The 72,089-nt window shown below is 39.6% G+C and overlaps 2 protein-coding genes and 1 pseudogene across 9 annotated transcripts; 1 reads left to right on the top strand and 2 right to left on the bottom strand.

Moving 5' to 3' along the window:
• The first annotated feature begins 17,598 nt into the window (after nt 1-17,598).
• Nucleotides 17,599-18,189, top strand: Crh (corticotropin releasing hormone). The gene has a single exon (XM_026410038.1). It carries the CDS (start codon nt 17,599-17,601, stop codon nt 18,187-18,189), a length of 591 nt encoding a protein of 196 aa, XP_026265823.1.
• A 1,900-nt stretch (nt 18,190-20,089) lies between these two features.
• On the bottom strand, nt 20,090-71,537 carry Trim55 (tripartite motif containing 55). 8 transcript variants are annotated; one of them, XM_077801314.1, is made up of 11 exons: nt 71,207-71,537; nt 70,544-70,716; nt 63,608-63,773; nt 61,799-61,894; nt 49,252-49,485; nt 48,933-48,955; nt 48,706-48,830; nt 43,754-43,995; nt 42,081-42,368; nt 40,702-40,789; nt 20,426-20,518 (listed from the first exon to the last, which is right to left on the bottom strand). In XM_077801314.1, exons 1-11 carry the CDS (start codon nt 71,372-71,374, stop codon nt 20,508-20,510), a joined length of 1,614 nt encoding a protein of 537 aa, XP_077657440.1. In that variant the 5' UTR covers nt 71,375-71,537; the 3' UTR covers nt 20,426-20,507. The 8 variants fall into 8 exon arrangements, with proteins under 8 accessions (XP_026265787.2, XP_026265790.1, XP_077657440.1 ...); XM_026410001.2 differs by lacking the exon at nt 20,426-20,518 and adding an exon at nt 35,910-36,883 and having other exon boundaries at nt 43,754-43,992; XM_026410000.2 differs by lacking the exon at nt 20,426-20,518 and adding an exon at nt 36,123-36,883.
• LOC113197582 (Na(+)/H(+) exchange regulatory cofactor NHE-RF3 pseudogene) lies at nt 46,199-47,383 on the bottom strand (annotated as a pseudogene).
• Nucleotides 71,538-72,089: the final 552 nt, after the last annotated feature.

Below are 72,089 nucleotides of genomic sequence, written 5' to 3'. Positions count from 1 at the left end.
TGATTTCTCTCTTTCTTGCTAAAGCTTCTGAGTATTTTCTCTTTATTTCTGATGTACTAAAATTTTACAATGATGGTCTAGAGGTGTGTGCCTACACACGTTGATACACATTTGTAAATTTGTTAACTCATTGCCTTGGTCGCTTAGTTGCCTTCTTAATTTGGAGAGTTATGTCCTTTGACATGTACTTTGTTGATAATAATAACATTTTACTACTTTTTTCTGAAATATTTGTGAGTTTTTAAAAGTTAAATTGTGTCCCTAAGTTATTTCTGTTCCTTCCAGCGTTACATATTTACCTGGGGTTCTCTCTTTTATGTTGTAGATTCTCCTCAAAATCTGGGGTCTTTGATTGTTCCAGGATACATAAGGACCAGACAATTAGCTGATCTAAAGGTACGTGTATGGGTATGTGTTTGTGCATGGGGTTGGGTATGAGGGATTGGGAATGGTGGTGCTTGTAGCCTGGCATTTCCTTTTAATGTGACATAGGAGAGTGGACAACAATTCTGGGGAACCATATTTGCCAGACTTGAAGTTTTCTCCTGCAGTCACTCTATTTCTTTGGAAAATATCCTCTTATTACTGGTATTGTGGGTGTATATATTAGTTTACTTGACTGTCAAAATAAAATATTACAGACTGGAGGCTGAAAGTCAAAGATCAAGTTAACAGCAGGGTTTGTTTCTTCTGGACCTCTCTCCTTGGCTTAGAGATGGCCATCCCATACCCTTGCTATGTCCTCACACGGTCTTTTCTTAGTGTACGTGTATCTCTTGTGTCTTTGTATGTCCTACTCTCTCCTTATGGTGAATATTGGATTAAAGCCAATTATAATGGCTTTATTTTAACTTAATAACCTCTTTAAAGGCCTTTTATCTCTGAGTCTCATTCTGAGGTGCTGGGCTTAAGCCTTCAGCATATGAATTTTAAGAAGACAATTTTAGCCCATAACAGATATATGGATATCTGTCAGTCTGCAAATAGGAGAGGGTCTGAAATTGGGAGACCACTGATAAAGCTAGAATGAGATCTTTACTTTGATATTATTGACATTTTGAGCTTCATAATGCTTGAAGGGTAGTCCTGTGCATTGTAGGAAGTTTGCAGCAGCCCTGGCTTCTAACCTTCATGTTTCAGGTACATCTTCCCAGCTGTGATAGCCAAAGATATATCCCCTGAGGGTGTAGCAAAATTGCTCCCAGTGGAGAGTCAGTCCGTGGCTTTCTTTAATCCTTTATTATAACTGGTGTTCCAGAATCTCAAGTCTTTCCAGCGTTTAATATGCCTGTGTTTCTTTCCTTGTTATTAAAGCCTATGGTTTCTTAAAACCTGTTTGATTAGTTACCACCACATCCTGTGTCTTCCATTGCCTAGAAATTTATTGATGTCTTGCATCCACAATGGGTTTTCATGGTTACTTTAACCTTTTTTTCTTTTGTCTGTGCATTTCTGTGTGGTTGGTATACACATGCATGTGTACTGGATGCACTAAAATTTAGTTTTCTCAAAAAGGAATAAAGAGAAATATACTGGATTAATCTACGAAGTGTTTCCTCTAAGTACAGCACACATACATCCACTTTTTCTGATTTCCATCCTTTGTGCCCACAGAGCATTGTGAGGTTTCTTCTAACACCTTGACAATGGGGATTTGACCCCCAGCACTCTCATCCCATTTGGGCTGACAGCACTGGCAGCCTGCTGCCTGGAGGACTCCTGCTGCCCATCAAAGATAGCTCTGAGGAGGTTTGAAAATATATATGCATGTCAAGTTAGTAGGAGAGAGTTGCATTTTTTGAAAATGTTCTCCTGTTCACTGGTCCCTGTCCACTGTCTCCATTTCTATTCTCAACCCAATGCTAGATGGCGTTCCTCAAATCCATTAAAACTAGACTGGCAAGGGTCACTGTGCTGATTATAAAGCTAGTCGGTCAAACTCAAACCACCTTTCTAGCCTGTGCTGCGGGATCCTGGGACCAGGAGTTTACATGCTGTTTCTCCATTATCACCTGGTTTCCACTGGGTTTTGCTATTAGAAGAACTTCAGAGAAACTGGAAAGAAAGGGGAGGTGAAAAGGGGTTTCTGTGTCTTGTTGGCTTCCTGTTCATGTTAGCATGACTAACATCAATTCTGTACTTCACCACCCATCTTATGCTTCTACCAGTACCCCAGAACTACCCTCATGCCCTCCTTCTAAGAGCTCCTGCTCAGCTGGGCACACCTTCCAAGCTTGAGAGGCATCAGCTCCAGTGGAGAAAGTTTCCATCCCCTGAACCCAACTCCTTGAGGCCTCTTCTCTGAGTTCCACAGGTATCAGAATCCAACTCCATGGGGGCCTTTCCTCTGAGGCTCTGGGTTCAGGTAACTCCAGTGTTTTCCCTTTGTTCCCCTGGCCCTAGAGGAGGTGTTTGCTTCCTTGGTGCTTTCTTAATGTTCCCTTTTCCTTTTTCAGTCCTCTAATTCTCTGTTAAAATAATGAATGCAGTTGTTGTTGTTGTTGTTGTTGTTGTTGTTAACTGGACCCTGACAGAGCCACCAAAAGTTACCATGTTGTTAAATTCATTAGCTGTCATCTGTTAATCCTTATATCATGACATTTTTTTGTGTAGCATTTTGCTTTTCTTATCACTCTCCCATGGCTTCATTCTTTCTCAGTTTTCCTTCTAGTTCCTGAACTACCCCTGCTCATTATCCCCAATGATAACCTTTTTCTCCAGCCACCCCTTAAATCCAGGCTTTCCCCAGCCTCCCTCCCTCCCTCCCTCGTCCTTCTCTCCTCTAATCTGATACTGCCCAGATCCTTCAGAGCCATGGCTTCAATTGCTTGCTAAGAATTCCAGCTTTCTATCCTTTCCAGACTGATCTCTGGAACCCACATCCCCCGCCCCCATACAGCTACAGCTTTGATACTACCACACTTCACTCTCAGTATTTTCCAGGTAAATCTTATCATCCTCCCACTTCAAACTGTTCTCCTCCTGCATTCACTATCTGCCTCATCGCCAAAGACAAAGTAATGAATTAGACAGTCTCCTCTGCCTCATTTCCTATCTTTTCTAGTTCTTAATATTTCTTGGAGTGCTGGCTTCTGTCTCTACCCTTTGCTATTTTTCAGATAATGAGAACTAACACAAAGCACTTAACTGTGCTCTAGAAGCCATGCTAAAGGCTTTACAAACATTTATGGCAATAACTATGAGGTAGGTCCTATTCTTTCATTTCACAGTTGAAGAAATGGAAACTCAGGGAAGTTACATGACCTGCTCAGTTTCATACCTAATGACTCATAGATCTGAGATTTGGATCTGGGAAGGCAGGCTGTTAATCCTGCTGTTTAGTAGCTCCTCAAGCACCTTGGGCTGACCCTAGCTTGCCTGAATTGTTTTGAAGATTTCTGACAGGTGTATCTGTTTTATCATCTCCAGCACTGTGCCTGGCACACAGTAGGTACCCAAAAGGGTTTACTGTCAGCATCACTTTTTTTTTTTTGAGAAAAAGGAAAAGGAAGGTTTATTACTTTGCTAGGAAAAGTAGAAACACAGAGACTCCTGTCCCCAAAGCTATACTTCTGCCCATCTGCAGGAACAAGGGGCTTTTAAAGAGGTGACTCAAAGGCTACATCCCATGTGTTCTCTGGAGTTGTAATTCGCTTGTTAATTTGGGAGATAGTCCTCTCTGAGATCTTCTGGTACCATCCCCAAAGTCTGGATTACTTCGTTCCTATGGTGGGTGTGTAGTCAGGGACAGATAACTCTGCCTAGGATGAGGAAGAAAAGTAATCCTGTTTCCCCTGAGATTAGGGAGGGGGAGAGATTAGGGAGGAGCAGAAAGAGGAAGAGAAAGAAACATGTCCATTTTAAAAATCAGTTGCAGTCTCTATTTGCGTATAATTGAAATGCATTCTGTTGTTATGTAGAACAACAACAAAAAAAAATCAGTTGCAGTGGCAGAGTAGCAAGGGTTATATTCAAAGCATAAAGTGGACCAGTTACATTTCCCCACTGTCAATTTTTACATTCCATTTCTATTAAAAAATGGGTGATGACATCTCCAAACTGCTTCCTGCTTGAAAGGGGGCAAAATTGGGGGAAATAACCCAAAGTCCTTGTTCTCTATCAGATGGGCCATAGACAGTTAAGGGCATTCATCATCAGAGCTGTCCAGAGGTCCAGTTATAGGCATCATTTTACTTGCTAATAGGTAGACAGATGTGAGCAGTGGGAATGTTTGGTTAAGGGGTAATTCTATAAACTGGGCCCACCATGCTAACCCTGACAGGCTTTCTTTTAAAAAGCCCTGCTTGGCTTAAGTCAATAGGATACCCTACATTCCTCAGCAAATAACATGTTATCTGTAGCATAAATGCAGGCCAGAAGAAAGGCAATAAGAACACGAGTTATCCTGAAGCTGGACCTTTGGGACTTTTACACAGACAAAATTCCAGAATTCAGGGAGAAATGATAGTTAGAATGGTCAGTGTGAGACAAAGTGACCTAGAGTTGCTCTGGATCTTTACCATACATGATGGGGACTTGAAAGTCTGATGCAATCCTGCAGTCAGTCAAAAGTCAAGAGGTGAGGGGCTGGGGCTGTAGCTCAGCGGTAGAGTCCTCCGCCTGGAACATGTGAGGTGCTGGGTTCGATTCTCAGCACCACATAAAAATAAATAAATGAAATAAAGATATTATGTCTAACTAAAAAATATGTATTAAAAAAAAGTCAAGAGGTGAATTTGGGTAGGACTCTCCCAAAACTCCAAAAATCTGGAGGGCAGGAGGGGGATGCTGTCCTTCTCCTCTTTAAAGATACACATTCTCATTCTTGAGTATCCCCCTTACCCCTTTTCTTATGCCTTCTAATAAACTCATGTCCACCACTCCGAGCAACATGTCTAAAATCTTACCAATGTGATCATAAGAACCAGTCACCAAGGACCACAAGGGCTACCTTGACTCTGTAGCAGGCCCTTACTCTGTGACATTATCTATCTAATAGTCCAGTCAGTTTGAATGTGTTTCTAAAATACAAATCTTGCCTTGTTATTTCCCTGCTTAAAGCCTCCCACTGAAACAGAACCTTGTTCTGCATTTCTATTCGATCAGAGCTACACTGCACCAACCTCTCTAGCTTTACCTCTGAGGATTTTCCTCTTTGCAGATCTTCATATGCTACAGGAAACCAATTAGAGTTCCTGAAATACCAAGCATATTCTCACAGCTTTGCATCTTTCCATCTGAGGCGCCCTCTCTGGAATGACCATCCATCTCCTGCTCTTGCCAACTCCTGTTCTTCCAGTTTTATCTTTGGCATTATCTCCACTGTGGTGCTCTGCTCAAATCCTTGCTCCTTTTCTCTGTCAAAGGTATTCTTCCTTCTCTGTGCCCACATGCAGAATGATTACCCACATACAGAATGATTACCCACATACAGAATGATTACCCACATACTGAAAGTTTTCCTTTCTGAGCAGTGAATACCTAAGGATCTGCAAGGATTTTTACCTGTTCATTTTTATCTCTTGCTTCTAGGACAGGTCTGGGAAATGATAAATGTTTAGTAAATATTTTGGAAATGAGTAATAATTGTTTTCAGTACTCTCTGACCTGCTATAGTTCAGTGTTCAGCCTGCATTTGGGGTCTTTCTCTGGGCAGAGGCATGTCAGCTGAAGGACACCTCCCAGAGAACAGGAACCCAATAGAATTCACCAGAGAGAATTGCCTGAATGTGGCAGGTTAATATCAGCTATCTGGCAGACCCTAGAGTAACATAAGAGAACTTGGGCAAATAGTATGACCTGAACTTGGCTTTAAGGATTCTATCAAATAGTGGAGAAACAAGAATCAAATCTTCCAGCAAAGACAGAATACTAATTAGCTCCCTATGTCTTATCTCATGTTGTAAGAAAAAGGAATCATGCAAATGTTGTATAATTGTTTGTCTTCATTATGTGAGCTTGTTCCTCACTTTATCATGCACAGAATTTGCAAGCTGCTTTCTCTTTTCCTCCCATTTCAAACCGCTGATTTGAAATTTCAGCAAAGGTACATGTTAATTAGTGGGTTTCTATATTGCAAATATTAATTTAGAAACTGGTGCAAGGTATAAACATCACTCTACAACACCCCTCATAGAATGAGAAACTGCAAATCTTTTCAAGGCCCAGAGATATGGGGAGGTTGGATTCTATTCTGAGGTTCTGTAAAAGCACATTTGTTAGTAGAGGGTAACTACTGCTCTTGGGAGTGGCTGCTGAGAATGAACAAAATTGGATGCTCAGTATGGTTTATACAGAAGAGGTGTGAGAATTAAAACGAAAGAGGAAACACCAGTAGTGAACAGCAGAATGATATAGGCAGTGCTTGGATGAGTTTCCAGAGTTTTTCCTACAAAGCCCAACTGTTGGAGTCTTCTCTTGAACAACAATGAGCACAAACAGGGGGCATTCTTCATTGCCACACCTTGTGGTTAATGCTCAGGAAAAAGATATCCTGGAAGCAGGGTGTACATACAGGGCCTGCTGCTTCCTGTTCCTATGGAACTGCCTCATCCCTCCCCTGCCCCTCTGGGAATCCTGAGTGAGGAGGAGAGAGACAGAGAAGAGGAGTCCCAGCACCCTCCATCTATTAGCTGGGAGACGCCAGACAACTCACCTACCTGTTCTAAGTATCTGCTTATTCACCTGTGTAATGAGGATAATAATTCCTACTTTCTGGCAGCCATCCAGGGTAGGAGACTAGAGACAAGGAAGTTAAGTTTTTAGAAGAAACATAAGCAAGGGACACTATGATTGTACTTTCCTTGACCCAAAGTGAGGGAGCTGCAGTATTCAAAATTCTCAGCAGAAAAGTCACAGTCTCTAGTTCCTGAGAACTGCTCAACCCTTTAAATTCCCCACAGAAGATTTCTGATAAAACTCCAGCAGAGAAAAATATGGTTGGTATTTTGTATTTCATCAAAACCCCAAACACCAATTTGTTTATTCTTGGTCTTATTCTTGGTTCTCAGTCCAGTTCTTTGCCCAAAGAAACGTTCTCAATGTTGGAGAGAGTTAATGTGGTTTCAGGGGGCTCTTGACACTGTTCTGGGGATGCTATTGAGATTAGGGTAACACAAGGATCATGCTTTGAGCCATCCCCTTCTTGGTACCCTCAACCCTGTGTTGACTCATCTCTCCACTCTTGCTCTGCACAGGGGTCAGCTTGTGTGTGCAGAAAGGCACCAGGTTCCATCATCAGAAATTGCCCCAGTAATTAGACACAGAAATAGGAGCAGGAGAGAGATGACAGCCCTTAGAGAAACCCAAATCATCCACCTTCAGATGGTTTGGTGAAAAGTCTTCCCTTTCTCTTCTTCTCCACAGAAAAGCCCTATGAAAACTTTGTGGACTCAGGGAGATGACTTTTAATAAAGTACTCAGTGCTAAAATACATATATTTGTGCCTTTTCTAAATCAAGACCAGTGGAGTGATGTACTGTTTATAAGTGCTTGAGAAATGTAAATATTAATAAACTAAGGGGGTGGCTGAAGAGCTATAGAAGAAACTATCTCGGAGTATCTGGTAGAACAGGATGAACATGAAATTATCAATAAAATTAAGTCTAGAAGAAGCCCACTAGTCTGGGAGCTGCCGTCCTGGGAAGACAAAGGCAACTGTTCCACTTCTTCCCTCCAGCTGGAGAAAGGGAGGATCCTCCACATATTGATTCAGGGAGACAGACAAGGTGAGTAAAAGAGGAATTTTAAAATATATGATGAATGATTATTTTTCATTACTTTGACATTAGAGCTGAGACTAAAAATGACTTGGTCATAAGGTTGCCCAGCATCAATTAAGCTGTGAATTAAAAAAATATATATATTACCCAGATTGATGTGAATGGTCATCCATGTCAAATTTGGAGAATCTGACATGTTCATTGCAGATTTGTGGGACAACAGAAGCTCCTACCAGGAAGACTTTGGATTTCTGGAAAAGACTTTGGATTTCTTGCATTTTATTTCCACCTAGCAATGCATTACCAAATGGTATTAGATCACCAAGCATTTTAATCATTGTTTTTAGTCCCTCAAGATGAAAATTCCCCTTTGAATGTATGTACTTTCAGTTAGGTCAATATATGATTAGGCTGAGAATAGATATTTCAACATGGAAATAGCCCTTAGGTGAGCTAGAGAAATTTAGTAAAAAATAGTCAAATGGATAAGTCCCAAGTGAAAATGACATAATTTATAAGTTTAAAATACATCTTTATTTGAACAGGTATGGAGGAATGGGGGAAACTGAAATACTTGCTGTGTATGTGAAAGAAGTTGATCAGAAACAGCTTTGTAGAATATTATCTCAACTATGTGTTATTTAGGGGGAAAAAGAACTACAGAAACAGAAAAAGGATTAGAGATTGTCAGGGGCTAGGGCAGGGAGGATTGAATAGGTGGAACATGGGGAAATTTTAGGGCAGTGGAAACTATTCTGTATGATACTGTAATGGTGGGTACACGATATTATGCATTTGTCAAAACTCATAGAATGTACATCACCATGAGTGAAACCTAATGTAAACTATGGACTTCAATGAATAATAATACATCAGTATTGACTCACCAGTTGTAACAAATATACCACACCAATGCAAGATGCTAATAATAGGGGAAAACTCAAGGCAGGTGTGGTAGTAAGGAGGCCAAGAAAGAGTATATGGGAACTCTGTCCTTTCTGCTTAATTTTTCTGAAAACTTAATACTCCTCCTAAAAAATAAAGTTTATTAATTAAAATATTTAATCAGCTGGGTGGTTGAAATGACTCTGATATTAAAAGGAAAAAACCTTAGCAATTATATTTTTTAAAATTTTATTATTAAATATTTATTAAGCCTAACAAGTACAGCACAGAGTGCTAGGATTTGAAGCCCTAATATTAAATAGATTGCCACCTTCAACAGTAACAACAACTACATTATTGCCCAGACAACCACTGGGACCTGAATATACTGGGACCTGAACTCACTATCCCATTGAATCACATAGCTTTAAAAGGAACAAATAAGAAGATTTACATTTTATATTGATTTGACAAATAAAGAAATAAGTTTATAAAATTTAAATAACTTATTCAAGACCACCCAGCTAGGATGTAATAGAGTGTGACTGGTATTGTGGTAGTCAGTAACTGTCATACCCAGAAATTGATGCATCCCCCAGGAAATGGTTACAAAGCTATTATTGAAGAGTTTTTGACCTTTCCTCAAGTAAAGATATTAGAATGAATTATATTACAAATAAGAATCAGATATGCTGTTTGTTTTAGTTGGTTCAGCTGCTAACAGAACACCACAGACTGGGAGGCTTAAAGAATAAACATTCATTTCTTACCGTTTTGGAGGCTAGGAAGCCCAAGATCAAGGTGATGGTGGATCCAATGTCTGGAGAGGGCCTTCCTCCTGGCTTGCAAATGGCTGTGTCCCCAACTGATTCCTCATATGGGAAGGGGAGATTTCATGGCATATGTTTCTTCTTATGAGGACAGTAATTCAACTAATGGGGTCTCTACCTTCATAACCTAATTATCTTTCAGAGGCCCCATTTCCAAACCTTATTACATGGGATTTAGGCTTCAACATAGGAATCTGGGGGCGAGGGGGACACAAATATTCAGTATGTAGCACTATTCTTCTTCAAAGACTGAATAACACTTTTTTACAAAAGAAATCTATCAGGTTATATAATTATATTTCTCTATTCAAATTAAAAAAATCCCATTATTGCAATTATTGTTGTTTCCGGGAAGATGAAAGTACATTAGCACATGGCAGAACCTTACAGCTATTAAGAATTAAAGTACAAAGAAAACAAGTTGGAAAATGAGGTGCGGCTCCAATAGGTATCTATATTTAACTTTATATGAATAGGAACATTTATATGCTGCTTCAGGCCATTAAGTCTTTTCTATTATCCTGGGAACATTATTGCTCAGATCACTCCTAAAATTTATGCAAAAGAGAAGAGTGAATGTGGCAAATCAGATCTTTCTAGACATAGGTTTCTTATAAGTACCCTTCAAAGTTTTCATTGGCTACCACAGTTATGAGACCACCTAGAATTGAGGTGGCCTTTCTGCTAAATTAGGACACACAACATCAGTCTCATAGCAACCAATATTTACCATGAGTGATATGTACATTAACAGCCAAGAATACAATAAGTGAGAGAAGAAGTACAATCAAGCTAGGAGGTAGGCCAACAAGCACCCACACATGAAAATAATTAGCTTCCGTGATGGAGGCTAACATCATATGTCCTACTGGTAGATAACAGAAGCCTTGGAGAAGAAAAGATGTTACAAAGTTCATAAGAGGTCTGAACCCACAACTGGTAACAGCATCTTAGAACCCCACAGATCCTGGATGTTGGCTGCCCATAGTTTCTGTCCACCCCTGCAGCCCTCATCACCCATTCCCTCTAGAATAACCAAATTTCCTTTCCAAATTTCGGAAAAGCCCAACTTCACCCATTGTTAGGAGTTTTGTCTGGGACGTTTCTGCCTTTTCACACTCGAAGTAGATCCTACTTTGCAAGGCAGGTTCATAGATTTCCACTAGGCTAAATTACTATAGAGACTAACTCCATCCCCTGACCAGGAAGTGTGCAGTCTTGACCATTTCATGGGTAGTGAACAGCTCCTCAGCAGCTCTTTGCTGTAGGGCAACCCATCCCAGGGCAGGTAATACTCAAAAGTCTGAAAATAGATAGATCTCCATACCCTGAGGCCCTCTTTTCAAGGGCAAAAACAGCCATCTTTTATTTTCTTGCAGAAGTTGTAAAATATTTCTTGTAACTCTAATCATGGACATAAATATTGGATGTCAAAGAAGGAAAATCCAGCTGGACTCTTCATAAAAAGCCCTTGCCTTATTACATTCCTAAGTAGTCCCACTATAAATAGGCTCTGTGGTCATATAAACCTGGGAATTCTGAATACTTTTCTTCATACTACAGAATTCTTTACACTACAGAATAAAAATGTAAAAACGCTAAAAAACTTCTGCAGTTAAAAACTGTGTTTAACTTTTCTTAAACTCTCCCACTTTCCCCTTCGTAACACTAGTAGCATTCCTAGGAGTCTTCTTTGGCATCTTTCTTCGGAGTCAAATGTTGTTCATGAATAAAATATCTATTCAGGATGCTTGGTTGATGGATTTCTTTCTTATGACCAACTATTGTAAGATGATTAGTTTCTGCAAATTGCCCTTCATAACAGAAAGTTCACACACATCTTCTCACTGCCTCCCATCTATTATCTAGAGCCCCAAACAGAAAATTCGATGTATTATGATGTAAATAGAAAGGTCAGTCATGTCTATCAAGACCAGAGCTTGTTAGGGAAGCAGAAACGTGCCCCCTTTACAATGCTCTGAGTCATCTCCCCAAAGTTGATTATTTCTTAACTTTTGGAAAAAATAGAGGGATGGGTAAAAAAGTCCTTGCCATCTTGTGACAACTTCTAGGTGTTGAGAGAATAATTGATTGATGGGGACTGAAAGGAAGCCCTGTCCTAACCCAAAGCTGGACAGTGTTTTGCTTCTCCACAGGTAGACTGTCCTAGACTCTTTGGACCCCTTCTTGCCTTCTGTAGTTCACATCAACCCTGGACATGTGATATCCATTCTATAGGAGTCAAATCCTAATAACTCCAAGACTATAACTCATTTTTTCCACCTCCATGATCCTCCAATCTGCTCTTGACACTGTATTCAGAGGGGTCTTCCAAAATACTTCCCTCTGAGATCCCATTAAAAAGATGGCATAAATTCCCAATAATGAACTGGATAAGAACCATAAGCAGGTGAGCGTGTTTTTTTTTTTTAATGAACTTCTGAAGATCAGAAAAGATGACGTAGTGTCTGAAGAAGCAAAACAGAGGCAGCAGCTATAAAATATCCACAAAAGTGTGGCCAAGAGGAGAGCAGAGGATGGCATGGTTACCGAGAATAAAGGTAGAGGAAGCTGATGTAGAAGGAATGCAAAATGAGCTGGTAGAAGAGGAAGAGGCCCACCCAGAACACAGGAGGGCTCAGGACTTGGAAACTCCAAGTATCACTAAAGGCAGAAATGAGAAAAGAGATCAAAAACAGGGGAGATACTTGAAAGTCTGTATGGGAGATTCAGTCTCTTCACCGAATTTTCCCATCCCATGTGAAGACTACCAGGCATTTGAATGTCTACCTGTTAAGCAAACAGCAAATAAATAAATGTTTGCAAAATATATCTTTATAGACTGACTTTTGTCTCTCCCAAATTCACACGTTGCAGTTCCAACTCCTAGTATCTTAGAACGAATTGTATTTGGAGATAGAACTTTTAAAGAGGCAATTAAGATAAAATGAGGGTGGGGGTGGGATTGTGGATCTAAAGAAGTACGAAAGAATGTACTTCTGACATAAAAGAACAGAGAAAGAAATGTGTCTACTGGGAAAGATGTGGGTTGTTAATAGGGGATCATGATTAGGAAAACATTGGATAATGACCAGCAATAAGGAGTGAATAGAAGTTTTGGTGTATCTCCTTGTTGGAATATCATGGATATTTCAAGTATAGATGCCATTCAGATACAAGAAAATATTTGATGTATAATTTTAAATGGGAAAAGAAAAGATTATAAAATTTTAGTTTCAAAATATTATTTCATTGTTATGAGTGATTTTTCTATATCTCATTCATTCAACATATTTCCCATATTTCATTCATCAAACAGGTTTATTGAGTATCCACCATGTTTACAGCAGGAGAAATGGATATGAAAATTTATGAAGAAAATCACAACCCTGCCACACAGTTACGGTCCATCAAGAAAGAGACATTTGTAATTATAATAAAATGGGAGATTCATAATTGAGGACATTCACAGCATTAGGAAAACATAAAGCAAAGGTAATAAAACTAATCTAATCTGAGAAACAATCCCTCAATAAATTACTTTTTAATTAATCAATAAATGTATGTTGACAGATAAAAATTGTATATGTGTTTGGTATGCAAAGTGTTGATACACACACACACACACACACACACACACATATATTTTGAATGGCTAAATCAAGATAATTAACATTCCAATACCTCATATACATTTTTCTGTGATGAGAACATTTAAAATCTACTCCCTTTCTATTTTTAAGTTTTTAAATCAGAGGGTTTGTGGTTGTTGTTAAACAGTTACTCACAATTAAGAACTCAGCATTACCTTAATTACATAAAGTATATGAGCTCAAGAAAAATACTCAAGGGAAACAACACAATATTAAATGTGATTTTACTTAGATTGTGGTTTTTCTGAGAAACTTTGTATTCTTTATACCTTATAACTATTTTAAGTTTTCTGTAAGGAGGAGAAGAGACTAATAAAAGTGACAGTATTGTTACTGGGAAAGCAGTAAGATATTGCTGCTATTTGAAAGCCTTTTCCCAGCTCTCTTGTGGAAGCAGAATTCAGTTGCTGATCTATCTAAAACATAGTTACAGACAATTACTGGACCACCTGTTCATGCAAAGCATTTTGAATTCTGTCACTGGAGATAGAAGACTAATGTCCATGAATGTTTCAGTTAGCAAACTTGGAGACTGTGCTTGTTTGCCTTGAGTTTTGCTAATAGTACAAGGAGATTTCAGGTGAATATGCCAAATAGTTATCTATTATTTCTGCCATTTTCTTTAATTGAACTATATATCCTGTGTTATCCAGCTGTCTTAAATTATGCTGTTATTTAAAAAATATTATTTTAAACAGCAAGTAATTCTTGATTTTGTGCCCATGTTTCTTATATTGTGTTTCTAGATTCCAAAAACTTAAATGGGTTCTCCAGTAACTCCTTTCAGGAAAGTATTCCTATATATAAGATGAAATCTGCCAGTGGTGATTTTTATGGACTTGGATATGTAGTTTACAGTACATACAAGTTCTCTGTTATGCTATTTCTCCAATCACATATCCATTATCATAATTTTGGGAATTCACCATCTTATATTTTATTAAAATATCACTTTTTTCCAAAGCTCATCTAAGGTGGAAAAATAAAATGAATGCTTTTTAAAATTGGCAGTGTACCTAAAAACCTCATGTCATAATTACAAGATTCAGCTGAAGACTGAATTTTAATGTATGCATACAGAGGTTTAAAATCAACTGTCAGGGACATCAGCATGCTGGAGGGATTACTGCATTCTCATGCAGAGATTTACCAATATAAAGGAAAGTCTGAGAAAAGGTCTCCCAAGGATTGGTGTGTGAATATACTGCTTTATCTAAATTATTCTTCTCATCTCAACTTGTTCATGTGCCTTTGTTGAAAAAGGAAGTCCAAAGGGTATTGTTTTATTATGTAAGTAATATGGACTGGTAGTCAGTAGAACTGGATTTTAATTCTGACTTTACCAGTAACTGGCTGGGGGACTGTAGGTAAGCCACTTAACCTCTTTAAGTTCTCATTTAAGCCAGGGGATCTCTTCAAGTCATGTGAGAAAATTTGACTTTTGAATAAATTGTGGTGCTTCCCAATTTATCTTCATAGAAAACCATACAGCAAGGTCTCAACAGTGACTAGGGAGCTACACTAAAATGGTATTACTCAATTGGAGAGAGATCTAAAGGGGTATAGAGAGAGCCAGAGCTCAGAAATTGTTATGTCTTCTTTGGAGGAATGTGCCAGACCTCCCCAACAAAACTCGTATTCTGATCCCTTACTTAGTTCCTCTTCTATATCTGTTTACCTCTGACTTCCCCCTTCCAAGTCTACTTTTCACACCCCCCCCCCATGGACATCCAAGCTGCAGTCTGCCAATGGGGACAGAGAAGAAATCACAAAGGAACATAGCAAAAATATTGAGGTCCACTTCTACTTTTAAAAAGCACACAATTACAAAAACTAAGGTTCTGTATGAAACACTGTCTTCCTCCAGAAGCTCAACTGTTTTCCTAATCATGATCCCCTATTAGCAACCCACATATTTCCTAGTAGACACATTTCTTTCTCTGATCTTTTATGTCAGAAGTACATTCTTGAGTACAATAATCCAGCTATGAGCTAGTTATCAGGAAACTGTAGGTATTTCTCTCCCTACTTTCCTTTTGTTTCTCAGAGCATTTGTGGATTAGTATAGGCCCAAAATAGGAGCTGAAAATGTGTTGCATCATTTGTCACATTAGCTACTAAGGAAGCAGCAGAGGTAACCAGAAATGAGGAACAGGAAATTTTTGATAAACAACTCTGGTGGCTTTCTGAAAGCTGAATTGAATCACAGCCACTAGTGTTTGCAATTGCATTTTGAATTGCAGAATTAGAGGTAACTGCCTCCCACTTATATGATAGCATATAACTCAAAATTTGAGTGTGGTTTTATAGGCACAGCATTTCATTCTGTAGTAGTGTCAGAAAGCATTTATCTGTGAGGTTCACAGGAACACAGTTGAATTTGGAAAAAAAAGGAATGATAAAAAATGACAACCTAGGTATCCCTGATATGTATACTATCATGAATACTGGTAGTATTTAGAGGTGAAATGAATAAGATTATTTCTGTACAGAGTCAGTATTCATCAATGAAAAAAAATGCAACTGATTTTTAGCTCTGTTGTTTAGCAATTTAAGCTTTTTCCAACACAGGGTAGGAAGTTAGTGGATGCCTTTCTCATTAGGTTTGCATTGAGTAGACTAAAAAAAGATTGTTTAACTCATGCACCTCTCACTGGTCCTCTTTTGCTTCAATTTGAGAAGAGAAAAGTCCATAGTTAATTTTAGACTGTGAAAGGGAAAACAAAGAAGGAGCAGTGAGATTCTGTGAGAACCCAAAATCTTTGCTGTAACTCAGCAGTCCCTTCATCATTGGAGTAGCTCTTGTCATCATTTAAAAAAAAATCTTAAAACTGTATTTCAAGAGACTTACTGGTCTTGTCTCTGCAGACTCATAGTTCCTTTATCTGCTCTTGGGAGGAAAAAGCAGATAGAAACTTAAAATCTGAATGTTCCTTCAGTCTTCTCCTGGTTCTTCATTCTTCTCCAGGTAGAAAGAAGGTGGGACTCTTTGTCTCTAGCAAAGAGACATTTTCAGATACCAAGATGTTGCCTGAGACAAGTGGTCATAGAAGTTAGGAAGGAGAAGGACCAGAAAGATAGAGAGCCACCCCTTGTAACTGGTAGTTACTTTCCTGGCAGGACTGCATTGGTAGACCTCCCTTCCTTCCCACTTCCTCTTTTCCCCCTTCCCAATCTTCGTCGCTTTTCTGACCTACAATTTGGCCTTCCATAGTAAGAGGTCAGTTTGTTTTCCACACTTGGGAAATCTCATTCAAGATTTTTTGTCAATGGACAAGTCATCAGAATCCCTTCCATTTTAGGGCTCATTGACGTCACCAAGGAGGCGATAAATATCTGTTGATATAATTGGATGTGAGATTCAGTGTTGAAATAGCAAAACTCTGTCCCTCGCTCCTTGGCAGGGCCCTATGATTTATGCAGGAGCAGAGGCAGCACGCAATCGAGCTGTCAAGAGAGCGTCAGCTTATTAGGCAAATGCTGCGTGCTTTCTGAAGAGGGTCGACGCTATAAAATCCCACTCCAAGCTCTTGTGTGGAGAAAACTCAGAGCCCAAGTACATTGAAGAGAAAGAGAAGAGACAAAGAAAAAAAAAGAGAGTAGCAATAGAAAGGAGAAGAGAAGAAAACCGCCAGAAAAAGCCCTGAGACGTCCCTCTGCAGAGAGGCAGCAGCGCCGGGCTCACCTGCGAACTCCAGGAAAGGTAGGGAGCGCCTAGACGGAAACGCGCCACCAACTTTGTGCTGCCTGAGCCTCCGAGGTGTGCACTGCAGAGCCAGGTGTCCCTGTGCGGGCGAATGTGTGTGTGTGTGTGTGTGTTGCTGTTGTTGTTGTTGTTGCTGCTGCTGCTGCTGCTGCTGCTGACTGTGCCGTAAGATTCCGATAGTAGCTGTGTACAGCAAAAACAAACTTAGACGGCTGCTCATCTTTACCCTAACTGCCGGTTACTGCTCATCGCTGTCTGTATAAAGGACCCCACTGGCCCCACATTGATCCCGACCCCCAAGAAAAGGAAGCAAGGGCAAGTGTGGAGAGATAGGAAGAGGGAGTAGCTCTTAAATTTGGAAGAAAATGCTGAACTATCCGGAAGGGGGTGATCAGAGCGAGCGAAAATTTAAATTATGGCTCTTTACCTAGGCTCAGGGGAATCAGGTTTGGGGGATCGTTAGGAAGAAGACTCGGGGATTGTTTCTTCAGGGTCTCAAGAGCAAGGTCACTCCTTCCTGGAGAGGGGATGAGTTTGGGCGCGGAGCCTCTCAAACGTCCCATTTCGTGCTCCCGCTATCATCCCTACTGCAGAAGTCCAAGATCAGTGTCTTAAGCACCACGGACAGCGCACGACGACCCCCACCCCCACTCCAAGGGCATAGCCTCTCACTTCTCCTCGTTTCGGGTAGGAAGACATCCCCCCAAGGGCACCGCTCAGTTGAGCTAAATTCTGACCAACACTTTATCTCTCTTTCTTTCTCTCCTTCCGCCCACTTCTCTTCTGCAGCGAGCGTCCCTAACATGCGGCTGCCGCTGCTCTTGTCTGCGGGCGTCCTGCTGGTGGCCCTCCTGCCCTGCCCACCATGCAGGGCCCTCCTAAATCGTGGGCAGGTCCCAGGAGCCCGGCAAGCAGCGCAATCCCCCCAGTCCCTGGATTTCTTCCAGCCCCCGCCGCAGCCAGAGCAGCCCCAGCAGCCGCAGCCTCGGCCAGTTCTGCTCCGCATGGGAGAGGAATACTTCCTTCGCCTGGGAAACCTCAACAAGAGCCCGGCTGCTCGGCTCTTGCCCGACTCCTTGTCCCTTGCCGGTGACAGTGGCAGCCGCCCCTTGCGGGACCAGGCAGCCACCAACTTTTTCCGCGTGTTGCTGCAGCAGCTGCAGCTGCCTGGGCGCTCTCTTGACAGCCCCGCGGGTCCGGCGGAGCGCAGCTGGGAGAACGCCCTCACCCGCCACCAGGAGGCACTGGAGAGGGAGCGGCGGTCCGAGGAGCCTCCTATCTCCCTGGATCTCACCTTTCACCTTCTCCGGGAAGTCTTGGAAATGGCCAGGGCCGAGCAGTTAGCGCAGCAAGCTCACAGCAACAGGAAACTGATGGAGATTATTGGGAAATGAAATGATACGACTGACCAAAAATATTCTGCATTTAGCACAAAAAAGTTAAAAAAAATTAAGAATACAGTATTCTGTACCACAGTGCTGCTCTGATATCATTTGTTTATTTTTATATAGCTTGCAACATAGATGTACAGGGACAGAGCCTATATCCCTTAATTAGCATGCACAAAGTGTATTCACGTGCAGTAACAACGCAATGTTATTTGTATTGTCCACTTTTAGTTTCCGTGTCCAGTGTCTTTATAGTGGTGTTTCAAAGAAAATGTAGACCCAGGAGGAAGCACTTTGAAAAAGCAGATGGAAGCCACCCCGTTGCTTTTGTAGTGGTCAGAGCCAAAGAGAATTTTGTTCTCTTGAGTGGGTGGGTAAGGTGAAATGTGAATCAATATTTTCTTGTAAACATCTCAGTAATAAAACATCCTTCCAATCCTCGGTCAATTTGATTGTGTAAGAGAATGTTTAATATTTATATTTTTAATAAAAGCTGCAATGGTTATTGTGCTTTTATTTTTCCTCTTCTAGCTTCCTCCAAACTGTCTTCTGCACAATAAACAAACAGTCAAAAATCCTCCAAACTTCCTGCATTTTTTTTTCTACCAAAGATACAAACATCTGTCAGTGGCTGCACAGGTCCTATAATCACCTTATCTCTGTACCTCAGACTACTCATCTGAGATTGAACTAGATAATTTGGAAAACTGCTTTTAGCTCTAAAACTTGGTTATTTTACAAATGGAGGATCACTCACAGTGGAAAAAGCATTCCTTGATGAATAATGAGATATGAAGTAATTGGGGAGAGTAGGAAAGGATAAAGAGAAGAGCTGAGGTGAACCATACAGTCAAAATGCTGCATTGTTTTTCCATGACAAAGGCTTACTTTATCAATTGGTATCATAAAATGTTGTTTTTTTTTTTTTCTGAGCTGTTTTCCAATGACTACTTCTAATAGGAGAAACCTGATAGCATCTCCATTTAAAACAACTATGTTCAGTTGCTGTAAAATGACACTTGGGGAAATATTTTCTTACAAAGAACATTTGGCTTTAATTATGCACAAATACCCTCCAAGCTAATCACTTTGATTCTTAGGAATATGAACTATTTTTACTCACTTCTAAAACTCAACAGCATAGCTAACTAGTTTTAAAATGCATTTGCCTTCAGTAGTTTAGTTATAACTTAACATTTTCAATCAAATTATTAAATACTTCAAAATATGTATGAAAATGCTTTTTCCCCCTAAGGCCCTTGAAATGCACTTGACTAATAGATTAATAAGATGATATGAAATTCTGAATAAATTATTATAAGACTAAATTTTTAAAAACAGTATTTATTTAACAGTTCATACAGAGTAAAGTTACACTTATGTTCTGAAAGAAGTATTATGGTGGGACAAATAAAGCATGATATATATGTATATACACAGACACACACATATATATTTATACATGCAGTTGTTCTACAATTTACCAGATTGGTACCACAGAGATGTATGAGAAACTGGTTTCTGCTAGAAAGTCTTTTTCAATTAAAGTACCTAGTATATAAGTGTCTAAAACTAAGATTAGAAAGATGTCACAAGAGATGTCCTTGGCCTTCAGCCCTCTGGACTATAAAAGTGCCATCAAATTCAAAGAACATTTCTGGATACACATCCAGTGACATTTATTATGGAAAAGAGGAAAACTTTGCACAACATTTTCATAGCTTTGGTCAATGATTTACCATTTGTCTGTATATTGATAAATCAGGCATTTCTGAATTGACACTGAATTTCACTGACCACCTGCATTGTTAAAGAGAAAAGGAAATAAGAGCCACTATGATCTAATAACAAAAAGCTGGTGCCTATTAGAGACGAGAGTGTAGTGCCCACATTTTTCAACACTTGCTACTTGTAACTGACGCACCCACATGTACCACACCTACACACCCCTCATGTTTCCCACACAATAAAAGACTTGCATAAGATCAAGTTTCTTTTCTCCAGTGCTTTCTGCATCTATTTTCTGAAAGTATTTTTTTCTTCAATGTGTTAGATAAGTCATCTGGAATTAAAGTGGTTTTTTTTTCTTTCTTTTAAAAATCCTGTCGAGAGGTCCCATTCATCATCTGTATCATGTTAATTTCATCTAGGTTCCCTGCTGCCTGTGTGCATCTCATTCAGGCAGACAGAAGTGCAGCAGTTGGAATGAACATCATTCATTCAGGGAGTTCAACCAGGAGAAGGAGAAGACATGGCGAGCTGGCTCAGAATCAGCTCCACTCCCACTCTCTGAAGCTGCAGCCTGTCCCTGGAGGGGAGAGGCCTCAAATCCAATCTGCAACAGAAGAATATGTGAATCAGAGGAAGAAGAGGCTAGTCTTTGGGGGATTGGTCCAGTCATTTTTCTACTAAGGAGAAACAATAATAATAATTATATTCCATATTTAATACATGCAGTTGTTCTACAATTTACCAGATTGGTGCCACATGGAATAATATGGAATAATTATATTCCATATAATTATTATTAAGAACAGAAAGCAAGCTCAGGTTATCTTGGATATGATCAAGAGCCATGAAAGAATTCACACTCATGATCCAAAAAGGGACAACAGTAATGCATGCAGTGAAAGGGAGTTCTTGGGGAAAAGAGTCCAGACTGTTCTTTTTTGGAAAAAAAAAAAAGTTCACTTGTACATAATTTACTGAAATGAAAGTATCATTGAAACTTATAGGTGTCTGGGTTTAGAAAAATCTGTAGAATTAAAAAAATTAATACCTGCTGGGGTTGTAGCTCAGTGATAGAGTGCTTCGTAGCATGTGTGAAGCCCTGGGTTGGTCTGAAAAAACTTGACTGGCCCAGCAACACACACACAAATCCTTATTTAAATGACATTGCTATACCCAATGTGATGGCAGGACACACTATAATCTTTCCACTGCTAAAGTAGAAAGTTTCTATCAGATGTACACTAATGTGCTGCTTAATGAAATGGGTACGTTTGGAGGAATGTATGGTTAGACATTTTCATCGTTGTATGCACATCGTAGCAGGTACTAACACCAACTAAGATGGCTGCAACATCATCAGGCAATATAATCTCATGGAACAACCATCATACATGTGGTTCATTATTGGTCAAAATGTTGTATAGATTTTGCAAAACTGCAGGCTTAATTTTAAGCAAATCATGAAGGGACTTTTTTTTCTCTGGGCAATAAAATCTAAAAACATCATTTCTATAAAATCCAATCCAATATCAATACTTCTAAATACATAATTACATTTTATAAGTGCCTAACAGCTTATGATTTTGAATTAGCTGATCAACTTAAGTGAACTTCATTTATGTTGTTTGGAGTTTTAAAAGTAATAATGGAAAGAGGAACAATTACAAAAAAAATGTCTTGCTGAAATGCAATTTGATTTTATTAACTCAAATGTTTTACATTTAAAGGTACATGACAAACATGATTATTCCTAGGAGAACGATGGAAAATAAACAAATATATTCTGATGCTTCACTGGGAAAACTACCCCACAGACTAGAATGCTACTAATTTCAAAGCAATGAAGTAGCACATGCATTTAGCTTAGAAGCTCTTGGTGACTTTGTGAAGCTGTTATATGAATGGAAAGTGCCTGGCACTGGCAAAGCAGAACTTTCTGGGTAAGCATTTTGCTTTATTGCCACTCGAGGTAGTTCTGAGGGAAAAGTGAATGCTTGGCCTATACCTTATCAGATTTTACCCTGAATGTGTTTTGGGAATGATGTTTCAAAAATCAATGAAATTGTCCCAAGTCCTGTGGCTTTGGGATTATCCTTTGTGCTGTCAGATTGCTTCCTGATAGGAAGAAGGTCCATGAAGTCACATCAACCACTGTAGAATATAACTGAACCAGACAGTTTTCTACATGGAAACAGCTAGCTGAAACCTCAAGTGAAACTGGGCCTTTGAAAAAAGAATGGCAGCAGATTCTGTTGAAAGTGGGTTAAAAGATCTCAATGCCCTTGAAACAGAGGCAGATCAAATCTGTCCTCAATTTGTACATGTCAAACTCTTTCCCACCATGATCACTTCACCATCACTAATCCTATAAAAAACAAAACAACACAAATAATCAAAACAGGAGGATCCAAGATGGCGGGCTAGAGGGAAAAAGCTGCATTCTGTGTCGCTCTGTGACCAGGGATTTAAGTAGTCGGATACTGTTTCTCTGTGAGTTATTAGAGGCCCCCCAATAGCTGCTCCCTCACAGGAAATCAAGACTGCTGTCCCATGCAGATTCCCAAGCCTCAGCATCAGCACACGTCTGGTCACTCACCCACACGGATCTCCAGGTGCCCAAGCAGGACCACTGGCATCAGCACCCAAACAGGATGCCGCCCACGAGCAGAACCTCCGGCAGCCACTCCCATCTGGACTCCCATCTACCTACATGGGGCTCCCCTGGTTGCCTCCAACACTGCAACCACTGCCATAGTTCCCTTCACGCAGTAGCCTGCACCTGGGGACACTGCACAGGGTCTGGAGACAGCCACCAGCTGTAAAACTGCACGCCACAGGGCTGCATCTCTGAATACGCCCCAATGCCACCACCCAGCCCTACCTGACCCAACACCCCATCACTGAAAGCAGCTTCCTCCATCTTGGGACACCTTTGTTGCCATCTTTATTTAGGGAAAATCCCAGCTTGGGACACTGGCTGGTGCTTAGAAGCAATATCAAGGGACCTAGAGTCCCCAACTTTTCGCCTCCCTGGCAGCTACTAACCCAAAACTTGGTCCTGAACTGCCCAATACAAAACAGCTCTCAATGCGCAGCTATCAGAGTACAGCCCACAAGACCTCCGGAGAGAGAGGTTTTTGACTGGGAAGTAGGGAGGAAGGGGATGAGTGAGATACAGCTTACAGACTAAATTAGAGACCAGTAAGACCAGGCACCCACATCACACAAGCAGGCCCCAAAGGAGATCTTTGGGGTGCAGTCTCCATTGGGGAACAGCAAGTGCTATACCCCACCTCCAGGAGTCCTGCCTCGAAGACCAGAACCCTTGCACCCTAATAACCTTCATCATCCTGAGGGTGGAGATACCAGCAAACAACTGACAACCCCACCTATTGGATGAGAAGGGAAGCAGGAAAGATACTGATCTCCAATAAAAACAATCCTTGTATCTTCCTTTAAGATTTTTTTTTTTTTTTGGTCTTTTCTCTCCCTCTCTTCTCCTGCCTTCACATACACAACATTTGTGAAACCAAGTACTTTTCATGAATTAGGCTATTAAGGACTGGGATGTCTGAATAGTATATCACAACTGTGTTATATATTCTTTTACCTCCTATTTTTATATTTTTATTTTTCTTAATATTTATGTTTAGTTTTTGATATTTTTTAAACTTTTTTTTTAGTTGTAGGTGGACACAATATCTTTATTTTATTTTTATGTGGTACTGAGGATTGAACCCAGTGCCTCACACATACAAGGCAAGTGCTCTACATTTGAGCCACAACCCCAGCCCCTGTTTGTTTGTTTTTTGTACTCTTTCTATTGTCTTTCCACTTACTTGTCTCTCTGAAATCACTTTCTTTCTCTTCTCCTGCTATTAATCAACTTTAGATTCTTTCATACTTCCTAAGATCTAATAACTCTATATAGTCACTTCCTAACCCCTCAACATCCCATCCTACACCTTACTCCCTGTTCTTTGTCCACCATAAGATATTGTAGACCCCTTTAAAAACCTACTGTTTATATTGTAGATAATAATTGAATTCACCATTTCTGTATATTGTGACAAAACTGTAAATGTCTTCTTAATCGCAACTATTTGGTTTAAGGCTATATATTGTTTGTATTGGGATCTGTTAATATTGTTCTACCCCTTAAAGGAGAGGTATTGGAACCCTGCAGGGACCCTATAGCCTGTAGAGTAAAAACCATAACACCTCGGATCTGCAGTGCTAGAAGGGAAGATACACTAACAACATAAAAAAACAAGGAAAGAAAATGCCCCAAACAAATCAAGATACTACATTATTAGAAACCATGGCCAAAATAACAGAAGAAATTACAGAGAAGGAGTTCAGGATGTACATAATTAAAATGTTCTATGAATTAAAGATGGTATAAGAGAGCAAACACAGTCAGCAAAAGATCATTCGATGAAGAGCTACATAAGCAAATACAGGAAGCAAAAGATTACTTCAGTAAGGAGATAGAGGTTCTGAAAAAACAAACAAATAAACAAACAGAAATCCTTGAGATGAAAGAAATAATAAACCAAACTAAAAACTCAATAGAAAGCACCACCAACAAATTAGATTGCTTGGAAGACAGGACCTTGGACAATGAAGACAAAATATATAATCTTGAAAAGAATGTTCACCACACAGTGAAGATGGTAAGAAACCATGAGCAGAACATTCAAGAATGATGAGATAACATAAAAAGACCAAATTTAGGAATTATTGGTATAGAGGAAGGCATAGAGTTACAAACCAAAGGATGAACAATCTATTCAATGAAATAATATCAGAAAATTTTCCAAACATGAAGAATGAATTGAAAAATCAAATACAAGAGGCTTATAGGACATTAAATATGCATAATCACAACAGATCCACACCAAAGCACATTATAATGGATATGCCTAATATACAGAATAAGGATAGAATTTTAAAAGCCATAAGAGAAAGGAATCAGATTACATGTAGGGGGAAACCAATTAGGATACCTGCAGATTTTTTCAACCCAGACCCTGAAAGCTAGAAGATCCTGGAACAACATATACCAAGCTCTGGAAGAAAATGGATGCCAACCAAGAATCTTATATCCAGCAAATTAAGCTTCATATTTGATGATGAAATAAAAACTTTCCATGATAAACAAAAGTTAAAAGAATTTACAACTAGAAGCCTATACTACAGAACATCCTTGGCAAAATATTCCACAAGGAGAAAATGAAAAAAATTGTTGATGAGAATCAGTGAAGGGAGGTATTACCCTAAAGGAAAAAACCAATCAAAGAAGAAACCAAGTCAAGTTAAATACCAAAAATAAACAAAAATGTCTGGGAATACAAATCATGTCTCAATAATAATCCTAAATGTGAATGGCCTAAACTCACCAATCAAAAGACATAGACTGGCAAATTGGATTTAAAAAAAAAAAGACCCAACAATATGCTGCCTCCAAGAGAATCATCTCATAGGAAAAGACATCCACAGACTGAAGGTGAAAGGTTGGGAAAAAACATACCATTCCCAGGGACTGTGAAAGCAAGCAGGAGTTTCCATCCTCATATCAAATAAAGTAGAATTCAAGCCAAAGTTAATCAAAAGGGATAAAGAAGGATATTTCATACTGCTTAGGGACCCATACATCAACAAGATATAATAATTATAAATATATATGCCCCAAACAAACTCTTCTGAAGTTCAAGAGTCAAATAGACCACAACATAATAATTCTGGGTAACTTTCACACACCTTTTTTACCACTGGATAGATCTTCCAAACAAAAGCTAAACAAAGAAACTATGAAACTCAATATACCAATTAATAACTTAGACTTAAAAGACTTATATAGAATATTTCATCCATCAATGGAAGAATACACTTTTTTCTCAGTAGCAGACGAATCCTTCTCTAAAATAGACTATATATTATGCCACAAAGCAACCCTTAGTAAATACAGAAAAAAGTAGAGCTAATACCCTGCATTTTATCAGATCATAATGGAATGAAATTAAAAATCAATAATAAAATAAAAAATAGAAGCTACTCTAACACCTGGAGACTCAATAATATGCTATTGAATAAATAATGGGTTGCAAAAGACATCAAAGAGGAGATTAAAAAATTCTTAGAGATAAATGAGAACATTGCTGCAACATATCAAAATCTCTGGGACACTATGAAGGCAAGTATTAAGAGGAAAGTTCCTTGCATTGAGCTCATTCCTTAAAAGAAGAAAAAGTTAACAAATAAATGACCTAACATTACATCTCAAAGCCCTAGAAAAAGGAGAACAAATCAACACCAAAAGCAGTAGAAGATAGGAAATAATTAAATCAATGAAATTGAAACAAAAGAAACAATTGAAAAAAATGGCAAAACAAAAAGTTGGTTCTTTGAAAAAAAAATAAATAAAATTGATAAACCCTCAGCCATGCTAACAAAGAGAAGGAGAGAGAAGACTCAAATTACTAACATCTGTGTTGAAAAAGGAAATATCATGATGGACACTACAGAAATAAAGAGAATAATCAGAAATTATTTTGAAAATTTGTATTCCAATAAAATAGAAAATACTGAAGGCATCGACAAATTTCTAGAGTCATATGATTTGCTCAAACTGAATCAGGATGATATATACACAAGATAAACAGATCAATTTCAAGCAATGAAATAGAAGATGTCATCAGAAGTCTACCAACAAGAAAAGCCCAGGACAGCTGAGTTCTACAAAGCCTTCAAAGAAGAACTAATATTAATACTCATCAAATTATTTTATGAAACAGATAAAGAGGGAACACTGCCAAACTCATTCTATGAGGCCAATATCACTCTGATTCCAAAATCAGACAAGACACATCAAAGAAAGAAAACTTCAGACCAATATCTCTAATGAACATAGATATAAAAATTCTCAATAAAATCCTGGCAAGTTGAATACAAAATCATATCAAAAAGAAAGTGTACCATGATCAATTAAGTGGGGTTCACCCCAGGGATGCAAGTTGGTTCAGCATACAGAAATCAATAAACGTAATTCATCACATCAATAGACTTAAAGATAAGAATCATACGATCATCTCAACAGATGCAGAAAAAGCATTCAACAAAAGACAGCACCCTTTCATGTTCAAAACACTAGAAAAACTAGGAATTACAGGAACATTTCTCAACATTGTAAAAGCTATCTATGCTAAGCCCCAGGCCAACATCATTCTACATGGCAAAAAATTGAAAGCATCTCCTCTAAAAACTGGAACAAGACAGGTATGCCCCCTTTTACGATTTCCATTTAACATAGTTGTTGGAACAACAATCAGACAAAAGAAATTAAATCAGACAAAATAAATTAAAGGGATATGGATAGGAAAAGAAGAACTCAAATTATCACTATTTGCTGATAACATGATTCTATATCTAAAGGATCCAAAAAATTCCACCAGAAAACTTCTAGAACTAATAAATGAATTCATCAAAGTAGCAGGATATGAAATACATCAAAGGCATTTCTGTACATCAGTGACAAATCCTCTGAAAAAGAAACCAGAAAACTACCCCATTTATAATAGCCTCAAAAAAAAAAAAAAAAAGAAAGAAAGAAAGAAAGAAAAGAAAAGAAAAAAAAACTTAGGCCTCAACAAAAGAGTTGAAAGACCTCTAAAATGAAAACTACAGAATGCTAACAAAGAAATTAAGGAAGACCTTAGAAGACGGAAAGATCTACCTTGTTCTTGGAAAGGCAGAATTAATATTGTCAAAATGACCATAGAGATTTAATGCAATTCCAATTAAAACCCCAATGACATTCCTCATAGAAAAAGAAAAAGCAGTCATGAAATTCATCTGGAAAAGTAAGAGACCCAGAATAGCCAAAGCAATCCTTAGCAAGAAGAGTAAAACAGGTGGCATCACTATACCAGACCTTAAACCATACTACAGAGCAATAGTAACAAAAATGGCATGGTACTGGCACCAAAATATACTTATGGACCAATAGTACAGAGTAGAGGACACAGAGACAAATCTACATAAATACAGTCATCTCATATTACAGAAAGATGCCAAAAGCATACATTGGAGAAAAGACAAATGATGCTGGGAAAACTGGAAATCTATATGCAGCAAGATGAAATTAAGCCCCTCTCTCTCACCATGCACAAAATTCAACTCAAAGTGGATCAAGGACCTAGGAATAAACCAGAGACCCGGTGCCTAATAGAAGAAAAAGTAGGTTGATGTCAGATTAGGCCCTGATTTCCTTATAAGAATCCTGTAGCGCAAGAAATAAAATCAAGAATCAATAAATGGGGTGGATTTCAACTAAAAAGCTTCTTCTCAGCAAAAAGAACAATCAGTGAAGTGAATAGAGAGCCTACAAAATGGGAGCAAATTTTTACCACATACACGTCAGATAGTTCACTAATCTCTAGGATATATAAAGCACTCAAAATCTTAACACCACAAAACAAATAACCCAATCAATAAATGGGCCATGGAACTGAACAGACACTTCTCAGAAGAAGATATACAATTAATTAACAGATACATGAAAAAATGTTCAACATCACTAGCAATTAGAGAAATGCAACTCAAAACTCAAAAGATTTCATCTCACTCCAGTCAGAATGGCAGCTATTAAGAATACAAACAACAACAAATGTTGGCGAGGATGTGGGGGGAAAGGCACATTCATACATTGCTGGGGAGGACTGCAAATTGGTGTAACCAATCTGGAAAGCACTATGGAGATTCCTTGGAAAACTTGTAATGGAACCACCATTTGACCCAGCTGTCCCACTCTTTAGTTTATACCCAAAGGACTTAAAAACAGCACACTACAGTGACACAGCCACATCGATATTTATAGCAGCACAATTCACAATAGCTAAATTGTGGAACCAACCTAGATGCCCTTCAATAGATGAATGGATAAAGAAAATGTGGCATATATACACAATGGAATATTACTCAACATTAAAAGAGAATAAAATTATGGCATTTTCAGGTAATTTAATGGAATTGGAGAATATTATGCTAAGTGAAGAAAGATAATCCCCAAAAACCAAATTGCCAAATGTTTTCTTTGACATGTGGATGCTGATCCATAATGCGGATGGAGGGTGGAGCATGAGAGGAATTGAGGAACTTTAGATAGGAAAGGGGGAGGGAGGGAGTATGGGGGTAAGAAAGATGGTAGAGTGAGATGGACATCATTACCCTAAGTACATGTATGAAGACTCAAATGGTGTGATTCTACTTTGTGTATAAGCAGAAACATGAAAATTTGTGCTCTATATGTGTACTATGAATTAAAATGCATTCTGTTATCATCTATAACAAATTTGAATAAATAAATAAGTTAAAAAAATCAAGCCAGTCTAATGAATCTGAGGCTATTACTAATGTGTAAAAGTATGTTTGTAACTGTTCCTTGTGAGTGAATAGTGAATTCTGCCTGGACAAACAGACCATCAGACTCCATTTTGTTGCCTCTTTTCTTTAAAAGCAGTTTCTACTCTAGAGTAAACTTCCCAAGTGATGTGTTGAAACATCTAAAAGGAGAAACTAGTAGGAGGACAAGGCAATTTTTGCAGAGAGATATAATTTTGGGGAAATGATCATTGACTAATAAGCCATTTGGAACTGATTTTGGGATTTGTACGTTTGCACTTTCTTTTCTGTACTAGAGATTAAAATATTCTGCTTAAAATGTGTTAGCCATTGTTGCCCTATAGTTTTCAAAACCTGAGATTAAATCATTTGATTTTGCTGCTCTGACACCCCTACTTTTCCATGAAGTTATTAAAATGTTCTTCCAAAAAATAGGGATTGGTGCTACCTCTCAGAGAAGTAAGATTGGTGCCAAGAGCAAAAATTATCTGGAGTACCTGTAGGCACTTATACCATATCCTTGGTCTTGTTTATATAAACTGAGGACACAGTTCACTTGGGTGCAAACTGGTGATGTACCTTTGTTTCATCTTGAGAGTTAATGCCAGCATCCCCTTTACCCTAAATGCATCCTGCCCGGCATGATCCACTGACAGAACAAACTAGACAGATACTTTCCTAACATTCACTCTAGTACAAGTCTCTACAGTTATACTTAAATGGGGCCTTTTATTTTTAAACTTGGCTCAAAGTAGAAGATTGAGCCATTTTCATCAGTAACCATTGTCCTCCAGCGGCCTCTAAGTTTCTCAGGGCCTCCATTGCCTGTCAGCATCTGTCTTCTCCATATGGCCATTCTCTACACCACCATGACCTGACCTATTAAAATGTGCCTTCGCTGTGTTCTATTCCCTCAGGCTTATCTAACTGATAGCAATGAATCTGATAAAATGAATTGAAACTAAGACATTAATGGATGATGATGGCTTAATGTACACCCCTGCCAGGTATGTCCAGGCCTTACCCTGACAGATGAATGACGGCGGGACGTTGAGGGGAACTAAGAGTCTTGAGGAAGTTTGTGTCTAGCCTCCCTCAATTTTTTGAGTGCCTCAGAGGATGCCAGTGAGAAATTCAGCCTGACAGAGTCTGGTTACCACTGCATGTTAAATGCCAGTCTCTCTAGGCCAATTCAAAAGAACCCTTGCCCATCTAAAACAAAAGCCATTTTCCTTAAAGGAACATGGATAGGAATGATAAGGCTAGACTTGAGGCTGCTGAGTAGGCCACCATCCAATGTCCAACCTACACCTGCTAGGCTGGGTCAGAGAATCAAAGCCAGAGTAGTGTGAGTAGGAATCCTGAGATCACGTTTAGAGTATTTATTCAGAAAGAACCAACCCAAGCTTTGGCTTGCTCCCCTCAATTTGCATTCTTGAACCTTAGGCTCTTGAATAACTTAAGCATTAAGGATTCCTGGCTGGAAAGGAGGATACCATCAAGAACCAGTCACCAGCAGTGGGAAGCAACTAAGGCATGGTTGGTGGCTGCCAAACAAAGACCTAAGCCTTGGAAACTCTGTTAGGCAGTTCTGCCATCATGAGCATCTCTTTCAGAGGAAAGCAGACATTTCTGTTTGGTGTAAGGCCAGCAACATATGTTAGGGATGAAACACAGAGTTGAGAAAACATAGTACAGTCTTTGTAAGACTAGAGGAAGAAGAAAATGGGGATCCCCCAAGCATCTCTGGAAGGAAAACACTCACTAAAAAAACGTTTTCCTTGGAAGAATTTGTGGCCATACCCTCCTACATAAGGGGATGGATGAAGAGAATTGATCTGGGGGGTTTTATTGCCATTAGTTTCTTCCTTCCTGCCAAAAGAAGATCAGAAGCCAGAATAATTTCCTTAGGTTCATCAAATAACAAGAAATTAAGCTATCCCACTTATGCTCTCTTAACCTGGAGGAGGATGGTGGGATGTGTTCTGTTTAGTTTTTTTCAAACATGGTATCTATGAAATATGGGGTCAGAGTGGGCAGCAGGTTATGGGTGCTGATGTCACCTGGCACAGCCAGGCCTTCTTAGATATGGATCTGACAGCTGTGTGTCCTTCACAGATTACATGTGTGTTCTCACTCTTTCTGAAATGAGAACTGAATTACAAAGAATTAGATCCCTAATCCTTCACAGACAGGAACTTCTTTACTTTGTCTTAGGCAAAGAGGCAAAACAGGTTCTCAGGAACCACACTATCAAGTTTTCATCATGACTCATTTATAGAAGAGGAAACTGAGACCTGGGAAGTTGAGGAACTTGTTCAAAGCATCTCTACGGATGAAGTGCTGAGAGGTATTAATGGTGACCAAAGGGAGAGGGGGCAGCTGGTGTTGGGGAACATACGACTCGGTAGGTGGGACTGACCCACCACTGGAAGTCAGACAGGCTTAGTTTGGGATGCAGCTAAAAGATTGGATCCGTCTCATTTGCAATGGACAGCCACATCCTAGGAAGCAGTGGAGGTCTAGAAATGCCTCACCTGTCCTCTGTGAGGCAGTGCCAATCTTATTCGTGGTAAGTCAAAGCAGAGGAGTCCTAGGTTGCACTGAGTTTTGTCTCAGTCCCATCAACCATGGTGAAGTGGGGATCCACTTACATTTTTTTAGATGCCAGCTCGGCCTCCATAACGCGGCATACCACATTCTGGTGGTCACCAAGGATCTGAAGGCAGTAAGCTCTCTGCAACTCTGTGACCTTGAGCAAGTCATACTCTCACTGGAATCCTCATTTTCCTCCACTATAAAATGGGAGGTTAACAGTTCCTACCATACAGAGTTGATGTGAGGTTTAAACGAGAGAATTTCTAAGACTTTGTAAGTGATAAAGCAACGTACACACTTTAGTCACAGCCACTGTGGTGCCATCAATGTTTTATATGCATTAACACAATGGCAGATTAACTCTTCACTTCCTGGATTGTAGTATATGAAAAAAGGCATTTCATGGAAATCACTGAGATACACAAATGGAGACTGAAAAACCCAACAAGATGCACAATACTAACAAGGGTCTGAGGTTAAATGAAAATAATAAACAATTTAAAACACAGGAAGCAAAAATCAACTAGCTATGTCATAACAACTCCCCGAGAGAGCTCTTCCCAGTGCCTGTTTTCACGGAATTGTACAGCTGTGGGCACAGGTTGCCAAGGGGAAATGAATTCATTATACTGCCTCACACAATTAACAGGATACCTCCCTCTTTGAAATGGATATATCAATTTTAACTTCCTGTTAAAATGACATTTATTCAGAATGCTATTTGATCCTGAGAAATGTAGTCTAAAGTTTACTTTTTTTTTTCTGTAAAACCACAAAACGACAATTATCAGGATGTCACTTTCTCAGTGGGGTGGGGTGGGGGAGGAGCCCAGAAAAATAAAATTGTAGTTGCAAGACACAAAAACAAAAGCATTAATACTGTTAATGTAATGATTTCATTAAAACTTACTTGTTAAGAAAAACTTACTCCCACCTACAAATATTTTTTTTCTGTGTAAAAATGCATGCATTGCTACTATAACTTCTTATAATTTCCAGGATTAAATCCTGACAATGTTATGCATTAGGTATAGGCTAGTCCGGCTCACTGGTCTGTTTTCTCTCTACTTTTATCAAGTTGAAATTCCAGCACAGCCCGGGTGCCTGGCAGAGCACAGTGATTTGTGAGCTCGAATTTCCTAATTTGTAAAACACCAAGCAACCACTCTCTGTAGGAGATTTCTCTTTGGAAATAATTTGACACCCTGAGTCCCTCAATTAAATTCAGAGAACATAGTTAAATTTTCATTCATTTCAGTTTGCTTTGGAAAATTAAATACATCATTTCAAAGGACTGAGGACCTATAGTCGCACCCCTGGGAAATCATGTTCTTGGTCTCCTGTTTTATTTTATTTTTTAATGCTCTGTCATACCTTGTGAAATTAATCTCACATGGAAAAGAAGCTTCCCAGCCCTCTAGCCTCTGACATCTCTCACCTCTCAGTCTCTGGTGGCAGCTGGAGTGGATGTTTGTGCTGAATGTATGTGGTTTGGTCTCATAGGTCACTTGCATGAAAATGATTTTATCTTTTTCATGTTGCACCTGGTGGAGATGCACTGGCTGCCTCTCCTTGGACCTTTGGCCCATTGTACATTCCAGCTTAAGATAGAAGGAATATTTTCAAGAGGACTGAATCTTGGGTGATAAAGAAAACTGATGAAGGTTCAGATCTGGGTACACATAGAAATTAAACCTGGGCTTTGAGAAGGAAAAAGAAACTTTGCTACGTACCCCCTTTCTGCTTGTCTTTTTGACCATTTAAACCAGAGGTCTGACTGTTCTTCCTTCCCCTTTCCTTTCTTTTCCTCTCCTCCACTATTTTTTTCCATCCATCTTCAAAAAATAAAACGCTTTTAAATTTTCCTTTAGGAGCATATTTATAACCTCACAGGACAACATTTATAGAACCTGAGTGAGAATTAAGATGGCCATGGGCTGGCTTTCCTTGGTGGCACTTTCCTACAGCTTCTGTCTATAATTAGCCAGTGACCTTGACATCCACACATTTCTTCTACTATATAAGGGTTAAGGATGCTAAGATATGGGGGACCCACATTGTTCCACAGGCTCTGTCCTTGAGGTAATGATATGCCAGATAGAAGGGAACTGGGGATACTGGGGATAGGGAAAAGCTATTTGCAACTTTATGTGGGCATTTTGGTCAGGTCTTTTTAGCCAAGAGGACAAGCCATCAGATCTTCTCAGTCAACAGGAAAAACCTGGTACTGGAAGTCACTGAACCACCAATGGGTGTCCTCTGTAGCTCTATGAAAACATTAAATAGGACAAGGTTTGAACTGGGGCATAGGTATGTCATGAAATTGTATAGAGATATTAGCTCATGAAGCAGTTGACATCAAAACTAAAAATAGGTTCCCACAGAACCATGATGACTAATCACCAGGTTGTAAAATTCAGAACAATCACTTAAGAGTATCTCAATCATCCTGGCCATGGCTGTGCTTGGCCCTGTGTGGGGGTTAAGAAAGAAGGTAAGACATGCTTGTTGGATTCAGGCCAAGAAAGCTTCCCTGAGGCCTGCCATTTGAAATAATGCCTTAAAGATTGACGGTTCAGCACCATTCTCCTCCAGGATCACCCCAACAAATACCTTAAAAGCCAGTACCCACACACATGAATGAGGACCCTCTTATTCCCCTTTAAGCATGCAGACACAGGGAAATAAGAGGTAGACAATACATTTTGTTTCTAAAAAAACACATATTTGGGGATCAGTTCTTCAAACAATATAGCAATGCTAAATATAAATGTACTTAAACATAGTTTTCAAAATATATGGAGCAAAAACTGGTAGACCTGCAAGGAAATATTTTTTAAAAAAAATTACAACTATAGCCAGAGATCTCAAAATTCCTCTCTCAGCACCTGATAAAAGAGAAAATCAGTATGAATATGGGTAGAGTTAGGACATCACCATAAACCAACCGACTTCATTGACATGTGTAGAACTCGCTACCCCAAACAGAAAGGACTTGTGTTTTCAAGTGCATGTGAAATATCTACCAAGGTAGATCATGTTCTGGGCCATAAAAATACCTTAATAAATATAAAAATATTGGAAACATAAAACACGTTCTCTGACCACGACAGAATTAAACCAGAAGTCACAAAAATATTTAGAAAATCTCTAAATATCTAGAATTTAAATACCATTAATCAAACAACAACAACAACAACAAAATCAGTCCAAGGAGAAACTACAAGGTCAGTTAGAAAATATTTTGAATTAAATGAAAATGAAAACATATCAAAACTTATGGGAGGCAGGAGAAGCTGTGATGGGAAGAAAATTTATAAGATTAAACACTTATTTTAGAAAAAATAAATCTAAAATCAATAATCCAAGACTTCACCCAAACAAACTAGAAAAAGAAGAGAAAATTAGATGCAAACTAAACATAAGGAAGAAAATAATAAAGAGAAGAAATGAGTAAAATAGAAAAACTGGCCAAAAAAGGGTAGGAGGTGATCGGGAACCTAATAAATCCAAAAGCTGGTTCTTTTAAAAGTTCAGTAAGACTAATAAAGAGTCAAAATAATTTTGAAGCCAGATCAAAGTTGGATAACTATTGTTACCTTATTCTTCTTGTTTGGTGACTTCCTTAAAGCTGTAACAATCAGGACAATATGATATTGGTGGACAGACAGAGGTCAATGGCACAAAACAGTTCAGATATAGACCTATATATATGGTCAATTAAATTTCCAAAGGAAAAAGACAGTCTTTTCAACAAAGAAAACAAAATTTTGTTAGTGGAATACATGAATATCTATATGAAAAACAAACAAACAAAAATAATAATAAACCTTGATTCACACCTCACATATACAAAAATTAACAAAATGATCTTAGATCAAATTTAAGAGCTGAAACTAAAAAGTTCTAGAAGAAGACACATAAGGAAACTTTATGATTTTGAGTTAAGGAAAGATTTCTTAAATAGAACATCAAAAAAGCCTAACTATAAGAGAAAAACTGATAAATTGAACTGTTAAACTAAAAGAAAAATTGCTCTTCAATCTACATGGTTAAGAAATGAAAAGGAAAGCCACAGGCTGGAAGAAAATATTTGCAAAACATCTATCTGATAAGGGAGTTTTATCTATTATGCATAAAGAACTTCTAAGACAACCCTAATAAAAGGTGGTTAAAAGATATGAACAGATATTTCACCAATGACAATATAAAAATTACTAATCAATACATTATAAGATGATAAACATTATTAATAGGCAGGAAAATGCAAATTAAAGCCATAAGGAGCTATCATAAATATCCATTAGAATGGCAGAAATGTAAAAGACTGACACAATACCATGCTGGCCAGGATAGAAGAGTTAGGAGTTAGGAAACATAACATTGAATAGACACTATGTAAGACATTTTGACAGCTTCTAATGAAGTTATACATTTACCATACAAACCAGCAATTCCATTCCTAAGTATTTACTCAAGAGAAATGAAAACATATATTCCACATATGAATGCTTATAGCAGCTTTATTTATAATAAATGAAGCTGCTAAGAACAAAAACATCCATTAAATAATGAATAGATAAGTAAATTGTGGTATAGGCATGCAGAGGAATACTACTCAGGAATAAAAAACATCCAGATAATGATATATGCAATAAAATGAATGAATCTCAAAAGCATTATTCTAAGTGAAAAAAAGCAGTCATAACAGTCCATATACTGTAAAGCTTTATTTATATGGTCTTCTAGGCCTGGCCAAAAAAAAAAATGTAAAAAAAAAAAAAAACCCAACTAAAAAAGCTGATTTAAAAAAATCACGTATCTTTCATTTCTTCATCCATCCAATATTCTGTGACTGCATCTAACAGGTCCATTGCATCTTTGCTCTACCGGACAATGAGGTCTGCAAGGACCTTTAGGTGATGACTTGAGGATGGTGTCATCATGGGTTTTATAAAGTTTATGGCATCTAAAGGAGATAAGAGCAGCAACGTGAACATCAAGCTAAATGGAAATCAGTATGATAAGAAGGGTTTAGGTATGACCATCTTGACAGGAAATAAAATTTGAGAGATATAATGCATTCTCTATTTCACTAAAAATCTATTATCATTATTATTGCTACTCAGAATGATGGTGTTTGGCTGGAGTCTATAACCCTTCCCTGAAAACATCCTGAAGCATAGCATAAAGTTGTTAGGACTAGATTCTTTATTGTTCAAGGTTGTATCAATAGATAAATCTACTCACTGAGTAGTCCCTTATTTTTATGGTGAGGAAATTGAGATTCAAAGAAATTAAATGCCCAGAGTCAAATATAGGCAAGAAACTGATAGGCGAGTCCTTTCTCTTAATTTCATTCATCTTTCCACTGCCCCAAACCTTGGAAGAATTTCTACCAGATTCCTGTATCTATATTCAGGCTTGAAGAATAGAATATGAATAGTGATCGTTCCATTCTTGAAACAGCAAATAGCTGTGATACGTAGGTTTCAGTTTCTTACCACCATGACTTCATGCTCAGATGAAATACACAAAACACGATTCTTTAAAGAAGTAGAGATTGGAGAGATGTCAATTCCAAAGTCTCCATCTCCAATGCACTTACTTGGTTCTCACTGGTGAGTGTGTGTGTGTGTGTGTGTGTGTGTGTGTGTGTGTGTGTGAGTGTGTGTGTGTGTGTATGCGCTCCACCAAGTGGGGGCTTCCTCTGACCTTGAGGCATCTACTGTATCCAGCTCATTATCAATCTCAGCAGCTGCTGAATTATCCATCAAAGATGGAGACATTTCTTTGGAAACCCCTATTGTCTGCACAGCTCCCATTAAATTTGGACAGCTTCTTCCACACAAGGCCACTAAGCTGCATTGGGAAGGGAGGAAAGAGAATGGGGGCAGGGGGAGGGGAGAAGGGGGGACACTCATTGCTGCTATGCCCACCCCTGTAAAAATGTAATTGCTACACATATTACCAATAAAATGCTCAACTGTCCACAGGGACAGGGTGGGGATGGAGGGAAATTCCTGTATTCACATGTAGGTATAATGGTCAGGTAAGTGTTGTGCAAAGAGGAAGGGCAACAGATGGAAGCAGGTTGGCTCAGGCAATCGTCACAACAAAGCGTCATCAAGAAATTCAGCCTCACATAACAAGGGCAGTTGTTATGATTTGACTGTGCCCCTCAAAAGTTTGTGTGTTAAAAATTTAATCCCCCAATTTATATATTACTACTATCTGGAGGTGGAAACTTTGTGAGATAATTGGGATTAGATGAGGTTGTGAAGATGGAGCCTCCACAATGGCATTAGTGACTTTGTAAGAAAAGGAAGAGAAATCCAAGCTAGCATACTTGCTTTGGCCAGGTGATGCCCTACACCATGTTATGATGCAGCATGAGGCCTTCACTAGATCCTGGTGCCACATGCTCTTGGACTCCTTGGCTTCTGAAACTGTAAGCTAAGTAAACTTCTGTTCTTTTAAAATCACCTAGTCTCGGCCACTGAGTTATAGCAACAAAAAACAGTCTAATACAGCACAACCTGTCACAATTTCCTTCTCCCACCTTGTTATTCCCTTCTTTTCTAAGGTTGACTAGGTCATGGTGTAACTTTTTCAAAACAAATTTAAAAATTGGCCCTTGGAAAAAAAAAATCTAATGTTATGTCTACAAAATTCCCTTTGTACCAATTGAGCGAACAGCACATGTGGTCCAGGATGAAAACATGGAAAGCAATTTTGCAGCTAAAGGCCAGTTTATATATGGGGTCTTTGCATAGTTTTCTGGCAGGAATGGGCTCAAATTTCACCCTGTAAAAGGCTGGATGAAAATCAGCACCTTTCCTGAGATTCGGATTTACCACAAGGCTCAATCCAAACCTTGTTAATATTTTTTATTTCCTTAAGAGGATTGAGAAGTCAACAATGCTCATCTGATCTAACACAAAGGAGAAGCCCTGTTCACCGTTGATGGAGGAAGGGACAACTGGTTTTTGCATGACCAGTTTCTAAGACATAATCTGCAGGTGTGCTTGGGTGATGGATAGGTGTCACTGTGTCAGTAGATATAAAGAAAATACCTGAAAATAGAAAATATTTCAGCAAGGGAGTCCGACATGCCTAAAGGAGCCTCACTCCCAGACATGGGACCATTTAGTGAAGACAAGTAAGACCAGCAGTGGTCAAGGAGAACTCTTATACAACAACCTAAATTTTCATGGTAAGACTAGTGATGCAGTGTGAAATTCCAACAAACTAACCTTGCACTAGGATAAATATTCATCTGGTAAATTGGATTCTGGAGTGGTGAAGGTGAATTAGGCCTGCAAAAAATTCAAAGTCCTGCAATTTTGCTACTATTGACCTGTCCATATGCCATTTCAGGGATCAAAGAGCGGTATTCCATCCTGAATAGGTTTGCTTCTCTTTGTGCAAGCCCCTTTCTCAAATGCTGAGAACTGCATAAGTAAGGTGCTTTGCAATACTAAAGGTCAATCCACTGTGCCCAGCCCCACCCTACTGGTCTCACCCTCTCCTGACCACACAGGCATATGAATGAATATCAATGCACACGACATGGGCTCAGTGGATGGCAGCCATGAAGCATGACACTCCCCCTGCAGCCTCAGAGAATATTATAAGAATATATATATAGTGACAAAACCCCAAACCTCTATTCTCAGAATATTAAGAGAACTCTTCAGACAATTATTCAGATCCACAATTAGGTCGTGCTTCTAATAAAACATTAGTTTTATTAGAAACTAATTTAAAACAAACTTATTAAAAACAAACATGTTGTTTCCTTTCTGCTCATTTGCACCCCCAAAGTCCATGTGCTATACTTCTACTGTTCTTTACCACAAATAATGTGGGGAGGAGTTGGGCAGCTGAGCAGAACATTTGAGGGTGCAGTTTTCAATCTAACTATTAGATGGCGGAATGGATCCTGCTCACACTCAGTTACAGACAAGCAGGGACCCATGGAGGTCCCATAGCTGCTGCTGAGCAGAGAGCTCATAAGGCAGAAAAGAAGCCTGTGATGGGGGCTTCCAGGAGATAGGCAGGGACTGTTGAATGGTGTTAGGACTTTTCTCTGGTTCTGATTCCTCAGGTCTGGGAAGTGCACATTGATCTCCAGCTCTTTATTCCTTCAGATCTCATCTGGCTGCACTCCCCTGCTGCCCCCCATCGTTGCTACACCCGTGGTACCTTGTTCTCAGGATTCTCTTCCCCCACAGGCTGAGGGTTCAAAGAGAACCCATAGTCACCCAGTCCATCTGCTTCCCATGTGGGGACTGCCTAGGACAGTTCCCCTGACAGCATCCCTGTCCCCCTCCTGGCATCTCTAAGTGGGCAGAGGAAATACTGCTCCTTAATCTGTGGCACCCTGCACATTCCTGAATGGGACCTTGGTGGCTCCCCCCCTCAGCTGAAGAGCTGTGAGTCCTCATAGCACCATGGACACCTTGTGCAACTGGCCTTCCTAATGGCCATCCTGAAGGGGTCTCTCCTACTGGATTACTGAATAATTGCCCACAGAGTCACTGTTCTGAGTTAAGGTTTCCCACCATCCAGGAATAGATCACGTAGCAATTCTCCCCAGGAAAGTGCCTCGAGGTGATTGCATTGTAGGGACTTGAGGCCTTGGGTATTATCTGTGAACGGGGTTCATTTTAGAAGACTGAGCCTCAAGGTTGGGAATCAATTCATCTCTGGGCCTACAGAAGAGGAATATTATGGAAGAATCTACATGAGATGTTAGTGAAGGGAAAAGAAAATATTTCCTACCCATTAAAGCAAAAATCAAGCACTGAATCTGACTCCAGATGTAGTGAAGGATAAGAAAAGCCAAAAGTGCTAGGCAGATTGCTAACTCCTGTGAGAAAACAAGAAGAAAGCTTCACTGATTTTATCACAGTTTTTTTTCCATTATTGTTTAGATGGGCTTTTCATTTTGGAACATATACCTAACTACATGCTCCTCATGGGGTAATTTTTTACTACTATTTGCAGAAAACAGCTTTCTCCTCAACTTACATAAAATATAATAATTCCCACAAACTTTCTAGACATAATCAGTCTACTCCAATTTTATTTCTACCTAAAACTACCTCAAAAGATCTCCTCACACCAAACATTTACTTTTTATCATTTTGCATCTGTGAAAATAAATGTCACCAAAGCATGTTGCTTTTAATTTTCCAATAATCATTTCTTTTTATTATCTCATGAAATTGAAGTCCCTTGAGCAGATGCAATCAAGAAAACAAGTCATTTTCTGATGTTTTAAGACATGTTGTTCATAATTCCCTGATGAGGGAGGAGCACAGAGCTAGAGAATGCTACCCTACAGCCTCTAGTTGGGGTAACACTCACACCCCACAGTCATTTAAGAATGCTCATGAGAATGAGTTACCATGAACATTCTTCTTCATGAAGAAACTGGAAAACATTTCTTCTATGAACTCTTCGGGACATGCAAACATCTAACTAGGCGTTAGGGAGAAGACATGGATTTCAAGCTTTCATTAAAAAAAGAAGAAGAAGAAGAAAGTAATCAAGAGTCTCTTTTCAAAAAGTAGGTAAACCTGTGTTGTCCTGCCCCCAGGAGAACAAACTTAGGAAGCACAGGTTTAATCAAGCCAAGACTATCTCTGTTCAGCCATTGCTAGCACACCCCCAGAACCTCAGAATCTGAGGTTATCTTCCAGAGCAGACTTAAAACCGATATAAACGTGCTCCTTGGAGGTTGCTGGGAATGATACAGAGGCAGGTGATTAGTCTTTGGAAGTCCAGAGGGGACACAGAAAATGTTGAGCAAAAGCAAGTGGATGCTGCAGAGAAGAACCAGGGACACCAGCCAGTCACTGCAGACAAAGCAGATCTCAACAGCATGCCTAAAGGGCCAGGCTTGCTTGCGCCCTGTCCCCTGTGAGGACAGGTGTGAGGTCACCACGCACAGGCAGAGTGAAATCAAATTGATTTTGTTCTTTGATAGAACGCTTTAAAAAACAAGCCAACATCAGAGGGTGAGGTGTTCCTATATTTTTCTGAGGGCCATGCTTTCTCTTTGCCCTTTGAAAGCCCTTCTTTCTTGCTGCGGCCTATTCCAGCAGGGACGCAGGGGACACAGGAAAGCATTCAGGCACAAGAGCTTGGACACTAACCTGAGAAGTAGCTGCAGGTGAACTAGTTTCCTTACCACTCACTGCTGCCCTCTCATTGGCTACGGCTTCTGTCACTTCTGCCTTCTGTACATTTGACTCCTCAGAACTTGGAGGCCCTATGTGCCCCCGACTTTCGCTCCCTGGGGTGCAAGGTGGGTTGGTGGTGGCTTTCCGGGTTTGGCCTTTATACCAACTAGGGTAAAACAAGGGATCCGCAGTTTCCGCTACTGCAGGAACTGGAGTTTCAGACTCTGTGGTCTGCTGAGAGCCAGTGGGCACAACCTCCCCCTTCATAAGGATAGATAAATTCAAAAATAAAAAAAAAAAGAAAGAAAAAGAAAACGCAGTTGATTTTAGTTCTCTTCCTTTCAGGTTTGAGCACTGTGAGTTCTCTGTGCACAATGCCTAGTTTAGCGTCTGTTGTACTTCATCCCCTTCTGGAAGAACTAGGGGCAGAATGCTGACCTCAGGGCTCCTCTGACAGGCCTCTGGATATTTTCTGTGCTTTTATTTCACTAGGTGGTAGCCCAGGCAAATAGGAAACAGAAGCCTCAAGTCAAAATTGCTTATAAAGTATCAGATATGGGAGAAGGGTCAAAGCATTGATCAGAATTAACTTTTTGGCAATATACGTGGGCCCCCAAACTGCTTTTCAACAGCCAACAACCTCATTGATCAAATCTAACCCTCATTTAAGTTACTACCCTTCTTTCAATTTTGGTGCAACAGGTATATCCAGAATTTCAAGATTCTAGGAAGTATAAATACTATAAAAATTTTAAGCCTCATTTGCTATGGAGACAGAGCATAGAATATAATTCCATCGCTGAGTTTCCCCTCTGGGGTTTTATTTCTACAGATGATTTCAATCCATTCTGAAAGCAGGTGCAAAAGCAGGGCTCCCCTTTGATGAGTCTGCATTGCCCACAAACTCAACAGGTTGGATCCTGTCTGCTGAAGTGTCATGAAGTCAGCACAAAAGCTTGAAAACTGGACAGTGACCTCCTAGAAACATAAGGTTAGCTGATCAGGTGCAGCCTCTGGGATGAGCTCACATCCTAAAATGTCTTAAACAGTCCTGTCAACAGAGTCTCATCAAATGACAAACCTATAGAAAACCAGGCTTCATTTGGTTGCCCACTGAAGGAAAGATACAGTTGCACATTGAGGTGAGCAACATGAACATATAGTAGTGTAGTTTCTCTGTTATGTATAGAAAATTCAAATTTCTGCAAGTATGATCGCTTTCACATCTCACCTCATTATTTGTCACACTATACCCTATTTGTTAAGCAACAAAAAGTGACCACATCCACATCAAGCAATTCTCTGTGAGTTTACATTTCTCTCTCTCTCTCTCTCTCTCTCTCTCTCTCTCTCTCTCTCTCTCTCACACACACACACACACACACACACACACATTTTCAAAGACCACCTCACATCTGGAAGTGTAGTAACACTGGTGGAAAGTGGTATTAGGTCTTGCCACCCAGCTATAACAACAGGGAACCTGTTGAATCACTTAAGAGAATTCTCTCCCTAACACTGTGACTGCCCTGAAAAAATTTGTCTGCTGTATACAAATATAGTTATCTTTTTCTTAAGAAGGAATAAATTGTTTGGGGTGTTCAGAAAGGAGGAACACTTGTAGAAAGGAACTCATGAATGGTTACCTGTGTCACTGGGGCATCCACAGCAGGTGGCAGGGTTGGAGGTGGCTCTGAAGAGGAAACTGGAAGTGCTCCGGGGCCAGCCTGGAGCTCTGAGACCAGCTGAGAGGTCTCCGAGGCTTTTGCAGGACTTTCATCTTCTCCTGATGACTCTATTTGAATATTTTCCACCTCTTCCACTTCTACTGCTTCCTCTCCTTCTTCTTCTTCTCCTTCTCCCCCTCCTTCTTCCTCGTCTTCATCTTCTGGTAAGGTATTTTTAAGCTTGTTATGACTACCACTGCAGCCATGGAAATAGCTAATGGTCAGTACTTATGGCTCAAGTTAAGGTCAGAGCTAGGGATTCCTCTCCAATTGACACTTGACAGTGGCCCTAGTGTGCCATGCTGGGGCCTGTGCTTCTATTTAAATTTGGACAAGATAAATATAAAGAAACCATCGCCTTCCTCCTTGCTGTCCTCCCCAAAGCAAAATCCCATACCCAATGCACCCCCCACTTCACCCCCACCCCAGCAGCCTGCTTATGTTTTTATCATATTGTGCCACCTCTGTAAGCTCCTGGAGGGCTGGGATTGTCGCTTATTTATCTCTGTCAAACTAAGTGCAACCCTCTTCCCTATCTCTGAAAACACACTTGTTTTCATTTCTTACCTCCTTTGTTCAGTTTTTGCAACAATTAACACCATGACTCTTTTCCTAACCCACTTCATATTCCCTCGGGCAACAATAAAGACAGACTATATTAAGTACATTTTTAGAAAAGACCTGTTATGAAGATTTGCCTCTACTATTGCATCCATAATGCTGGTGCATTATTAGAGGTCTAGCCATGGAGTGTTTGTGGAGAGTGGTGATAGAGAAAGGGAGAACAGTGACTGAGGTTGGGGGTCTCTGATGGCTTCATGGCTGTGGTATACCTGTTGCCTGGGAATGATTCCGTAAAGGGTACAGGATTCCCAATTGCTATGGTGACGTCCCATCCAAAAAGGCTCTGTGCAAGAGTCTTATCGGCTTCGACCTTGATCTTAGGCACATAGCTCCCAGGGATAGAGGAATTCTGAGCATGTAAGACAACCATAATATTTCTACCAGCTGCTACTCCTGAGCCTGCCCACTTCACAGTAACTTTAGACATTGGGCTTCTTGAGTGCTGCACAAAGCTCCTAACATTGCACATTGCAACTGTGGAAAAGCTACATAGATGTTTCCAGTCCTGTCACTTTCTTGGGCACAAAGAGTAATGCTTTTATAGTCTTTCACTTGATTATGAGACATATATACATAAAACTTGCTGGAACAGCTCTTTAGACACCGCTTCTCCATCAGAGAGCAGTGCTCCACCCGATCCCAGCCATCTACGTGTGTGTGTGTGTGTGTGTGTGTGTGTGTGTGTGTGTATTTCTCAATCCCCCATCACCCCTCGATGGTACTGTGAGTTTGGCCATGTTGGTCATGGTAGTGTTATCATCTAGTTGGGCTAGGATGAGTCAAAGTGATCACATTTGGGGTCAACTTCACAGTTATTTTCCTCTTTTTAATTATTTCATCAGGATAAATTTCTAAGAGTTGGATTTCTGAGCCAAAGGTGAGGAGATGTTCATAGCTTCTGAAATCTGTTTGGTCACAGAGACCTGACCTTGTTTCCAAGTTGTGACTTAGTCTATGACGTGTTCCTATTCTTGTCCTCTAATGAATGGTCAATCTGATGCACTAACATATCTAGCCCAGTGTCTTCTATGTTTTTTATTTTTATCTCATTCTTAATCTTGCTCTTTTTCCCCCCGTTTTAGTGGTATTTATTCCAGCAACCACAACATTGCTATAAAGGCATAATTTTAAACAGATATGCTCAGATATTTTAATTAGCAACTTTCACATATATAGATTTATGAGTTGATTTTGGTGTTCAAGGAGCCCACAGAAGTAAGAGAATCATCATTAGAGAAATGGAGTTAAGTTGAAGCTTGGAGGAGATCACATAAAAATGATCGGACTCCTGCTTAGTTCTTCCTAAGCTGACCATAAATATAAGCCATCTGCAATAGCAGCCCCTAAGACAAATGACAAAAGAAGACAATCACACATGGTGAATGGTTTTCAGAGGAGTTCTTCTCCAACATAGATACTAAATGGATGGCAGCTCATTCTTTGAGAAAGCAGTATCTGAATACTTAGTAGTAATCCTATCAGCCAAAGTGATTATTTCTTTTTCTTTTGGAGCAGGGTGGGGTGGATACCAGGGATTGAACTCAAGGGGCACTCGACCACTGAGCCACATCCCCAGCCCTATTTTGTATTTTGTTTAGAGACAGAGTCTCACTGAGTTGCTTGGCACCTTGCTTTTTCGGAGGCTGGCTTTGAACTCAAGATCTTCCTGTCTGATCCTCCAGGGCCATTGGGATTATAGGCATGTGCCACCATGTCCGGTCAAAAGGATTATTTCTTGGATCACATCTCTATATCTTAAGAATTGGAAGAAGAACATGAGGCTGTAATGTGGGCTCATTCTTCTACCATGTGTGAATCATGTTCTGACTCTGCCAGTATTTCTTCTTTGGAATCAGGGCAGGCAGCCAGTGGATCAGCCACGGAGGAAACAATGGGAATTTTCTTAGCTTGGAAGTAATCAGAGGCCTCTCTCCACAGAACAAGAGTGTCTGTTGTGGATTCTCTCCACCACCTTCTCATAGGGTTCATCCAACACATTCACCCCCTTCACTTGGATGATGATGGCCTCATCCACATGATGGCCTCCAGCCCAGCCACATCAGCGGGGATGCCCTACTGTACCTCTTTGATGAATGAGACTGGCAGACCCTGAATTGCATTTAAATGAAAACCATAGCCATTTTTATCTTTAATCAGCCTGCAAAGTTTAGGCCTACAATCTGCTACTTCCTCGGTAGTATCTGGACTTGAGACCTCCAGAGGAACAGGGATAGAAGCTGGAGCCTCTTTGATAGAACCATTAGGCATTTCTTGACTTTGATAGTAGAAAAATGGAGAAATCCGAGCCAGACTATATATATATTATCCATCCTTTGTCTACCACCCACAGTGAAGTCTGATCTCCACCCTTTTTAATCCGTTTTAACCACACTGTCATGATCAAGGGTTTCCACAGTCTCACCACTGACAGCAACGACCAGGTCATTGTTCTTCAAGCCAGCTGCCTCTGCTGGGCTTCCAGAATCGACGTCCTTGATGATCTGACCTTTCTGTTCTGAGCAGGCCTTCAGACAGAACCCATAGCCATGGCTTCCCTTCATTATCTCCACTACTCAGGGCTGATGAGGCAGGAGTTTCAAACTGGTTGTTTCCCCCTTGAATTGTATCTTCTGTTCTCTATGATGCTTGTCAGTTTCTTTGTTCATAAGCAGGAACATGACAGGGCTTCCTGACGACTTCACTTTCCCCACGACTTCCTCATGGCTGGCGTTCTCCACATTCCCTCCATTTACTTCAATCAGGTGATCAGCAGCCAGGACACCAGCTTTCATACCCACACCCCGAGGAGTGATATCAGTCATGTACATTCCCTTTTTATCTTGAATGAGAGATGCCATAGCGGTTCTCCTCCTTCACCAGGTAGCAGAGCCGGGGCTGGATCCAAGTCTCCACTGCTCCATTCATCACAGGGGCCAGTTTCTTATCATTGAAACCCAGATCCTTCTGGCTCTGACCCAACTCTTTCAAGTCTACCTGTTTTTTTATGACTTTCTTATAGGAATCTCCACCCAGAACTATTCAAGTCAATGAATTCCCACTCTTCCTGACCAGATCCACCACCTGCATCTGCTCTACCTTGTTGACAAAAATACTGTTGATCCTAAGAACTCTGTCTCCATCCAGAAGAACAGACTGCTCAAATCACCCTGACCAGGTGGTCGTCAGTTTCCTTCTCAAGTCTCAGGAAGAAGCCATGGCTTTGCCCTTCTTTTTTGGACAGTTGACATTCCCAAGGGGTTGAAGGTGGAGGCCAATTCTTTACCCGGAAGGAAGAGGAGCTGCTCTGTTCCTCAGGGATTCTCTCTTCTGTGAGCACTAGTCTTGGAACCCACTGGACTTTGCACAAAGATCAATTTAAAAGCTGATGTGTTTAACAGGATGTGTGGTCTGAGTTCAAGTGACCTCTGCACTCCTGCTGCCAGCCGGCTGGGCCCTGAACTGGAAAACCCGAGAAACCCTCAGTAAGCCCAGCTCTCTGGCCCACCTGCCTGGAGGTGCAGGGAGGGGCTTCTTGTCTTCACTCCCAGACAATGAGGAAGGGGGTGGGGGGAGAACAGTCAGGAAGTAGGTGGTTCTGCATTCCTTCTTCTCTTCCTTGGGCAGATGCCTTGGACCCCCAAACAACCCTCAATTCTGTTACTGCTGTCTCTACTGTCTCCCATCCTGGGGCCAGGGCCAGGGATCATTACCAGAATACCCTCACACACTAGGGGCATCCTCGGGAGTAATAACCTGTACACTGTGGGGGTTCCCACCTAGAAGAAGGCAGAGTGCATCAATCAACCCCAGTAAGTGGGGCAAATCCCCTCAGTTTACCCATCCTTCCTCCTACTGTCCTAGGAATTCTCACTTACATGCTTCCTGAGCCCAGCAGCAAAGCCTCCTTAATCTTACTGCTGATGACACTTTACATCTCCGTGACTAACACTTTTTGTGTGGTCGAGATATCATCATAATCATCAGCTGTTAAGTATTTGACTACCCAAAGTCAAATGCCTGATAATGGGATTAAACGGGCATTATGATGTGCAAAGCTGAATAAACACTGTCAACACACTATGTGATCCTATTACAAAACAGAGCTTTGTCACGTTGGATTATGGTCTTTCTGAAGTTGTCAACATCCATTCTGGAGGTGATTCTGAATCCTCCCTTCCTCCCACCCAACTCTTCTGTAGCTTTCCCACACCTGAAATTTTGGCCAAATGGTCAAAAGAATAACAAACCTCTGTAGAAATCAATCTCACGTATTATTTTTTCTTCTCTATGGAGGTTGACTGTGAAGTGGCTCATGTTCTCATAACCATGTTCTATTTTCTCCATCTGAAATGCCTTTGATGCTTCTGAGATTCTGCAACAAAGACAGGGTTTTCATTTCTGTCACTGTTTAAAGTTTGATAGCTTTGGGTAAAAAAGAAAATATGTATTTTTCCATAAAATAAAAATGACTTACTTTTGTAACAGGGTTTTGGCATTCTGTGAAAGCAAACAAGAGACAGGCTTACTTAGATTTTTTTCATCCAAGATGATGGCGAGACTTAATCCTTTTCTTTGCTGACCCTGAGAATCTTATAGCTTAGTTTCTAAAAGCTATAAATAACTGCTGTATTGTCAGGGTCCTTTTCTATGTAAGCAGGGCCAAATAGATGATGATTTTAGTTGTTAAAATAGGTTAAAACATGAAATGTACACAAAATAATAAAAAACGTGATAACTAATTTCCAGCATTTACCTTTTGGATTTATTTCCTTGGTGCCAAGAAGAAGACTTACCTGCAGAAACACTGCCATTTCTGGCTCATCCATGAACTGGATTCCTGACTCGACCAACTTTGATACGTTCTCCAAATGATCGGAATATTTTTTGATCAGAGCTCGGACATGTTCCAGTTTCTCCTCTTGAGTTCGGGTGATGGCCTGGGTCATTTCATTCTTCCTCTCCTCCAGGATGCCATACAGGTAATCAAATTTCTCACAAAGGTCCTGCTTCTGTTTTCTGCAGCATTCCTGTTAGTTGGGTTAGCTAATGTTAGGAAGTGTTTGTGAGAAAGGCTATTTGGAAAAAAGCACCTGGACATTTTGGGAGACAAAAACATTTAGTTACATAGGATATTTTATTTCTTTTCCCCTTTGAGCTGTCCCTTGAGGTACAGATATCCACTGTGCTTTGAAAATTCCAGTTTTCACAAATTCAATATTTAGACAATCTAAAAGTCAATCACATTGGCTAAGTGGATTGATCATTTTACAATCTTCTGTTCTTCATAAATGGAGAATTTCATAGAAATTAGGACAGGGTTTTTTTTTTTAAATATTCTATTTGGGTTACCTGAGCTACAGCTTATATTTTTCTTTGGTGTGTGTATATAAGAAGAAAAAGATGCTATTTCCTGGTTTGTTCCCTTCAGTTTCTTTCTGCTCTATCTATAACACTATTGTCCTAGTTTCAGACCTTCCACATAGATTCTCTAGCTTCTCCGAGTTTATGCTTCTGGGATTCCCTCCTCCAAGGACTCATGCCACAGACAAATCAATTTGCTATGAGTATAATTCTAATCGAGATGTTTTTCTATTTTGAATCCCCCTTGTATAAAGAATAACATTTAGGCTTCATAACTGGCTTTCAAGAGTATCCATGATCTGGCTCTAACTTTTCTTCATAATAGTCTAGTATTCTCCATCGTAATCCTTGTATTCCAGCAAAACCAAACCACTTACTTTCTTTGCTTCTGCTTTCCCCTTTGTCTACAACGTTCTCCCTCAAGTCTAAGCAACCTTCAAGACATTGTTGGAATACCACTTGTTCCATAAAGCTTTCCTTGACCTCTATGACTGAATACTAACTTTTAACCTTCTAAAGTCCTATGATAGTTACAATTTGTGGCAGACACCTGTGTCCAACAGAATCTCTATTTATTCAGTACTGTCTAAGAGAGGGAAATACTAGAGGGAAAAGCTATATTGGAAGTTTGACTTGCACACGTACATTGCATGACTAAAGCATCTCTAGGGCCATCCAATTCCCCTGACTATGAGTCCATGTTTAAATCATGACTAATTTTCCAGCTGACTTAGTCATTAGCCTTTTTATTTTTTCAAGCTCCAGCAAGCTTGGTGTGTGTAGTAGTCTCCTCAGACCTGATCTTCTCTGGGTCCAGGACCTTTGTGAGCCATAATGATCCAACCTAGCTCTGGAATCCAGTTAATTTATCTTTGACATCTCTGACCTGTGCATGACCTTTTTCACATGTTCTTTCATTTTAGTAAACACTGGTATTTTTGATGTCACATATTGCTTTCTTCTTTGACATGAGTCTCTTAAATATGTAAACTATGGTCTTCCTCAAAGATAGAATGTGGGTCTGCCTTACACATGCCCATCAATTATAAAGACATTCCAAAAATGCAGAAGAAATACATTCCTCACTTCACTGCCTTCTCTAAACATAGTCAATTCTCATCACTGTTTCTAGCCAAACAATAAGGCATGAGGGAAATCCCATGGTTCAAGCCATTTTAATAGTATTTCTATCATCTACCCACTCATTCAACAAACAATCCTTAATTAAGCATGTCCTCTGTGTCATGCACTGCGTAAGACTAGAGACCCCCAAATGAATTAAACGTAGTTCCTGATCTTAAGGACTTCACAGTTCACTGAATGAGAATGACTATGGACCTATAATGTAATGCAAACTAGGAGGCTGAATAATGGTAATATGTTAGAGATTTATGCCAGGTTTTATAGAAACATAATGGTGGGAACCTAATTTAACTTTTCCCGTAGGTGGGGGTGTTTGAAAGCGGAGTCAGAAGCGTTGGCTCAGGAAAACCTTCTTAGGAGAAGTGGTGTCTAAGTTTGGCTTTAAAGGATGAGTACGAGCAAAGGAGGTGGTAGGAGGGGACAAAATTGGAGAGCTTTGGTAGTTGTCAAAGTAACAAACAAGGGACCATGTAAGACATGGAAATTGCTTGGCTTGCCCCATTTCCATCCATTTCCAGCCCTCTGGACTGTCACTACTAGACTTAGGAACTGAAGTCGGTTAGTAGCCTTCCAATTTGTTTCTTTTACTGTATTACTTTTTTGCTAAGCTTACAGCACCCAATGTGCTCACTGCATAACTGGAATATGTCTCTCTGATACTTAGACTTTAGATATTCCAGCGCTTACTGGAAACATGATGGTTTCTAGCTTGTTTTTCCAATATGTATGGTGCACTTTAAATATTTATAATGATTATATTAAGATGTAGTACTGAAAGAATGCCCTATTTTTATAAAAGTTTTCTTCTATATACTTTAGTGTGTGTGAGAATATTCAAGTTGATGAAGGCCAGGTCATTTGTGATGAGATTGATGTGAAATCATCTGTATTCTAGTGCATTGCTCAATTAGATTAGATTGCTTATTTTGATTATATAAATGGTAGTGGTTTAAATGGAATAACTATACTTTCATTCCTATCTTATTTTCAGTTCTAAATGTTATTTTATTTCTATTTTGCTTTTTAATGATTTGAATGATACTGAATTTGGATAAAATTACTGTCATTTTGATTATTTGCTTATCCTCTCTAGTATAGGCAGTGCTACCCCATACATGGTCTATGCTTTAATTATAGTTATTATTATCACTTTGAAAAGTACTTTAAAAAGTACTTATAATATTACTAGGTACAGAGAAGGCATGATATCAGCATTTACTAAATTTAGGTCCAATTCCTTACTTTGAATTTTTTTTATTAGTTGTTCAAAACATTACATAGCTCTTGACATATCATATTTCATACATTTGATTCAAGTGGGTTATGAACTCCCATTTTTCCCCCTGTATATAGATTGCAGACTAGGTGTGAAATCTTGGAGTTGTATGGAATGCTAAAAGTAGCCTGCTCCAGATCAATCAATTCACTCATGTGGAAACTGAAACTCCAAAGAGCTGTCACCTTCTCTAGGCCTTTTTACTATTTATTGTTGGTGCCTGGCCTAGAGTCAAAGGCTCTGAGCTCCTGAGTCATTCTATTTCTACCACATCCAGCTGTGTCTGTCCTTTTAAGTAACTTGGAAAAAAATTTACATAAAGTGCTTGTGAACTAAATATATGCCATCTAACAGACTACTATGCTGAATCTAGGCTTTTTTGTGTGATTAGATCCTTAAAAGATTTTATTATGTCAATATTTATTGTAAGAACAAAAGGTCTTCAGTATAAAATATTTGAAAAAAATTTAAAATGAGAAAAAGAAATAATAAAGTAACTAAAATTCTGTAGTTATTACCAATGATATTTTAGTATTGTTCCTACCATTCACTTATCAATGTCAATATTAACATGCTACATTAAGGAAGCCAGATTAAACATGTGACCTATTTATACGAAAAAGAAATAAATATGTGACCTATTTATATATATTATATACATAATTCTATGTATATAAGCTTTCTGGAAAAGGCAAAAGCAATGATTTCCAGAGCCTGGGAGTTTGGGGAGGACTGGATTTCAAAGAAACAGAAATTTGAGTCCAAAGAGCAGTTTTGTATCTTGACTGTAGCAGAGGTTGCAGACGTTTAAACATTTGTCAAAACTCATGGAATGAGTATTGGAAATCTAGAAATAAAACCTATTCCATATGGAAATACCGTACAAGGTAATTGTAGTATTACAAATCAGCGGGGGAAAGACAGTTTTGAATAGATGTTGGGGAGAAATTTGTCATATAGAAATAGACAAAATTACATTCATTTCTTGCACTATATTCTAGAATAAATTTCATTATGGGTTAGAGGTTTCAAAACTATGGTAAACCATAAAATAATAGAAGAAAGCATAGGTGCTAGGCACAGTGGTGCATGCCTCTAATTCCAGCAGCTTGGGAGGCTGAGGCAGGAGAATCACAAGTTCAAAGCCGGCCTCAGCAAAAGCAAGGTTCTAAGCAACTCAGTGAGACCCTGTCTCTAAAAAAAAGATACAAAATAGGACTGGGTATGTGGCTCAGTGGTAGAGTGTCCTGGGTTCAATCCCCAGTACCAAAATAAACAAACAAAAAACAAAAATAAGAAAAAGAAAGCAAAGGTGAAATTTTCAGTAACTTGGAATAGAGGAAGACTTTTTAATTTATGATTCAAAATTAAACAGTGAAGAGGGAAAATATTGATTTCAATCAATTATGGTGATACATAAACAGAAATCTTCCATATGACAAAAAAGTAAGCACAATCAATTGACTAATTATTAATTACATAAAATTGAAAAATATGTCATGTGCAAAGGGATAAAATAGAAATGGAAAGTATAACAAATTCATAAAAAATAGGCAAGAAATATGAAATTACAAGTTACAGAAAAAATGTGAACTACTTCTACCAAATGGGAAAATGCTCTAGCACATTACAATAGGGCAAATACTACTTAAAACTACTTTGGGAAAAATGACATGATATTACTATTTCTTGTTTATGATTTGCTTAAGTTCTGATTAAAAATTTAGAGGCAAATAGGAAAAATATGGAGGCCAATCAATGATTATGTAACTAGGTTTTTTTTTAAAGGGAAGAAATCTCAATATAATTCAGGATTATATTCATTAGTTAATTCTTTCAACAAAATTCATTGACTTTTTTATGTACAAAGAATTATATGATCCACAATCGGTCACAATTTTGTATTGTCCAGGAGAATGATAAATACAAAATTAAAAATTATTATATTTTCTGATTTCCAACAGATAAACAACCCCCACCCCCATTTTCTCTTGCTTAATTCATCTTTAATGTAAATATATGCAAAATGTGGTTAAGAGTTAGACAAACCTTTTTTCTGAAATAAATCCTGTATCTGTGGAATTATGTAATCAGGACTTATAAACTTCTAGAAATTAAGATGTACAGATTAACCTCATGTCAGATTCACATGTGAAATACAATTTCATTTCTATGAAATTGAAAGTCTAAGGTTATTCTGAGATAGAATCAACATACGAGAGACTAACAAGGGTGCCTCAATCTTTTTCAGCTACAGGACCATCAAAGAACTGAGGAATTCAATGAGTAACAAGCACGTCAGGTGTTTTAGTCAGCTTTTTCGCTGCTGTGACTAAAGGACCTGACCAGAACAACTGTAAAGGAGGAAAGGTTTATTGGAGGGCTCATGGTTTCAGAGGTCTTAGTCCATAGAGGGCCAGCTCCATTCCTCAGTGCTCCAGGTGAGGCAGAACATCATGGTGAAAGAGTGTGGCAGAGGGAAGCAGCTCACATGATGATCAGAAAGCAGAGAAAGAGAGAGAGAGAGTCCACTCTCCAGATGCAAAATATATACCAATTAACCACTTCCTGCAGTCACACTCCACCTGCCTCCAGTTACCATTCAGTTAGTCACATCAAGGATTAATTTACTGATTAGGTTAAGACTCTCACAATCCAATCATTTCTCCTCTGAATATTCTTGCATTGTCTCACACTCGAGCTTTTGGGAGCCTTGTCACATCAGAACCATAACATCAGGTTATCAATTCGCCTCTCAAGCTAATTGGGGAACAGATACATGCTACCCAAAAGAAAATGTTCTCAGAGGTTATGCTGTTGCCAATGGTGATTACTCTGATTGAGTGCTTTCTGTGTCTTTATAAATTCGAACTAGTAACCCTTTCAATATGCCTTTCTAGTAACCTGGAAAATGCAATAGGAAAAAAATGCAGATTCTGTGCATTATCCAAATGTCTGCAGATGGCACACCTTAAAGGCTGACTGTTACCTGCACAAGCATGATAGCAAGCATGTTCATCTCTTCTCCACAGCTTCCCCTCTTCACAGACTTCTTGCTTTTAGCATACTTCATTAATTTGAAGTATCTTTAAGTCCAATTTCACATTGTAGACCTATCCTTTCCCCCCTACTTCTCTGGATAGTAGTTGAATTAAGATATACACTTTTTGGAATATAAATATAAAATTCATTTATTTTTTCAAATAATCTCCGTTTTCTTTCTTTTGATGTCTGTAGTACCTATGCTCTGTGTGTGTGTGTGTGTGTGTGTGTGTGTGTGTGTGAGATTGTGTGTCTGTGTGAGTGTGCTCAGCAAATGAAATAACTCCATCATAAAGACATGTGGTCCTGGCCACCAAGCATCCTTGGATACCAAGGCTCCAGCTGCAGCCTGGCTTTCCTCCTGGGTCTGCCAGACTGTTATATTTATTGAGTTCTTAGAAGAACCAAATTAAAGTTGTCTGTAATACTTTAATAAAAATAAAATCCATCTCATCTCTCAGAGAACCTCTTGTGGATGCAATATACTAAAAAGGGATGATTTTATAAAGGGAAGATTATCCTGTCCATGTTGAAATGGTGAGACAAGGACAAATGGAATAATTTCCAAGATTTCTAAATGAAAAGAAAAAAAGTCAAGTAGTTACTTGGTTGTTTCCTTAAAAGTATGTTGGCAACCTTTAATATTGATCTAAAATCCATTGTTTGGCTGTGGCTTTCATAGAAGTGTTAACATTGACAGACTCTAAATTTTAGTCACTTTTTCTATTTTAGTAGCAATAGGATAAGAGGTGCAATTGCAAAGAAAAGTTTTTCATGAAAAATAAAGAAAACAATTTAAAAAGAACAGATAAAAGGATAGTTTGCCAATAAGATCCATCATGTCACCATTTTTAATAGCTACATTTTTATTTATTTGTTTTTTCCCAGGTACTTATTACTTCCTGAAATTATCTTGTTATTTATTTGTTTTATTGTATAATGCCTCTTCTAGAATAAAAGCTGCCTGCCAGCAGGTACCCTTTCCTTTTTTAGATCATTTCTATTTTCCAGCATTATATGTACAGAATATTTCACAGAAAGCACACTTGAAAAATATGGGTTTGAATGAATAAAGAATGAATAAAATATGACATTCATCTAGAATATTCAGCCCTCTCTCAACAGTTTCTATTTTAAAGAAATGGGTATTTAAAAACAAATACCTCAACCCTCTGTTTCAATCGATGCTCAGAAGAAAATAGAAAAATATAGTTACATGACCTTAGAAAAGTCATTTAGCCTCAGCACAGTTTGGAATTTATTTTTAATCAACACAATGCAAGATTAGAATAGATAATTGCTAAGGTCCCTTCTGAATCTATGATTTCAGGTAAAGGTGGAGATATTTTTGAGGCTCTTCAGACTAGAACATGCCTCTCTCCATTCCCAGACAGTTGCAGAGTGTCATGTACAGTACAAAGAAGTAATGTCAGTCCCAACATGGGCACGTGCCATGGGCACAACAGGAAAAGCTTACAGCAATTATGACCACTGCCCTTACCATGTAAGGAGCATAGTTCTGTGACTAAAATAGAGCCTGAGATAACTCTTAGCCCCACCACTTGTCACTGAGCAACTGCGGCTCCACCAGGCCCATTGATATCTCCACCACATTCCTCCAGCATTCACGGAGACACACTTGTTCAGAGTGACAGCTTCACTTGAAATACAGTACTTCACAAGTTCCTTCATGAAGCCAGACAGGGTTTCTACCCCCACCACATTGTCTCCCCAAAAGAAAGAAAAAACAGACAGTAGACTAGTAACACTGAAGGAAGAACTACATTAAAGTGCTGAGGTTGTTGCTCAATGGTTAGCGCTTTCCTAGCAGGTGTGAGACACTGGGTTTGAGCCTTAGCACCACATAAAAATAGAATAAAGGTATTTTTAAAAGCCATACAAGAGAACTTTATACATAAAAAAAACCCTACATTAAGATGGGAACTTCTTACCAAGAATTTTAGGCCTTCATCTATAAAGTTCCCATGACAACCATTTGGAGAACTCCCAGGGGCACAGAATAGAATGTACCTAGAAAAGGGCCTCTAGGTACAGGCCGGGGTTCTGCCCTGTCCCTGCCAGCTCATGCCGTTGTGTAGAACTCAGCGGAACAAATATATTTGGGGGTTGTGGTTCTTAGGTCTCCCAAAGTAATACTCTTTCCTACTGTATTGAGCAGTCTCTCTACATTAGGAGGATAATTATGTCATAATTTGAGGCATTTCTTAATGAGGCCCTTGGCCTTGGGGCTTTTCTGGGTTATCTCCTGAATCAACCCTATGAGGGATGTGGCCAGGTGGGCTTGTTCTGACGGGAGCCCACTGTGCAGTGGAAGCCACATGGCAAGTCGAGCAGATGTTGAACTCACTGTGCTCTGTGAGTAGGCAGCCTGCTTCCCAGGAGCTGCTCGGTCTACCTTGGTTGCCAATATTTCAGGTTGTCACAAAGCCTTTTGGATAAAGAATAGAGCTAATATCTAGTTCCATTCATTTTTAATTTTCCCCTCTGAAGGGAGCTGCTCAGACCTGCTATTACAATTAACCAGGACCTTGATAGTCTTCTGGCACCACTTAAAACAAGTCCCAGTGGTAAGGGGATGGTTTGTTTGCATTGTCAGTAAAAGTATGTGCTTTCTGAGCTGACTCTGAAGGCGACTGAGGCTTTGCCTACAAGCCCCAGGCACATGCTCTTACCCCAAAACCCGATTGTCACAACACTGTGGAGAGTATTATCATGCCCACCGTAAGGCTGAGGAACTGGAGGGTTGGAAAACTGAAGTAACTTGCCCCACCTCCCATAATTAAGTGATGGAACAAAAATGAATACTCTTAAATCTGTTCTTTTGAAAAAGCATATTATCTTGCATTAAAAACATGGTCTCAAAATTCTGGCATACTTATTAAAATTATATATATATATATATATACATACATATATATATCCTATTTTGTATTTGTACCTGCATGGACAATGTTTCAGAGATGAGGAAAAACAGTTGGGGGTAAAATCACGTTTTTTACCAGAGATATGGAAAATTGTGCTGTATATGTATAATAAGAATTGTAATGCATTCCACTGTCATTTATTTTTTAAAAAGTCAATAAAAAATCACTGTTTTGAAAATATAATGGATCAGTTCTTACAAAATTACTGGAGGATTTACAAAAATTGTCATTTTCAGATATAGGGAACAATATTAATTGTTTACAATTCATCTTGTGGCAATTTCCCCTAGACAGGTATTCATATGAAACAGTATTATTTGCAAGGTTTGCCTGTTTGTCATGGGAGGGCTACTATTAATACCCTGCTCCTTGAGCTATCCAGTGACATAGGATAAGTGCCCTTCGTAAATATGACAAGAGAGAGGTTATGTTTTCTAGGGATGAGGAATGAAAGTGAAGCATGCTTTCCCAGAAGTAGAGAGTTCCTCCCAAGGAGAACTTCACTATTGTGTGCAATCCCCTTCCCAGTTCCAGCCCAATTCAGAATATCTGCAGGCCTGGAAAAGCAAGTAAAGTCCAGAGCATAGGCTCATCCAAAACATCTCAGAAAACCTTGGTCAACCTGCCATCCAAAACTCAGGCAACATCTTAGACTACCCTCATCTGGAAGGGCTAAGTCTCAGGGGTCCTTTGCTCCACCATAGCACACAGCAGAGGGAAATGCCATTCCCTATTCAAGACAGCCCATGCTGCCCCTTGACAACTATAGCCACCCTCACATTTGTTCCTATCATCAATGTAAATATATGTCAACAGCATGCGTTTTTGTTTGTTTGTTTGTTTGTTTTTAAGAATAACAAGGAATCCAGATGTGATTGACCCTAAGCTCAGCAATGCTCCAGTGCAGATCCCTGGCCAGGAGCCTCTCTAGGCAAGACATTACATGATCGGGGACAAAATTAGACATGTGCAAGGAACAGGCACCACTACCAGAGGGCAGGTGTCAGTGTCCCAGTGGAGAGATGAAGTAATTATGGAAGGACAGTGCCCACTCCAGGGGCTACTCCATTTCCTATCCCTAAGGAGTCCTTCACCAATCAGAAAAGAGAATTCTTTAACAACAACTCCCCACCCCCAGGAACCACCAATAGCTTCTCAAAAAAATGTTTCCAGGCAGGTGGTGAGCAAAGCCAGGAAGAGAAACAACAGTCCCAGGCAGAACAGGAGACAGGGGAGCTCTGTTTTCACATCCCTGTCGCAGAAGTCACCTGCTGAGCAAAGTGGAACCATTTCACTCAGAGCCCAAAGACCTGGTTTGCTCCACCTTGTCCTCCTTTGCAAGCTGGTGAGAGGCAGAACCTCTGAGGTTTTGCTCACGGATGCAGGTTTGGCTCTACTGGAGACCATAGGTGGTGCATGAGGTGACTACTTGTGATGGTGTTCCTGTCTTCAGGGGCCCTTCAAACAGGACTGGAACCCGGAAGTCAGAGACCTCCACTGTGCTCTGAGGCAATCCCTGCATCTCCAGATGAGCCACCTACACTGATCTGAAAGAACCATGCTGATACACACCATATCCATTCATTTGTTTTTTATTTTACTGATTATACAATATGTCAGACTTATTTTATAAAAATGTGAGATAGACAAATATGTAAAGAAGGCATTGAAAATCACCTTCAGTTCCATTATTTAAAGGTCTTAGCCTTTCTGGTGTTTTTCCTCCCATGGTTGTACAGAAGGTTCAATATAAATATACACATTCTGTGTTGTTATATAGGAATGCATACATCCTATACTATTTATTATATATGTATATATAATACATTTATATATTATGCATATAGATACATCCTATGATATTTGTGTGTGTGTGTGTGTGTGTGTGTGTATATATATATATATATATATATATATATATATATATATATATATATATATATATATAAAATAAGCATTTTCTATGCTTTTTCCCTATTTCCTTAAGATAAAATCCCAAAAATAAACAGATAAAAAGGGATGGTCAAAACAGACTTGCAGGGAGCAATTACACACCCTCCTTTAGTAAGCTGTGAAAATAAAAGTGTGACAGGTAATGAATGTCATTACCAGTAAGAATGAGGTAATGATCCCGACCTTTGCTTCTGGAAAGTTCTCCCTAATATCTGCCCTAACGCCCTTCTGCTGACTTAACTTGAAACCTGTTCCTTCTTGTCTTGTTCTCAGCATAATTAGAAACAGCTGCTTTCCACTTCAATTCTGACCAGTCACTGTGAAGAAACCCTGTTGTCAAATCTCTTGCCACCCTTTTGATGCTGGCTTAAAGGAGCCGAATTGAGTTGTTTGCATTTGCTCAAGGCTCCAATGTGACCCACAGGGTTTTTCCTCCTGTATGTATTCTGCAGTTTCAGACAGAAAGCCAGTTCCACCTCACAGACATCTCTGAAAAAGGCCCAGGGATCTGCAGATTATTTCACTTAGAAGCAACAGCCTCTTACTTAAACACTCCAGACTCAATGTGGTCTGTCCTAATCCATGGCTACTGATTAAACTGTATTTGACCTTTACTATAAATAAGTGCAAAGGAAAAAGTGGATATTGCCCATTTCTGACTCTTTTTTTAATTCTTCGCCAAGAACAAAACATTTCTTCTATAAATGAACCCTGGATTTATCATGGGTCTTTTTAAGGATGTGAGTGTGGAGAAGAAAGGAGATTTAATGATGTGTAGATCTAAAATGAGACAATTGTAGCTAATATCTTGAAGCCGTCATCTAGGAAATGGCCCTTAGCTCTTAATAGAACGGGTCTTTCTAATGATAAAATAATAATGAGTTTCCACAGGTCATTCATTACATACCAGGTACTGTGCTAAGCATTCTGCTTTTTAAATTCCTCTCAGCAACTTTATAAAGTGAGTACCATTCATTTGTTTTTTTTTTTATTTTACTGGTTATAAAATATTTCAGACTTTATAAAAATGTGAGATAGAGGAATACGTAAAGAAGACCCCCCCAGATCTATTATATATATATATAATATATATATAATGTAAAGGTCTAATATATATTTAGATATATAATATACATGCTCATAGAAATATGAATGGATCTTGAGAACATAATTCTTAGGTTAAAAAAAGAAGCAGAAAGAAAAATGCAACATGCCATTCATAAAATTAACAGACATACATGTAAAACAATAGGCATTTTACTAGTATGACTTAAGACTGTCAGGATTTACCCCAAGAAGTTTTGCAGGAGTAGCAGTAACATTCATTTCCCATGAACTGGAAATGGATTTTTCTCCTTGCTTAATCTTTCAAAAGGAGTTGACCAAGGAAGAGCAACACATACAACCACCACCTGAGTAATTGTGGTAAAATCTGCCTCTTTCACTCACTTGGCAGTTTCTCTAAAGTGCCAGGAAGTGAGCATTTCAGAGACATATCAGGAAGGAAGCCATTCTGTCAGGAAAGAACTAAGGGCAGGACGGGGATTTCTACTGGGGCACTGAGGAAGCTACAAACCCCAGGAGTTGTGGGCCCACCTCCCTGGGAGTCACCCGACTTACCTCAATGGTTTTACAGGTGTCCTCCAGCTGGCTGATCACCCCTTGGATTCGGTCATTGCTCCCCACAAGAACAGCGATGCCATCACTGAGCTCTGACTGATGAAGAGAAAAGAGGGACTCGAGATCTTGGGGGCCAGGTTTCCTCGTCACTAGAGAGGGTGGATTAAGTCACAGTCTTGTTCTTATGGAATTCCTAATGGTGGGTCCATGCACTTTCCAAAGGAATAACAGTGAGATTTGGGAAACCTGTGAACCTCCTGATCTTGCAAGCCCACCTTCAGATAGGGATGCGTTTGTGTGGGAAGGGATTTCATAGTTTTCCTCACATTCTCACTGGAGACTGTGACTCTGTGGAAAACAGGAAGACCACTGAAATTATAGCGATGGAGAATAACATATTCAAGTTGAGGAACTCTAAACATTTTACCCTCTTCCCGTTTCTGACTATGGAGCTGCAGGGAGCAGTGAATGGTGACATAGGAAATCTACATGTGTGGTCCAACTCTGTAAATAAGTTGGGCAAAACACGTACTCAATTTGGACCCTAATTTCCTCTTACTTAAAATGGGAGATCTGGATCAAAACAGTAGTTGTAAAACATCTGAAAGCTGAAGAATCGTATCTTCAAATGGAAGCTAATACACAATCCTATCAGGTAAAAGTGAAGCAGCTTTGATCAAACAGCAGCCAAGACAGAGTCCCAGCTTCTGTCCCTATCCCCTTCCCACGAGTCACCAGGGCTTTAAGGAAAATAATGTTAAGATGGGGGTACAGGGCAGGGGGAAAGGAGGAGAAGGGGGAATAAGTCAAAAGCAAATTGAAAAATAAATTTGCAAAATAAATGTGCAGAGTCCTCTTTCTTTAGCAGCTAGTGGTTATTGGTGGTAGTTGGTGTTGCCTGACAGTACAACTTCAGATTTGATTTCAGCCCTGATCTTCACAGTTCAACACTGACCAACGAGGAGTTGATGTTTCTAATTGAAAGACACCGAGAGGTGGAGCTGCTCGAATTCTCAGTTCAAGAGTGTCTGCAAGTCTCAGTGCCCCAACCCCACTTTTATCTGCACCCAAGGGATAAGTTCTCACAAGTTCCTGCATGAAAGCAGGCCGGCAGGTTAGTGATGAGCTGATGTGGAGACTTTATTTGGTTAGAACGAGGGGCCTGAGGTGGAGGCCGGGGTGGGTGTGGCAGGAAGACACACCATCCTTGGGATGGCTTTTAGAAGCTGGGCAATCTGAAGCCCAACAGGAGGCAAAGTTTTAAAGCTGTTCAGTAACTTCATGTCACCATGACAACTCTCTCCCACAAGGAGTGGGATCTAGAGAGGGCAAAAGAACTTTCCTTGGTAAATGAAGAAAAGTATTCTGTGACTGGAGGCGGGGAAAGCCACCCTTATCTTATGGAGTTCCTAATGGCGGGTCCATGCAATTCTTATTTTATTCTTATTCTTATCTGTAATCTAAACTTCCAATAATTGTAAGCAGGTTGAGCTTGGGCCTGGCCCCTTAACATGCTTGTCTTCAGCAACCTCCAAAAGGCACACAATCTGGGGTTCTGTCCTTCTGCATCTGTTCCTGAACCTCAGTATCCTTGTTCTCCCTGGTCTTCCCTACCACCCTGCAGGGAATCTGACATGAGGCTCTGTGTGCACCAACTGTCCCATATCTCCCCCTGAGGGGCCCCTCTGCACATGCCCTCCAGGCCCCTGTGGCCCTGCGTGGCTTGGGTTGACTCCTTCCCCAGAGCGGAGCTGACCACACCAACACTTGAAAAGAACTGAGGAGAAAGAGCTGGAGTGGCTTCTTTACCTTCTGCCTCTGGAACACATGAGTGAGGGGTGCCACCTGGCAATCTTTGTGTGCACCAAACACCTTGCAGAGGGAGCAGGTGGGCACTTCACAGTTCAGACAGTAGATGTTGATGCGCTCCTCTTCATGTTCTTCGCACATGGGCTGGTCAGACTTCTTTTCTGGCCTGGGAGGAAGTAGGCGGATGAATGTTCATCAATTTTTATTGGAACAGAGCAGAGACAGGTCCCTGAACCCGCAGCCACCAGAAGACTGCTGGGGTTTCTTTCATGTACCCCAAATGCCTGGAGTTCAGTTTCCCTGTAAGTTAGTGGTGGGTGCTGACAAGTCTCTTAACAACCAGTTTGGCGGGGGGATTGGGGCCTGGAGACACTGATTTGTAACATTTATCCATTTTCATAGTGTATTTCCATCATGGCTGATTTCAATTCAAGCTTTAAAACTGTCTAGTGAAATTCCTGAAAGTTGAATGCTGGGCCCTTGCCAGCCATCAGCAATGTGCTCCAGCTCTGTGCCCATGAGCTCACAAGTTTCTCATGAGACACTTTCCTATTATGGGTAAGAAGGGGAAATTGCTGATAAGCTAAATATCAAGTTTATGTCAGCAGAAGAGCTCACTCCCAGCCCTTCAGCCTCTGGTCTTGGCAAACACCTTTCCCACCTATAAAACTGAAGACGGCTAGGGAGAGCCAAAGTTTTCTTTTATTATTAATCTAGGTGCTGGTTGGAAGTTAGAAGTACATAAGAGGGAAGTGTGGATGTGGCTTCTTTATACAAAATACAGGAGTTCTGATGTATTCTATCTAAAGACTAAGACTGTTAATAGTTTTCATAAGTATTTAGAGAAAATGAAAATTATTAACTCTAAATCCAAGAGCATACTTAATAATCCTAACCACATAGATATTTAGAAGCATTTCATATTTGGGACTCATTCTTCTCAGTTGCTATTGAGTCTCATTCCTTAAAAATTATAGGTTTTAAGGGGCATGAAATCAGTTTAGGGGGTTGTGACTAGCATTGCTAAAGTTAAAATAAAATTGAATAGCAAATACTGTGCATTATATGAAGTAAGAATAAGTACTGATATGTAAAATTTTGTTTTAGGCATACACACACACACAAACACACACAAACACAAAATATGAGATTATATATACATACGTATCCATATATGTAATTGGTCAATATTAACAATGAAAAGCATACGTCTAACTGTGAATCATAAATAAAAATGTTTGAACACAATTAATGCTGATATGTGATATATTTAACTAGTGTTAGAACTCAGAAGAAGATGGAGAACATGCCAATATACCTCTATAAGTCACTAGGCAAAAGTCCAGTATTTGGATTGGGGCAACTAAATGTTAGGAAGTCTCCAGGTCTGGTAGGGAAACTGCATGGACTTCCAGCTTTAAGCTCTTGGAATCTGATGTTTGCAAGAAGAATTTCAATCTGGTCTTAGAGCAGCTTAGCAGCTAGTGGTTATTGGTTGTAACTGGTGTTGCCTGAGTAATCTATGACTTCCTGACTTGGCCATATGCTTGGGAATTAAGCAAGAAAAGTAATCCCATAACTGGGAAGATTACTCTCCCTCCAAGGCTATTTCTTCCACTAGAACGTGAGCTCCTTGAGGGCAGGGGCTATGGTGTGTCTTCTTTATTGCTGGATTCCCCAATACCCAGAACAGTAACTTGCATACAGGAAAGGGCTCCTTAAATATTTATTGAATGAATAAGAAGATAAAAGGTAATTTGCCTGACTGGTGGACAGTGTACTCTGAGCTTTACATATCACCACACAGCTCTAGAGGGGATGGGAAATATGGGCTCCCATTTGGCAAAGGGAAAGACCAGACAACATCCTGAGGACTCCATTCATAAATGACCATGCCCTCTGGTTGTTATCTACAGATAAGGACTGACAAACTGGTCTCTGTCTGATCAAAGGCATCTCTTTCTCCAAAACCTTCCCTCCCATGTATCTCTATCTTGTAATAAATGTGAACTAATCAAGAGTCTCGTGTACGTCTACTAGAAAACAGCACAGGAAGAGCTACTGCATTCACCTCCCCCAAGCATTTCCTGAGGGCAGCCTGTGTCCCAGGTGCTGTTCTGTTGTCACCAGAGACAGTGTTATAGGCACAGGTATATGTAGGATAGGAGGTACTGAAAATGTGGAAACAGTCATCAGGATATGTGCTTATTTTTGTTTGTGATTCAATTTCTTCTTTTTCATGATGCAACAATATACTGAGAACTGCTTCCCATATTCCTTATTAGGTTTTTCTTGTTTAGGTGGCAACACAGGACCAAGGGTATCACTGGCTTAAAAATGAGCATACAATGAAAACCTCTGAATAACTTACAAGAAATTACAAATTTGGGACAGATATGGCATGCAGAATAAAGATGTGAATGCATTTTTATGAGGTGAGTGTCCAGGCTCATAGTCATGGTTCAGAGGTCAGTGTCAAATGTTGGCAGAGACTCCCAGCCATGCTGTGTAGGCTAGATGCAATGAACCTGTACCTGCTCTTGCCTATCTTGGAGGCTGTGGGGACCACACCAGCATTTACTGAAAGGTAGGTGTCTGGTCTTGGTGAAGTGATTCAGGCAGTATGATTGTACTGATATTAAAGCTTAATCCTACCTCGGCTTCTTCATGTGGCCTTAAGTGAGTTACTCAATCTATTCTGGTCTCAGTTTTTACTTATGTCTAGAAATTGAACCAAGAGTCTTCTAATTAAATATGGCAAAATGAACACAGGCATGTATTTATGTTTCCTGATGAAATCCCCCTAAAATGAGATAAGGAAATAAAAAGGTATAAATCAATAAAGAACTAAAAGTAAGCAAGATAACAGCAAATGAGAGATGTCACCAAATGTTGGAAATTGGGAACAGTGACTTACTTGAGTTACATCTTAGCTCTAAGTGCCTACAGGGGAGAATTCTACAAGAAGCCAGCTGACTTGAACTGTGGAGTTCTGGAAAGATTCTGAAACTGCAGCCAGAAGCTGCAGTTAAACCTCTACAAGGTATCCTGAAGACAGGCATTTAAGGGAAGCTAAAAATAAGAGGACTGTGTATATTTTAAGAGATTGCTTAAGGATGTGCTCCACAAAAACAAAAGAGTAAACTAACAAAGAGGAAGACATGGATTCAAGAAGCAAGGGGCTTTGAGTTGAGTTTTGTGCGTGGTGAGAGATGGGGATTTATTTTCATTTTGCTACATATGGATTTCCAGTTCCCCCAGCACCATTTGTAGAAGAGGCTACCTTTTCTCCAATGTATGTTTTTGGCGCCTTTGTCTATTATGAGATAACTGTATTTATGTGGGTTTGTTTGTGTCCTCCATTCTGTACCATTCATCTACATGTCTATTTTGGTGCCAATACCATGCTGTTTTTGTTACTATGGCTTTATAGTATAGTTTAAGGTCTGGTATTCTGATGCCTCCTGCTTCACTCTTCTTGCTAAGAATCGCTTTGACTATTCTGGTCTCTGCACCTAATAGAGGAAAAAGTAGGCCCAAATCTTCATCATTTTGGATTAGGCCCCAACTTCCTTAACAAGACTCCTAAAGCACAAGAAATAAAATCAAGAATTAATAAATGGAATGGACCCAAACTAAAAAGCTTCTTTTCAGCAAAAGAAACAACCAATGAGGTGAATAGAGGGCCTATATTTGGGAAGCAAATTTTTGCCACATGCACATCAGATAGAGCCCTAATATCCAGGATATATAAATAACTCAAAAAACTTAACACCAAAAAACCAAACAATCCAATCATAAATGGGTTATGCAGCTGAACAGACATTTCCAGAAGATATACATTTGATCAACAAATATATGAAAAAATGTTTGACATTTCTAGTAATTAGAGAAATGCAAATCAAAACTACTCTAAGACTTTATCTCATGCCAGTCAGAATGGCAGTTTTCAAGAATATAGGCAATAATAAATGTTGGCAAAGATGTGGAGGAAAAGGCACAATCATTCATTGCTAGGATGGGACTGCAAATTGGTGCAACCACTCTGGAAAGCAGTATGAAGATTCCTTAGAAAACTTGGAATGGAACCACCATTTGACCCAACTCTCACTCCTCGATCTATACCCAAAGGACTTAAAATCAGCATACTATAGTAATGCAACCACATCAATGTTTATAGCAGCTCAATTCACAATAGATAAACTGTGGAAGCAAACTAAATGCCCTTTAAGAGATGAATGGATAAAGAAAATGTGGTATATATACACAATGGAATATCACCCAGCCTTAAGAAGAATGAAATTATGGCATTTGCAGGTAAATGGATGGAGCTGGAGAATATCATGCTAAGCAAAATAAGCCAATTCCAAAGAGCCAAAGGCTGGATGTTTTCTCTGATATGCAGATGCTAATTCACTGTAAGTGAGTGGGCCTAGGGAAGAATAGAAGTACTTTGGATTAGACAGAGGGGAGTGAAGGGATGGGGGTGGGGGGAATATGGGGGTGAGAAGACAGTGAACTGAATCAGACATTACTAAGCTATGTGCATATAAGACTGCACAACTGGTATAATTCTATATCATGTACAACCAGGAGAATGAGAGATTATACTCTATTTATGTATGATGTGTCAAAATGCATGCTACTGTCATGTATAACTAATTAGAACAAATAAAAAAAATTATCAAACTTTAAAATAAATCAATAAATAATAAAGACTTTTAATAGGGCAATAATAGTAATCGTTATCATCAGCAGCAGAAGTATCACCTCAGAGGATTGTGTAAGAATTAAAGAATCGCACAAGATTGACACATAAAGCACCCCGAACAGAGCACATAGTAATTTTGCTTATTATACTTTAAAGTTCATTACTGTTTATTCTTAATATTAACCAAATTAATTTCTTCTTCTGCCAAACCCCCAAACTGAGACTAGTTTAGCACCATGCCCTGTTCTAGATAAGGCCAGGATTTGTGGAGAATCACAGTCTCTAGGTGTTCTGTAAGAGGCCAGAGTGGCCCAGTACCCATGGTCCATTGTTGATACCTCCTCCCCTTTCCTTTGACGTCCCCAGTGGGCCACAGCCGGGCTCATTTCACTCTTCTTATCCAAGGTTATTCCAGGGTTGTCTAATGTACCCTGATGTTCAAAGTTCTGATCTGTCAAGACTTCCAGCCTCCACAGAACAACTGACACCATGTCCAGACCTGTGGCCAAGCCTTCTGGGCCATTTGTGGTTTGGCCACCAAGTTAAAATGCCCTAAAGGCAAGTCTCATGTTTAAGAAACAACATAGGAAAAATTTGATAATCAAAAAAAGCAAACTTATTCTTGATTATGAGCTTATTTTTTTAGAAATTTGGTTCATTCCTTTCATGCAATTTGCTTCCCAGTTCCTCGGCACTATTTTTGGTAGCGGCAACAACCCGAATTCATGGCTCAAGTAAGCAAGTGTTTCTGTGGTTTTTCTAATGCCATAAGTTTTAACATCTCCTCTCCTCTGGATTTCATAACAAGTATTGATTTTTTCATGTTTCAAGTTCCCACTGTGGCAACCCGTGAGAAAATTAATATAGTTAATGTAATAATATTAATGTCATTATTAATGTAAGCTTAGAGAGCAACTATCTGGTGTAAGGCGAGAATTTCATGCTAAGCAAAATAAGCCAATTCCTGTACTAGGCACTAAAATAGCTATCATAGAAATTCGTTTTAATAATTGGTTGATTATTAATTGATTCATTTTTTAAAAGACAATTTGTGCATTTGTACTTTAAGTAACAAAATTCAGTGAGATCAGATCTCTGATGTGATAACAACAATAGTACTTTCTTTCTTGTCAGGAGATTTTGGAAGCAAGAGAAATAGGTGGCTGCAATCTCTGCAATAAGTCATCAACCATTCTTCTTCCCCAATCCCATCTATATCCTGGTACTATCTAATTAAGTTTTGTATCTCAAGCAGAAACTAATAGCCATAATAATTACAATAATTATAGGTTAGATTTGTAGAACAGCTTTCCTTCTAAAGCACAAGGCTCTTAAAACCTAACAGATGTTCTATAAATACATGACCCTGAATAAGAATCTGAATGAGGCCATTTCTAGAGGGTCTCCATATTGCTACCGAGCTTTGTGGACTGGACTGAGCTGTGCACAATAGTGAAAAGGCTCTTCACTCTGTGCCTTCTAGGAATATATTTTTGCAGTGTTGTCTCTAGGAAAGAAACTGCATGGCCAATGTGGTTCCATAAATAAGAAACCTTTAATATTTTTTTAAAGGGATGGATGTATATAACAATCAATCAAGTAAATGCTAAAAGTATACAGCAAATGTAATATACAGCCTGGACTTAATTTTTTCCCCCTCCCATGTCTCTAAACTGTAAGTCTGTAAAGGCCAGGATTGATATCTGCCTTTGAATTTCTCATAGATTCAAACTGGTGACAATGTCAGAGGATTTTGTTTTTCTTATTATTAGCTAGATAATTTTAAGGGCAAGAATGTCTGAACTAGAAACTGGGCTATTTTGGAAGATACCATTTCTGTTAACTTTATATTTGCACTGGAATTTTTCTGCTATGTAGGGTCTGGAAATACAAAGGATCTGTAATGTGCAAAAAATGTCTAAAATGTATGTACTACAAGGCTTTCAGGGGAGGGCCACCGCATGCCTCTTTCAGTATCACCATCTGGGATGGATTAGTGCTAATGAGTCACTTCATTCTTACATGATACCAAAGCTGAACACCAGTTCCTTTCTCTCTTCCCATGAGCGACTCTCAGTCCCATTGGGAAGGATTGACTTGGAAAATCCGTTTACTATAAAACAGTCAGTCTCTGGTAGACAATCATTCAGGGTGGCAACCCTTTGAAAACACACAAACAAATACAAACAAGCATCAAAAGGATTTGGCACATGGAAGAGTGTTACCTGGTGGACTCCTGCTTGTAGATGTCGATGATGTTTTCTACCAGCAGGTTCCTCTGAAGTCCATAGACCCCGTGTCTGTCCAGAACCACTTCGTGTCTACAGGAGGGGCATCGGAATCGGCCCCCTGATGCCACCGTGGTACCTCCTCTTGTCGGCAAATACGGGTTAGAGGCCTATTCTTGCCAAGCAAGGAAAGAGGAATTGAGTCACATCACAGGGAGCTTTCCTGAGACTTATTTTCACTCTCTGTGATTACAAACAACATGGATTTCTACTTTAAGCTTGGCATAAGATAATCCCTCAGGGCTTTAGTGCCAGTGGTCCTGGAGCAGAGAGCCAGTCCTTATCCACAGGCACCTGCAATGTATCAGTCAGCATGAGGCATTTTTCCACCCAATGTTTTCATAACCAAAAGTTTCAGCCAGAAACACCAACATTCGTGTCTTGGGTAGTAATTCATTTTTGACTTTGAAACAAATTCAATGATTTGGTTTTGTTAAAAACAAATGTGATTCTTAGAATGGAAATACAACTAGATTTGTATTTTAAATTGAAAATAAATGCTGTTTATATGAAGTTTTCTAAAGGAGTCGACTTCGATATGAAGCACTTGATTTGGAGAGGAGGGGATCTTTTGCACCCCCAAATCCCAAACAAGCCTACCTGGAAAATGTCGCTGGCACACTTCCGGCACAGGTTGTGCTGACAGGGGAGAATGACCACGGGCTTCGTGAACATCTCCAGGCAGATGGGACAGATAAGTTGCTTCTCCAAGTTATCCATGGTCTGTTGCTCTTTGGAAAAAGACTTGTAATTCAGAGATGCACTCATCTCCTGGCCGTCCCTGAGTGCCCTGCCAGGGAAAGGGTGCTCCGAATGGCCTCGGCAAGTGTTTCCTGGAAATAATTCCAAGGACTGTATGATCAAGTGTCCTTTATGTTTCTCTTGGTGGAGGACATTGTTTCAGGCCCTCGTTCAGAGTGGAGCCCGAGCTGTTTTTAGCAGCCCAACGTCACGTGACACAGTGGGCCGACTTGTCCATATAAGCCAGTGACAGGAGGATGGATTCTGACAGGTGACAGAGAGCAGGAGTCAACATTCTTGCCCCTGGGAGTGAAGAGAGTGGGTGGGAAGGAGGATTACAAATCCCATTTAGACAGGGGTAGTGGGGGGAAGGAGGTAGAAGCTGACAGTTGTCAACAACAAATGCAAATGTGCATGCCTGGCCCCTGAGACCTGCCTCAGCCAGCACTGGGGAGGAACTTGGTGACAGGCTTCTTCAGGAAGGGCAGAATGCGGCCCAAGAGTCTAACTGTACAGTGAACACCATTTCTGTCTTGAGAAATCAGAAACTGAGTCAAGGAAAGTAGCCTAACAGTACCTGCTTAGGAACAAATAATAATAATAATAATAATAAAACTCGTCTTGAACATCATTATCATGGCTTCACATAGGTAGCCATCTAAAATGACTTATTTAATATTAAATCTTTCACATTTGCCAGGGTTGTAGTCAGGGGGAAATTCCAATTGAAAAGCTGAATTCA

The sequence above is a fragment of the Urocitellus parryii genome, chromosome 7 (genome assembly GCF_045843805.1).
Source record: "Urocitellus parryii isolate mUroPar1 chromosome 7, mUroPar1.hap1, whole genome shotgun sequence".
Taxonomy (NCBI): domain Eukaryota; kingdom Metazoa; phylum Chordata; class Mammalia; order Rodentia; family Sciuridae; genus Urocitellus; species Urocitellus parryii.
Note: the sequence above shows the minus strand (reverse complement) of the source record. Positions and strands in the feature narration are given on the sequence as shown.

Bases quoted from the DNA above. Each gene is read 5' to 3' on its own strand.
- Crh (XM_026410038.1), top strand. From the start codon at position 17,599: ATGCGGCTGCCGCTGCTCTTGTCTGCGGGCGTCCTGCTGGTGGCCCTC.
- Trim55 (XM_026410000.2), bottom strand. From the start codon at position 71,374: ATGAGTGCATCTCTGAATTACAAGTCTTTTTCCAAAGAGCAACAGACC. The intron at 70,717-71,206 runs GTAGGCTTGTTT...TGGCAAGAATAG, and splicing joins GTGCCAGCGACATTTTCCAG to GCCTCTAACCCGTATTTGCC. The intron at 49,486-61,798 runs GTAAGTCGGGTG...CCCAACTAACAG, and splicing joins ACACCTGTAAAACCATTGAG to GAATGCTGCAGAAAACAGAA.